This window comes from Helianthus annuus, chromosome 3, assembly GCF_002127325.2.
Source record: "Helianthus annuus cultivar XRQ/B chromosome 3, HanXRQr2.0-SUNRISE, whole genome shotgun sequence".
NCBI lineage: Eukaryota > Viridiplantae > Streptophyta > Magnoliopsida > Asterales > Asteraceae > Helianthus > Helianthus annuus.
This window is the reverse complement of record NC_035435.2, coordinates 121,940,039-122,012,127: the sequence shown is the minus strand read 5'-3', so window position 1 is coordinate 122,012,127 and position 72,089 is coordinate 121,940,039. Positions and strand designations below refer to the sequence as shown.

General features: G+C 35.1%; 7 protein-coding genes across 8 annotated transcripts in view; 4 read left to right on the top strand and 3 right to left on the bottom strand.

The window, feature by feature from the left end:
• Window positions 1-23,593: 23,593 nt before the first annotated feature.
• Window positions 23,594-30,435, bottom strand: LOC110929563 (GBF-interacting protein 1-like). The gene is made up of 11 exons (XM_022172717.2): window positions 30,066-30,435; window positions 29,706-29,749; window positions 29,470-29,575; window positions 28,472-28,595; window positions 28,119-28,351; window positions 27,911-28,006; window positions 27,440-27,809; window positions 27,062-27,359; window positions 26,653-26,802; window positions 26,097-26,570; window positions 23,594-24,326 (listed from the first exon to the last, which is right to left on the bottom strand). Exons 1-11 carry the CDS (start codon window positions 30,235-30,237, stop codon window positions 24,039-24,041), a joined length of 2,355 nt encoding a protein of 784 aa, XP_022028409.1. The 5' UTR covers window positions 30,238-30,435; the 3' UTR covers window positions 23,594-24,038.
• A 5,675-nt stretch (window positions 30,436-36,110) lies between these two features.
• LOC110929564 (heterogeneous nuclear ribonucleoprotein A1) lies at window positions 36,111-41,215 on the top strand. The gene is made up of 6 exons (XM_022172718.2): window positions 36,111-36,369; window positions 36,459-36,499; window positions 36,590-36,753; window positions 39,522-39,627; window positions 39,720-39,889; window positions 40,385-41,215. The coding sequence occupies exons 1-6, from the start codon at window positions 36,326-36,328 to the stop codon at window positions 40,955-40,957; spliced, it is 1,098 nt and encodes a 365-aa protein (XP_022028410.1). The 5' UTR covers window positions 36,111-36,325; the 3' UTR covers window positions 40,958-41,215.
• Window positions 41,216-45,334: 4,119 nt separating this feature from the next.
• On the top strand, window positions 45,335-48,703 carry LOC110929566. The gene is made up of 3 exons (XM_022172720.2): window positions 45,335-45,660; window positions 47,634-47,822; window positions 48,355-48,703. The coding sequence occupies exons 1-3, from the start codon at window positions 45,406-45,408 to the stop codon at window positions 48,436-48,438; spliced, it is 528 nt and encodes a 175-aa protein (XP_022028412.1). The 5' UTR covers window positions 45,335-45,405; the 3' UTR covers window positions 48,439-48,703.
• Window positions 48,704-52,361: 3,658 nt separating this feature from the next.
• Window positions 52,362-55,908, top strand: LOC110929565 (transmembrane emp24 domain-containing protein p24beta2). The gene is made up of 4 exons (XM_022172719.2): window positions 52,362-52,632; window positions 54,699-54,885; window positions 54,975-55,082; window positions 55,570-55,908. Exons 1-4 carry the CDS (start codon window positions 52,432-52,434, stop codon window positions 55,701-55,703), a joined length of 630 nt encoding a protein of 209 aa, XP_022028411.1. The 5' UTR covers window positions 52,362-52,431; the 3' UTR covers window positions 55,704-55,908.
• Window positions 55,909-56,846: 938 nt separating this feature from the next.
• LOC110929567 (protein NOI4) lies at window positions 56,847-61,249 on the bottom strand. Its single transcript, XM_022172721.2, has 3 exons — window positions 61,088-61,249; window positions 57,444-57,632; window positions 56,847-57,042 (listed from the first exon to the last, which is right to left on the bottom strand). The coding sequence occupies exons 1-3, from the start codon at window positions 61,091-61,093 to the stop codon at window positions 57,016-57,018; spliced, it is 222 nt and encodes a 73-aa protein (XP_022028413.1). The 5' UTR covers window positions 61,094-61,249; the 3' UTR covers window positions 56,847-57,015.
• Window positions 61,250-65,937: 4,688 nt separating this feature from the next.
• On the top strand, window positions 65,938-68,998 carry LOC110929568 (pentatricopeptide repeat-containing protein At5g61990, mitochondrial). The gene is made up of 2 exons (XM_022172722.2): window positions 65,938-68,617; window positions 68,705-68,998. The coding sequence occupies exon 1, from the start codon at window positions 66,142-66,144 to the stop codon at window positions 68,494-68,496; it is 2,355 nt and encodes a 784-aa protein (XP_022028414.1). The 5' UTR covers window positions 65,938-66,141; the 3' UTR covers window positions 68,497-68,617; window positions 68,705-68,998.
• A 2,378-nt stretch (window positions 68,999-71,376) lies between these two features.
• The window catches only part of LOC110929569 (NAD-dependent protein deacetylase SRT1), an 8,652-nt gene continuing 7,939 nt past the window's right edge, over window positions 71,377-72,089 (bottom strand). For both annotated transcript variants that reach the window (XM_035988437.1, XM_022172723.2), the window contains exon 14: window positions 71,377-72,089. This exon is cut by the window's right edge and continues 58 nt beyond it. In XM_035988437.1, the coding sequence (XP_035844330.1) occupies window positions 71,635-72,089 (455 nt within the window). In that variant the 3' untranslated portion in view covers window positions 71,377-71,634.

Sequence of the window (72,089 nt, the reverse complement as noted above, 5' to 3'; positions counted from 1 at the left end):
GCGAAGTTCCGGTCAAGATTCCGGCGATCACGTTTTAAACTTTTTCTTCCGTGCATGCTTAGATCGGGACACTTGGAGTATTTCTGCAAAGTTTTAAGAATTTTTATGTTCCGGCGAAACTCCGGTGAGTATTCCGACCAGATCCTATTTCGTTTTTCCTTTTTTTTGGGGGGGTTCGGTTCGTTTCAGTCTTGGCTCTATATAGATGAGGTTGGTTTCGGCTTGTGTTCATTTCAGGTGGTGGTCGACGGTGTTGGTGGGACCCAGTGACGGAGGAGAGCCGACGACGGTGGTGGGATCGGCCGACGGCAGTGGTGGGGGCTCGGGTTCGGTTCGGACAGGCGGTTCGGATGACTCAAACGAGTCAACTCAGTCGGCGAGTCGACTCGGGTCGGACGAGTTAACTTGGTTCGGTTTGGTTCAACAGGCCAACGACCCAGTTTTGGATGTTTTCGGGTCAACTCGGTCAACTCGGACCAACAGTGGGTCAACTCAGTCAAAGAAAGTCAACTGGTCAAAGTAGTCAACAGAATGGTTCAGCTTCGCGACTCAGTTCGGTGTTCGGGTTAAGTTTTGGTTCTACTCGGTTTGACTCGGTCAAACCGAGTCAACTCAGTCAATTGATGGTCAACTCAAACCCGGTAAAGTTTTAACGACACGAAACTTAGTTAGTTTGATATAGAGTTTTAGATTTTATTTTAGTTATATGCGACCGAGCTCGACCCCAAAACGGTTACATATTAGTTTACCTTTGATACAATTGACGAAAATTATATATATAGTGTTATGTTGTTGAAAATTGATTGAATTTTGAAAAATATATCGACACCTTTATTGTCGGGATCGTCCAAACACAGAGGAAACTCTGTCCGTTTCTCGTTAAAAACCCGAATTACAAAACGTGTTTAAAGCTTAAAAAACGACACCAATCGGAATCCTAGTTTTCTTATAAAACTAAATATTAAAGTATATGTATTTTAGTGTCGTTTTATAACTTATAAACTGAAATTATAATATTTCGACAACAAGTGAGTTACAACTTAACGAAACCCGACAATTATTTTGATAAATATAATTATCTATATTTAATCAAACATTGATATTCCCGAAGCTCTTATAAGATGAATATAGAGTTTATATTTATTTCGAACGTCGTTACTACGTGTCATTTTATAAAATAGATATAATCACTTATATTTATTTTATTTTCAAACGATGACATTAAACCCTTTTACACACTAAATGTAGTTTTCATAGTTATTACAAACGTTTAGCATTCGGAAATCTTTTAAAGTGAATATAATTATTTATATTTCTTTCCATTATTTAGAATCCAAATATTCTTTCAACCGTCGCTAATTCGTGCGACCTTACGAAATAAATATAATCGTTTTATTTATTTCAAACGCCATTAGTCCGTATACTTTTATAAAATAAATATAATGTAATGTTTTATATTTATTCCAAACGCCAACGATTCGAACATGAATATATGTATTTATTTAGTTACGTCTTATGAAAGCTACGACGAGACGTACGTTGATCCATCCACGTACTTCTAAATCACGATGACCAATACGACTTCATAAGTATATTTATATATATAAATATACGTATCCTAATCATTCGGAAACTAAGTCATTTCGGGACTTAGTACTTGTCCCGAATATATACGAAACCGAATAACCATAGATTGGTTATTCTAAGTAAAAGTAACAACACCTTCGTAGAGTCGTTTTATTTACGACTCGGTAGAGCCCGGACACGTAGTTTAGCTACGTTTAAATTAGAAACTGATAAGTTATTCCATGTTAGGAATACTATAGATGCACGCTAGCTAATTCATGTTCTTGGAACGACACTTCGGAATCACACTAAGCTAGCATTACACAGGAATGTCAAGGTGAGTTCATAACCCCCACTTTTTACGGTTTTACATTTTTAAAAATGTTTTCGGGGGTGGAAAGACATGCAACTTTTTGCAAAAGCAACCACTATTTTAATGAAGGAAAACACATATTTATAAACCATGTTGCAAATGAATTTCAACGAACTTGAAAGGTTTACGAAAGGTTTATACTAAACATACCGGTTTTACATAACAAACACGTATTTTCGCAAACGTGCATGATTTTCATGACTAGTGACGGGAATGTCCTAGTTACTACAACGGGACTGGGTTGGTCTGCGTACGAACAACGAGACAACCCAATGGGTTTATGTCCCCCTTTTTCTTTTGAAATACATATTAACTAGGGTATGATTAAGCTATGGAATGAACTCTTGGATCACGTGCGAATAGGCGCTAACTTAGGCACCATTAATCCTTTTAAGGACCACGGAACAGGGGGTAGATCTATCGGGTACGGGCGAGCCCCACTCACAGTCCTTGTGAGGCCACTTAGAGTGCTTTTGTGTCCCTGTCGAAGTGAATCGACACTTAAATCGTCTACCGGGTTGAGTGCTTCCTATGTCGGCACACATATTAATGTCTTAGCTACACATTAATGATCAACATGTTCATAGACGCATTACATACCTACTTAGAAACTGAACTTTCAAATGTTTTTAAGATTCATTTGATGTAAACTCACAAATACATGGATTTACAATCTTGGTAACGTTTTTCAAATTATACCTAAGTAAGAGGACGCGCTGATCCTGCTTACAAAGGTTCGTTTGTGCTTGGCCCATTCTCTCTCGTGCAATGCACAAAGACTATTGTGGGCTAGACTCACAGATTTTCATATATCATGCCGAGAAAATGATTTTACTATGCTTTCTCAACAACTTTTAAACCGGTTATCAAAAAGATCTATTTTAAATCTTTTCAAAACAAACTATGAACTCGCTCAACTTTATGTTGACTTTTTCGCATGTTCTTTCTCAGGTTACTTTTCAAAGATATGGCACGGTTGGAATAGTAGAACCCATGGGAATTCGAGTACTTAGCGGCGTTCATTTTCTAGAAGTCTTAGCTTAATTGCTTCCGCTGTGCAATGAAGATACCAGTCCAGTCACGCCAGCTCTGATATTTCGGGGTGTGACAAGCAGGCTGTCCAATCGGGATGCCTGGTCGATCGGCCAGCCCTTTCCTCTTTGGGAAGCCAATAAATAGCCCTGTCATTGTCATTCTTTCCACTTTTGGAAACTCTCTGACCGACCAGCTCGTGCTCTTCACTATTTCCTCATATTTCTCTCAATCCCGGGAAGATTTCATCCTAAATCTTGTACTTTCTTGATCTATACACACTCCTACACCTTTCTATATTTCAAATCTTAAATTTTAACCGTGAAATCATCAAGATTCAAGCATTCTAGGATGATGTCATCACGGTGTTCTTAAAGAACATCATGTTTTGGCCTCAATCCACCAAGAATTGTAAGAATAAATAAATAATATATTTATTTATATATGGCCATTATAATCATTTACATTATATGGATCAAAATATATAACAATCCATTAAATAATTAGTTGGTAATTGTTGATGGGCCTTATTACCATTATTAACTAATTAGGGTTTCCTCCTGGGTGCATATATAAGGAGACTTATGTTGAGGTTCTAAGGTTAGACACATAACCTAACTAATTCACATAACATCAATCGACCTCCTCTCTACAGCCGATTACCCTTTATCGGTTTCTCATACCACCATCATTAGATTGCACCCTAAGGAGGAACCAGACCAAACTAACAACTATGTCAAACATTGTTGCTACATCTCCATCTGGATTCTCTGCTGGCTTGTGCTGATGCAATCAGGTATGTTTTCATGTTTTCCATTATGTCTAAACAGAACTGATCCAACATGTGGTATCAGAGCATATGTTGATTAATCAGTTCTGTTTTCGTATCCATTAATTATGGGATTGAAATCTGGAAAACGAAATTTTGAAAGCCTAATTAAATTCATAGCCGGTTTCGAGTCACATAACCCGAGTCCACTGTTTCGGGGAAAAAGAATGTTTTTTTTTAAATGATTCGGAATCATAATGGTAAATCTTAATTGTCCGAAATCTGTATAAAACTCTTAAAAAAAAATTCAGGTTTCGGGTTCCAGAATTATTATCTTATTTATTAGGGTTCTTCATGTTCTTAGTGAAATTCGAATAAATTCCCTTATTTGGAATGAATTAAGGATTAGAAGTTGTTTTTCCTGTATTTGATTAATTTTTATCCCTTAAGATTTTGAAAAATCTGTTAATGTTATTAGATATAATTTTCGAAATTATTGAATAAATATAAAATATCTTTTTAAAATAGGAAATAAAATATACCAAATCCCTTAAAATTCGAATTTCAAACTTATCACACAATCAGCTGATTAACAGGAAGTTTCGAGATCCCTTTAACGAGCCGAGACCAAGATCTCGACTCGAGACCATAAGGTCTCTACTCGAAATCATAAGTGTTCTCAAATCTTCATAACTCGAGACAACGATTTCGACTTGAGACCACAGGGTCTCGACTCGAGACCACCAAGGTTTCGACTAGGGGCTTAAATCTGTACAACTCGAGACAAAGGTCTCGACTCGAGACCATAAGGTCATAACTCAAGACCATAAGGTTGCGACTCGAGACCATAAAGGTCACAACTCGAGACCATGGTTGCGACTCGAGACCTCATAAGGAGTCGAGATCTCTTAATTCACAGCAGTCGAGACCATGATTACGACTCGAGACACTGAGGTTGCGACTCGAGACCATTAATGAGTCGAGACCTCATAATGTTATAAGCTGAGTCGAGACTTGACTCGAGATCTCACTCGAGACCTCATAACTAAGTCGAGATCTGACTCGAAACTTCATTATTTTAGGTTGTTTAATGTGAACTAAGATTTAGCTCGGGGCTCCGCCCCGAACCCCGTGCGGGGGCACGCTGCCCCTCTGCAACCCCAGCGCTAACAGGTGGTTTGCTACTAAATAATTGGTTTTTGTAAATACTTAGTTAATTAATAAGGATCAAATAATGTTTTACAAAACCAAAATGGCTTAACTTGAATGAGCTTCTGATGTATCACTTCTGGCCAAAGCTGATTTGATGCATCTATTTATTGTTCAAGTATTATAAAAGCTATGTTGAGTATGCATTACAAACGTGAAATGTCTTAATTCTGGCCAAAGCTGATTTAATTCATTTATGTTTAGCATGCTTGACAAGTGCATAACTAAAGTGATTGTCTCATTTCTGGCCAAAGCTGATTTGTCACGATTACTTTGCACACATGCTTAAATGATTACACTTCTGGCCAAAGCTGATTTATCTTCGTTTAAGTAGAATTTTAAATAAGTCTATTATTTTGATGTTAGTAATAGACATATCACAACCTCTTCACACAATGATCCTTATATTAATGATCCTTAATTAATTTTTATGATCATTTCGTCTGCCTTATTCTTAGTACCCATAATTTTTACTCACTATAATTTTCTTCTATAAATCTATATCTCATCCACTCTAATTCCTAAGCCTAAAATGTTTTGCTTTATTTAAAGTTTCTATAAGAATTAGCTCTTAAATTAAATCCTTGATTATCTCTTAAGACATGATAACCCTATTGCTCTCTTCTGATAAGGCACTACAGAAGAAAAGTAGAGCATGATGATTAGGATAAATCGAACATGATGTCTCTTATGATAATCAAGAACTCTCTAACATAATTGCTATTACTAAAGTTATTCCAGATTAAGTTTTTCCTAAGACAAATCTATAATTGTGGAATAATCACAAGAACTCCTAAGGCGCATGTCTTCATTTAAAATTATAAATTATAAAGCTAAGTAGTATATGTGAATACATAACAATGTACAATACCATGACCCATAAAATTAAGGGCTTACGCATGGAAATAAGTACATTTTCCAGTACATTACATACTAAGATTTTCATTTGTACAATTTGATGCCTTATAAATCAACTATAACACTCAAAAATACCAAAGTATAACGAGTGTGTTGATAAGCAACATATGTACAAAGAAATAAATGTTTGAAACTGGAAAATAAGATGTTATTCACCTTACAACCACTAAAACCTTAAGAGAGGATTGTTCTAAGGTCCATAGACAAATTACAAGTGCTAATTCCAACTTTAAGGTTCTTCAAGGGAAAATCTCACTGCATAATTATGCCATTAGACTAGACATAAGCAACGAGACTATCCATTATTCTAAAGAACAGTTGGATAAATTAATTAGATAGTCACTTAATAATGATATTTAAGTCTGATAATTTTAATATTCCAATTAACACATGATTAGTTGACTCTAGTTTTAAGCGTTTCCTTACCAGAAGTCAACAAATAACTAATGTGAGAGTTAGTGACAAAATTAAATGTTAAGACTATAAGAACCATAATAAGCAGTCTTCTAACAACGCTATTCGATACCTTACATATTCTGAAGATTAATCAGAATACAGTATCATTACTTAGGCTATGTTATGAGGATTGTGAGGTTTGCATAGTCAACATAAAGTCACACTTATCTTAAACTCTCCTCTTATTTGTTCTAAATATCTGGATAGAAACATTACTAAGATGAAACTAGATGATACCTTACTTTTTCACAACTTTTGTCATCATACAAATGCGAATTTGACAAAAGGAAAATGAGACTTATAAATTTCATCCATTATAACCAAAATTCATGAGAAATCATGACATGGTTAATGAGGATGATTTTTTCATTTAATCTCATTCTAAGTGATTTTAAATCATGACGTTAAAGCCCTAAAATATGACTTGGCTTAAGGAATAAGCATGGGTCCATCATAAGTCATTCATTGACATTCGTGGAACTTATTCCAAATGGAATATTCAGACATAATTCATTTATCATTTAACAGACTATCAACTTGTATCTAAATTTTGTCGCGTATGGCTCATGGTCTTAGAAGAAATCTATTCATATATATACTTAATAAGATTTCTATTAAAAATGTCCCTAAAGTTTCTTATGATATCTGGACATTAAAGAAGTCAAATAAAGTCTAACGTATATGTGATAAGTTCCCACGTCACATAGCTCATTGAAACTTCTCTTGTAGCATTCTAGAGATATTAAAGATCAGTGGGAGCATTAAGTGTCTTAATAATAACTTGCAACAATTGCAAGAGGTGGGGGAGTGAAAATTTTTACATTACCTAAATTTACACCTCTTGTATAAGACACCGCTCCATCACGACACTGTTCTATCAAAACTTGTCTCATTAAAATCTAATGCTACTCTTACAAAAGTTTCATTGTTGCTTAATTGTGGGCACACTTAGATTTCTTACCTAAACTAACATAATCCTCAACAAGAGAAATCACAACGACTAACGTCATTAACTTGTTTCTCTATTAGAATTTGTTGGTCGTTAAATATTGACCCTAAGCATGCTGAGTTCCTAAAGTTTTCTAAGCTTAGTGGGAGCAGTCAAAGTCCTTATCATGATTTGTAAGGAATACAAGAGGCGGGGGGAAGAGTGTCATTAAATTTCACTCCGAATTTAACTCCGATTACACCTCTTGTACACCATACTGCACCAACTCTTACAAAACTTAGAATGAAAATGATAGCAACCTAACCAAGAGCTAATCCATAAAGCTGAAACTTTTAAAACCCAATAATCAACTCAGGAGGTCATCTAGGTTTAAAAACCTACTAACTTTGATGATTACGTAACCTCCCTAACTGAAGTTGAAATGGATTTTGGAAAAGTTTACTGATCCTATCTCTTCAAATTAAGCCATTAGTGTCAATCAATCCTCTGAATGAAATAAAACTGTTTTCTAGTAAAACTGATTTTATGTGTTCGTGTAACGTTTGGGATTTGATTGAATTACCTAAGAGTGTTCATAACTAAATCAAATCCTAATATAAGCGTTAAGACACAAAGAGGCATGATTGGTTGTCAAAGGTTGTACTCAGGAAGAGATAAATTATCTTTATTACATATCTAACAAAAGATTTCTTTGAGGATCATCATTGTTCTAGTAGCTTATAATAGTTTTAAGCTACATTAGATGAACATTAAAACGATTTTCCCTAACAAATGGCTGACACATTTACATGTTCATTAGATAATAACCTAAAGTTTCAAACTGGAGGTTAAGGAACACTTTATTTGTAAGCCAATAATATCCATGTATGGGTTAATGCAAACATCATAATGTGATGAAAAGCTAACGTAATTATTTTCATCAAGAATCAAGTGGATTAATGAACCTACCTCAAAATGAGTGGGAGCAACTAAGATAAACTTGTCTATATAGATGATATTCTTTTGACAAGTATATGTTACATAAGTCAAAGCATTGTTAACACAAACTTTGATATAATAAACCTCAGAGATATCTCTTACGTGATTGATATCATAACATACTGAGATAGACCCAATGGGATATTAGTTCCGTTCCATAAGTTTAACGTTAAATGGTCCTTACATATGTGACAAAATACTGCTCTCCTTTAGAGGATAATAGGATAAATGAGATTATTTCCTTATGCTTCATTAATTGGAAGCCTTATGTAAGTTTAAGTCTATACTCGTTTAGATATTACTCACATTGCAACACACTAGATATGTCTAGATTAATGTGTAGCATCTAATGGAGTATTACAATATCTTTAAAAGAAACGAGAGACTACAATTTAAAGAAGAAGTGAGAATTAAAACCGGTTTATTACTCTAACTTTGAGATATTCAAAGATTATAAAATGTAATTTCGGGTATATCTTTATGTCAGCAGACAAAACCTATTTCATGGAGGAGTCATAATGCACTGATATTAACAACCTAAGTTGTAACGACATAATATAGTCACTAAATGTTGTTGGAAATTTATCAGTGGACTCATAAGTTTATTAACTCCATATAATTAATGTTTTGAAGAATTAGTGTGATAAAGTCAGCTACCATAACTCCTTGAACAATAACAGTTCAAGAGGTGCTGCATTAAGTTTCGATACGCAATTAATTATTCGTTTATGAACGAATTGAGGAAACTAAGTTTTGTATCGAATACATTCATGATATGCTTAAGGATCCTATAACTGAAGGGCTATTACCCATAAGTCTTATTAAGAGAGCTCATAGACGGGTATTAATTAATAGTCGTGCGCAAATTGCATATCATACTATGAATGACTAAGTATTAGTTAATTTTCCTCATCAGTTTGATTTTGTATGTCTCTAAGAATATGTCAAGTCGACATAATGGCATATAGACAAATAAAGTTACAAATCAAACAAAGGGCTTATGCGTATTTTGATCATGACGATTAGGTTTTAAATTAAGGCTATAGTATGACTAATGGGGGTCCTGAGTCGCATAATGATTCAACGGCTGTATTTCTCTGCTATAGTACTTGTTTAAGGCTAAAATGAGTGTTAACTCCTGATCAGGCTTATCTAATACTCATAGTAAATGATTACTCGGCCAAGTGGGAGAATGTAAGAATAAATAAATAATATATTTATTTATATATGGCCATTATAATCATTTACATTATATGGATCAAAATATATAACAATCCATTAAATAATTAGTTGGTAATTGTTGATGGGCCTTATTACCATTATTAACTATTTAGGGTTTCCTCCTGGGTGCATATATAAGGAGACTTATGTTGAGGTTCTAAGGTTAGACACATAACCTAACTAATTCACATAACATCAATCGACCTCCTCTCTACAGCCGATTACCCTTTATCGGTTTCTCATACCACCATCATTAGATTGCACCCTAAGGAGGAACCAGACCAAACTGACAACTATGTCAAACACTGTTGCTACATCTCCATCTGGATTCTCTGCTGGCTTGTGCTGATGCAATCAGGTATGTTTTCATGTTTTCCATTATGTCTAAACAGAACTGATCCAACAAGAATAGCTTGGATCTAGCCGATTTCCACATAAACAAACAAAGATCTACCACAGATCTAAACATATTCACGGTGGAAAAGAGTGAAAGATGGATTTTCCAACTTTCTTTCAACTCTTTTACACTCAATGCCTTCAAACCGGTAAAAACGGAGCTTGAACCCACACACTAATCACTCTAGTAGTTGTGCGGTTCGAGATTCGGGATTCTATCCACGAGGTTCACCGATTTCGGGTTAAACGTCAAACTACCGTTCCGAACAGTTCACCGACCGGACTTGGGTGATTCCTGTCCGAGAAGGGGAAACAAGTAAGAACGAAGGTTCCATGGTTTAGCTCGTTGTCAAAATACCTCGATATAATGTCAAGCAATCAGAACAGCCAAGTGTTAGACGAACAGGCCGACCAGGTCAGGATGCTGACCGATCGGACAGGCTGTTCGAACGAACAGCCCAACCGATCGGACATGTCAGCCGATCGACCAGGCCAGCTGAACGGCTAGCACATGGTCCCACACTTTAACAATTTCATGAAGGCTAGTATTGAACGAAGTGCTGTTCGATCGAACTACGGTTTGATTTGAATTACTCTTCGGATCATGAGATACTATGCTTCAACACTTAATCTATTTTCAACTCGTTCGACGTATTGGAGTGCCACCCGAACGAACATGCCATCCGATCAGGTGACATCCTGCTGAGGACTTATTACTGAAGTACCTAACCGATCGGGTAAGCCGGCCGATCGAACGGCCCATTCGATCGATCGACCTGAAAGGTAAGAATACTTCAATGTTCTCGAATACTACAACGAAAACTTCAAAAGGACAAACCATCATACACGAACACATTCTACACAAAGGAAGAAACAATCCACTCGAACAGCCCAACCGATCGAGCCCACCGGCCGACCGAACAGGCTGTCCGAACGGACTGTCAAACCGAACGAACAACCCGTCCGCTCGAACCTACCGTTCGATCGACCAGGCTGTTCGACCCATCAACACTCGTATTCGTTTTACGTGTCGCTTATCGTTATGCTATCGAACTATTCAGGCTAACCTTACTCTCAAGTGCTCCCTTCAATCCATCAATCACTATGAGTATACTCGATCCCTTTTTGCTTTTAGCACTTTTGGGTATTACAAACGTTACTTATACGAAATCACATCGAACACACTACTCAATCATTTCAAACGCTAACTGTTACCGCATGTATTACGTGACTAAATGAATGCTTGTTGTTATGTTTACACGTGGAATGATGTCTACCTGCCTTAACGACGATAGTACTATAGTTTGGACTCAGCACCCGTTCGCACGGGGGTTGTTAAGGACAATTACTTGCATGGATTACGGTGGTAATCATGTATTGCGAACTGCCTCGGGCAGTCAACCCGCAGTCATTGGTATCGATAGATCCATGTCAATAATTAACATGCTTCGTTTTCCTCTGTGTACGTGTTGGTTATGTGTAAACTATTTCGAACTCTATTATGCTATTATCAAACTTGTATGCTCACCTTTACATTTCATGTATTGACTTTATTTTAACGTATGTGGCAGGCAATTAGGATGCTTATCTGCTAGGAAGGCGAGCTTAGAATAAGCGTTTAGAGCATAGTTGTCTGTAGATCTTGCAGATTGAGTCTCTAGAAGCATTTGAACAATTTTTATATTTAAAATCTGAGTTGTCGTAACAGAATATTTGACTTGATGTTATCTGTAATAATTTGTTTGCTATTTGAGGTACGGTATGGGACGTATTATATAAATTGAATAGTGATAATAATTGTTATGGAAACTTCTGGACAATCGGTTTCGCTCAGTGCCATGCCCCGATGATTCCGCCATCGGTTGGGGTGTGACAATTACCCTATATATTAAAAACACAAGGTTTTGAACAGTGTTACATGCCACATGGCAGTACACTATCAATAGGTGATTAGCAAATTGTATTGGGTACCGGTACCAGAATTAAATTTACCAAACCGGATGTACACTATCAATAGGTGATTAGCAAATTGTATTGGGTACCGGTACCAGAATCAAATTTACCAAACCGGGTGTATTTTCGGTACCGGTTCGGCACCGGTATTCACCGGTTTTTACCCTCAAATTCCAGTACCGTACCAGTACTAACCAGTACCGTACCAGGTATATTCAGTACTGGTACCGGTATTCACCGGTTTTTACACTCCAATACCGGTGCCGTACCAGTACCGACCGATACCGTACCAGGTATATTCGGTACCGGTACCCACTTTTGGGGATTTCGGTAAAGTTATTTTCGGTACCGGTTGGTACCGAGCTCATCAAATCATGTACCAACATAGCAATGCAAGTAATTGCACCATTTATGTTACTTTTCATACACACAGTAAGTAAATTGTATTTCATTTGACTGAGGTTTTATATACACAACAACTTGTTTTGCTATCTTTTTTGTCTTTTTCTGTAATGAGTGAATTGTAGCATGTAAAATTAACTTGGATATTTAGATTATTGATTAGCAAATCGTATCAAATCCTGTAATCAAACCGGTATCGTATCAGTACCAAATTTCTCAGACCAAATCATTTTCGGTACCAATTTGGTACCCACCTTTTGGCGTTTTCAGAATCATTACTTTCGGTTCGACACCGGTCTAGCATCATACCTGTATTTATTGATTTTTCCTTCAAATACCATACCGTATTGTACCGAGCATTTTCGGTGCCTGATGAAACAATGGTTAACCGGGCAGGGTTAACTCACTGGTCTCGTCAAGAAGGGTTAATCTCTTCCTCTCGAGGATCGCTGGCTGGATCGTCCGCCGGTTGATCTCCTGCACAAGGAAACAAGCCGTGACTCGTAACAAGGAGGATGGGGTGGGGGGTGCTCCTTGTTACCACTCTCCGGCGTAAGAATCAGTAGTTTGCTTGGGAAGCAAAGTGTGATAGTAGTAGTAGTGAGAGAGTTGTGAAGAGATACCTCAAACCTGGTTTGGGGTTGGTATTTATAGCCGAGGAGTGAAGGAGGAGGTGAACGGATAGACTGACGACATGCTGCATCTTTGCAGGTGTGTCAGGCTTGTCGGTTGTGGAGGTGAAGCCACGTCAGCCTGTCGCCTACGTATGGCCTGACAGGCGACTGTCATTGGTGCCACTTGCTTTGCAGTGTCAGTCCCACTTGCCTCGTGGGCAGGATGCGGTGTTGCGCCGCATCGCTGCCTGCGGTAACTACCGTTGTTTTCGCGTTCTCACTCTGGCTAAGTTTGCGGGATGCGGTTCCAGGCCGCATCGCCACTTGTGGTGACTGTTGTTGTTGCCCAGATCCCTTGTCGTGACGAAAATGTTCATAAGATGCGGTGCCAGCCGCATCGTTATGTACATCCGTTTTTATACACAAGGTAAGGCCTCTTCTTATCCTTTGACTGATTGGATTCGAAGGATGCGTCCGCATAGACGCAGTTCATTGCTGGTGGGGGTTGTTTGATAAGGGTAATGGTCACTCGCGGTTTAGCTGGCGCGAGGTTTAGGACCATACCCCTTCAGTGCCAGTACCTAATTTCGATGATTTTCCGGATCGGTACTTTCGGTGCCGTTACCGGTACCGAGCTCATCCATATTTTAACGTGTTAGCACTGTAATAACTGAACTGAAAACAACCGAACTTTCAACGTGTAGGACGTGTGGGTCCTATTATTATATATTAGGTTATTTAAAATCATTTTTTAGGACGGAGTGACTATCCTTACCACGTTATTTTTGTTTATGTTTTAATATTCGGTATCTGCTTGCCGTTGCTGACACGCGTTTTGCAGTTATTGGATCCCCGCCACAACGCGCAGGCGGAAAATTAACTAGTTAAAGTAAAAACCAAGAAAAATATGTGACCAAAACCTAAACACAATAAAGTTCATTGTATCTAACAAGTTGTGTTTTAATAATAATAATAATAATAATAATAATAATAATAATAATAATAATAATAATAAGAGTTAACTATCATTTTCATCTATATGCTTTGTTCATTTTTGTCATTCCAGATCAATTTTCAAAAATGCACTAGTTTCCTCTCTGACATACTAGAAACGTGCCATTTCAGTCTAAAATCTAATACCCAGTTAAGTCAGACAAGTTAAAAATGAAGGGTATTATTGTCAATTCATATACCTTGTCTCATTTAATTGGGTTTTAATTTTTGGACAAAAGTGGCACGTTTTCAAACGTCAGGAAGGAAACTAAACTGATGTATTTTTGAAAATTAGTCTGAAATGACAAAAGTGAAGAAATCATAAGAACAAAAATAACAGTTAGCTCTAATAATAATAATAATAATAATAATAATAATAATAATAATAATAATAATAATAATAATAATAATAATAATAATATCCCTCTATATTTCTCTTGAGTTTCTCTCTATTTTCTTTGAACTAATTGCTGCTACATATCAACAAATCACCAATTCTTTCTAACATAATGATTAAAAAAATATCTAAGATGTCATAATATAAAAAGCCTTCTCACACTGAACAGTAACAATTTCTCTTTTATCTCCTCACAACCACTTTCAACCACCCACAAACATTTTTCATAATATAAAAAGCCTTCTCACACTGAACGGATTGTGAATGAAAGGCTTTGTTTTGTTTGACTATTTATAGTATAAACATTAAAATAGATGGCTAAGAAGTTTTCTAAGAGCTACCTACATCGCTATACGAATGCAAACACGTCAAACTGTGAGTGTAAGGAAAAGGGTAATAATATCAAATGCAAAACACAAAGCAAAAGTTTAAGTGATAATACAAATCATGTTTTAAAGCCCACCCGGTAACTAGGCAAAATCTTCACTTTTTATTATCGAAAGACAAATTCACCTATAATATACATAACACACATGTTTACAGTTTAAGGCTAATAACTTTACTTGTTTATACCTGAAAAGAAATCAAAAGGATTTGTGGAATCAAACTTGTTGGGGGCATTCCATATCCAAAAATGATAACACGGATGTTCGATTATGACAAAAAGAAAACCATGTGTCCCAAGAAACTAATCTTCCAAACTCTCCATTGATTGAACTCCGGTTACAACATGTGACACACGGCTATGTAAAAGAAAAACGAATAGTATTTGCCTACAAATTTATAGGTTTTGTTTCCATTTCATTGGCAGGACTATGCAGTAAACATCACAATCACATTCTTCATTAAGGCTACACGGAGTGAGGGCTTGAAGGAGGCATGAGAACCCCCTCCAAGCCCCAGAACATCGTCCCTTCTAGGGGCTTGAAGGTGGCATGGAGCGGGGGCTTGAAGGTTTCCACCAGTGTGGGGGCATGTGGTTGTGGTGAGGGTGAGGTGACGCGATGTGGTTGGATGTTGTTTGATTTTGTTTTGATTGGTTGATTTAATTTTAATTGTTTAATTTTTCTTTTAAAAAAAAAACGTCTCACTTCAAGCCTCTTCCATTTCCAGTAGTCTAAATAGTTATAAATTTACGTGTATACCTATAACTTTAAATATTTATGACGCATGTTATCAGATACTTTCTTATATATCTATTCTATAATCTTTCTATACTAATAAACAAAAATCTTTTTTTGACACATGTCATTCTCTGGTAATTTCTTACCCTTATTTTTTATTTATCTTTTTTATTTAATTAAATAATAATAATAATAATAACTATATTAATTTATCAACACATATAACTTATCAATAATAGTTTGTAGATAATAAGATTACATCAACGCTTTACCCAAAAAAAAATACAATATTGTAAGTTGATGTATACACTTCGACAAAAATTAGTTTCCAAGTGCTTAAATTACTTGTAATAATTACTAACAATAAATTTCTTTTTTTTTTTTGCGAAGTAACGATATTAATTTCAAGGAAATGTTACCAATGGACAAGAAAAAGTGAATTATTAATTTATTATTAAAAAAGCCTACCAAGAACGGAAAAATCACAGTTGTTTTAAACCTAAAATCTTTTATCAACTATAATAAAAGAAATCAATTTTTGGATTTTTTTTTAGTAAAATTTTCCAATATCATTTCACACGAAAAAGGGCAATTACAAAGCAATGGCAGGTAGTCGGGCAACAAGTTGGGCCGCCACCCCGTTTTGAATAGAAAAACCAATTCTGCTAAATACAAAGTTTGAAACCTTTAGAGACGAATAATTACTATTAACGACTTTTTGAACTCGATTCAAAAGTCGCACAGCGTCAGGAGCGAGACCACCAAAGGTATCAAACGCAAACGGGACAAACAAATGTTGATTCTCCAGGCAGGCTTTCTCATGTTTTGCCACTTTGCTTGCCTCTGCCTTGAGCAACGCTTGCCCTACGACAAAGCCCTTGTCCTTGAGCCCGACAAGGGGGAGACTCCAGTTAGATCTACAAAAGCGTGTTTCCCCCTTCCCATCCAAACAAATAAATAAATAAAAAATAATAAATTAATATTAAATCTTATCATACTTTAATAAAATATTATCCTTAAATCTAAATTGTTAATTTAATATTTTTTTGAAACAAATACCTCTCTTTTCTACTTATCTTATATTAAATATATAAATAATAAATTAATATTAAATGTTATCCTAATTTATTAAAAATATAACTTTTTTTGTTATTTGGTATACAAAATTATATTTATTCAACTCGTGTAAAACGAGGGGTTTTAAAAATGTATTTTTTTTATTATTTACTATACAAAGTTACATTTATATAACTCGTGTAATACACGAAGTTTAAAAGATATAACTTTTTATCATTTGTTATGTAAAATTAGATTTATTTAACACATGTAATACACGGGGTTTTTAAGGATATAATTTTTTTATTATTTGGTAGATTTTTCAACCTGACTATACACGGGTTTTTTAAAGATACGACGTTTTTAGTATTTAATATAAAAAATACATTTATTTAATCTGTGTAATACATATGGTTTTTAAATATATAATTTTTTTATTATTTGATATATAAAATTACATTTATTTAACCCATATAATATACGGGGTTCATAAAGATATAACTTTTTATAATTTAATATATAAACTTATATTTATTCAACTCGTGTAATACACGGGACTCTAACCTAGTATCTTATTAAGCAAACTGGCTTTCATTAAATCTCAACCCTCCCGATCTCCCCCGAAAAATAAATCATGGATCCATGATAGAGATAGGTTTTAGGTATGAGAAGACCAAGGTTTATGGGAGGGTGGAGTGTAGGAGATTATGTGGTTTAATATAATCTTAGTTTTTTAAATTAAAAGTTAAATAAGTGCATATATAATTTTTTTAATCTTATTGTGATAATACATCTAAAATGTCGATTGCGGCAAGAATTTCGAAAAGTTTGAGTAATCTTTAATACAAATAAAAACAGTTAATAGAATTTTCCATAAGAAGATACACATATACTTCATCGGATTGCATGAAAAGATTTTATAAAAATGTATTTAGAACTTTCTTAGAAGTCTATGGAATACTGTGTTTTTGACTTAATCAATGTCGTTGATCTGGATAAATCATGATTGTATATTTTTAATAAGAGAGTAATATAAATAGAAGTGCTTCATTTGACACAATTGATCGAACCCACCCACTAGGGGCTCTGCCGCCCTTGGACTCTGTGTGGGGCGTTGTATTCGAACCCCCACCAAGTGAGCGGTAATCCCTTAACCCTTGGTTCGCTGGTGCATGAAATAAGAATAGTTATTAGCGAGTGTTTACTTCGCACCTCGTAACTTATATTACTCTATATTCTTATTTTCTTGTTTTAAGTAAATCCATATTAATCAAAATGACTTGATTACACTAAAATCACTAACACCAAACTGTATCATGGCAAAATAGGTGACATGTTTACTGAAATTTGAGTGGTAACCTTGACAGACTTATCTTATAAGGTTCGATATTATATAACATTCATAAAAAAAATTTATTTTTTTTTCTATCCAAAATTTAAGTGAAACACTATTTTTTCCAAAGATATGTTTCTAATTATTTTTTGTATGACAGTTTGTTTCTTATAAAATTAACTTTAAGATAAAAAAATGTGAATGAATAAGGATTCGAGACAAATTGGTCATAAGTCTCTCTTTTTTTTCCCAATATTAAATCATGAATTTTTTTTTCTATGAAACTTGGTACTAACACTCATGAAATTTTGACCTCCATAATTTTGCGCTAGGGGGTGTTAAACTTGAGTATATTTAATTACACTTTATTAGGTTATATTGGGTTTATAAGAAAACCAACTTAGTTTATTTAAGAAAGGCCATGCATCAATTTTTTTTACTGTTTTTTTAACTACTGTCAACAACTTTATACTTGGGGAAATCTTGTATATTTACATGGATTTCTTTAAACTAACCCAAAAAAGTCAACTTTAATTTGGCTTTACATTGATATTATTATTTTAACGATAATTTTCAACAACCTTGCACCCGCAAAGTTTTGTATGTTTACATGATGGTCCATCTTCTTGAACACTTTTTCAAAGCTTGTATATGCTCAAACGATCAATAAACAATGCTATAATAAAAATATAGCTTAACATGGAATTCGAAACCCGTCTTACTTCAAGGCTTTCCAGTTTCCTATTCAAGTTAAATAAGGAAGAACCGGTTATAAAATTGATCAAAATCAAATTTTAAATCAAAAGAAAAGTTGGGAACACATCTTCACAATCAAAGAACAAAATATGCACCTCTTCCCTTTATCCTGTTGAGCAAACTTTGCAATAACCTGATCAATGTTACTGGAAGGAGATAGTTCGAACAACCTGCATTAATTTTCTAAATGGGCTTAACACGATTAGCGACGACAATTTCACCCAATTTCATACAAACAGGTTGATTCGAGTTGTGTTTAAAATCTGGAACAGATAATGGGATGGCGAAAACAAAAGAAGAATGATGTCAATATCACATAACTCTGCCAACTTTTAGCTTTCTTAAAAATCTCATTTCTTCGTTTAGAAAATGTCAGTTTAGTTATTAGTTATTGGTTATTAATGTTCTCCAATCTCTTATTTTTAGCTTCACATTACTGCCATCGAAGTAACAAAAGTTCAAAAAAGACATAACAATTAAACCTAAAATTCAGCCCTTACAATTTATGATCTTGAAAACAACCTTGATCTTGAAAGTTGAATCCCTAAAAATTAACACAACCCTCGATTATACAAAACAACATAGAGCAAGAAATTGGGGAATTTAAAAACTATAAATTAGCAACAATTAGTTGTTTTATATGGTTGTAACATATGAATAGGGAGTTTTCAAATTTTTTTTGCATTTTTCACTTTTAACCCCTTTGACTTTTTTAGTTTTAACCCTCAGCTTTTCAACTAGTCAATTTAACCTCAACACTTTTTAATTTTCAACTATGGTCCCCAATACTTTTCATTTTCACAAGTTTTTCATTTCACACTTCGTTCTAAATTTTGCGAGTCAAAACGCAGCAACGTGCGTGTGAGGTTCAATGTTTTTTTGTCTGTTTTTTTCCCGTTTGACAGGCCAATCGCAACGCATCTATTTTAATCAGTTTGACAAGTTCGTCGCAACGCGCGAATCTTAGATCAGCTTAGTTATTCTTTTATACGTTTTATATTTCTGTCTAATTTTATCGCATTAACACGCCGCAACGGACGTGCGTGGCTCAACAATTTTATATATATTTTTGTTCGGTGTTAATTTTTACCCTTTTATTTATTTTATTTTTACAAGCTCTTTTGATGTTGGTGTTCGCTGGCAATGGTTTGGCATTGGTGCTACTTGGCACAATTTTACAAACGTTATTGACCTATTAAGTTTTGTACTAATAATTTATTTTGAGTTTACCGTTATACCTTCTCTACTGAAGAGAAACTATTTTTTCACGTGCATATTATTATGTACGTGCCGGTATAAATTCGATATGCTCTACGTGTCGACATAAACTCTTTCTGGAAATGACTCAGGTCATATATAACACGTTTTCGTTTAAAAAAAACATTTTTATGTGCATACTTTTATGTAAGTTTTGGTTTAATTTGAGTTGGTGTGTGTTTCGACGTAATTTTTTTTTTTTTTTTTGGGAAACGAGTTAGGTGATGTTTTGTAAATTTTGTTTGTAACCGAGTGGAGTCAAATTGTGGTTTTCTTTTTTTTTTTCCATTTATACTAAAGCTCTAATTCATCTCTTTTGGTTATACGTGTCATCTTTCCCGTTATACCAGCTACATTTTGTATGTACGAATCAGGTCACATATAATACGTTATGTTTGATCCAATTACAATGCTTATATAGGTTACGTTGAGTTCAATCGGATACGTCGAAACGCATGTTTTCATATGGTTAACGCATCACATAACGTTTGGACTAATCCATTTGATGTTTGCAATGTACCGCACCGCAACGCGCGCGGGTGTTATTGCTAGTTGAAAGCAATTTACATTTACATTTACATATATATTAAATTAAATTTTGAACTGAATGAACAGTAACAAAAATATAAAGAAAATAGAATTGAATGAATATATAGTAATAAAAATAGAATTGAATGAATAGTAACATCACTAAGGGATGAGCAAATGGTATCGGGTACCGATACCGGTATCAAATTTACCAAACTGGGTGTATTTTCGGTACTGGTTCGGTACGGTATTCACCGGTTTTTACCCTAATAAAAATAGAATTGAATGAATAGTAATCAAAATAGAACTGAATGAATAGTAACATCACTAAGGGATGAGCAAATGGTATCGAGTACCGGTACCAGTATCAAATTTACCAAACCATGTGTATTTTCGGTACCAGTTCGGCACGGTATTCACCGGTTTTTACTCTCAAATACCGGTGCCGTATCAGTACCGACCGGTTCCGAACCGTACCATACCAGGTATATTCGGTACCGGTACCCACTTTTGAGGATTTCGGTAACGGTATTTTCGGTACTGGTTGGTACCGAGCTCATCAAATCCTGTAGCAACGTAGCAATGCAAGTAATTGCACCGTTTAGATTACTTTTCATACACACAGTAAGTAAACTGTATTTCGTTTGAATGAGGTTTTATATACACAACAACTTGTTTTGCTTTATTTTTTGTCTTTTTCTGTAATGAATGAATTGTAGCATGTAAAATTAACTTAGATATTTAGATTATTGATGAGCAAATTGTATCAAATCCTGTAATCAAACCGGTATCGTATCGGTACCAAATTTACTGTACCAAATCATTTTCGGTACCAATTTGGTACCCACCTTTTGGCGTTTTCAGAATCGTTACTTTCGGTTCGACAATGGTCTAGCACCATACCTGTATTTATTAATTTTTACCTTCAAATACCATACCGTATTGTACCAAGCATTTTCGGTGCTGGTACCTAATTTCGATGATTTTCCGGATCGGTACTTTCGGTGTCGTTACCCCTACCGAGCTCATCCATATTTTAACGTGTTAGCACCGTAATAACTGAACTGAAAACAACCGAATTTCCAACTTGTAGGACGTATGGGCAGGGGCGGACCCAAGCCCACTCCAAGGTGGGCGGGCGCACCCCCGGGGAAAAAAAAATTAGTGTTAAATTCCGTCGAAAATCCCGTCCGCACCCTTTGAAATTTTTCGTCCGCACCCCTTGGAATTTTTCGACCGCGCCCTTGAAATTTTTTGTCCGCACCCCTTCGATAAAAAGTGTTATCAATTTATATTTTAATTTTTTTTAGTAAACTCTTATTTAAAAAAAAAATACTAACAAAATTATATAACTTTTAATACCTAACTAACTAAACCCAAATACCCATACATTTACCCACTTATAATTCCTAACTAGCTAGCCCACTAAGTCTTAGCCCATTAACCAAACCCAACAATATTTCAAACTATAATAAAATAATTAAAGCTCAAAACCTTTAGAAATTCTCTCCCGCTCTCTCCCTCTCTTGCGTCCCTGCACTGCCAACGAACAACATCACCCAGCAACAACAGTCCAGCAGCCGGTGACCACCATAATCAGCCACCATACCACCGTCGTTTGACACCAAATCTAACCGGAATCCGAACATATTTGTTAGTGAAGAATGTTTGGCTTTTTCTTTTTATGGTGTATATGTTGTTTAGATGATTTTTAGGGTTATTTACATTATGATTTCTAGGGCTTGAATAGTTGATATATTATGTAATATGTTATGGAGCCATGTTTTGGATAGATTTCAAAAAATAAAAACCCGTAGGATGACGTTTTAATTATGTTTGTAACATGATTTGACATATTTTTGATGATTATATAAATTTAGTTCGATGTTCTTTTGTTTTACATGACCCGACCCGACCCGACCCGATACGAACCGATTTTTTACTTACATACATTGGGGCCTAAAATTTTTAAAAATTGTCCGCACCCCCATGGAAAAATTCCTGGGTCCGCCACTGCGTATGGGTCCTATTATTTTGATATTCGGTATCTGCTTGACGTTACTGACACGCGTTTTGCAGTCATTGGGTCCCCGCCGCAACGCGCGGACGGAAAATCAACTAGTTAAGTGAAATTTGTTGTGATTGGGAGTCAAGTTAATATAATAAAGAAATGGCGAGCGATGAATTGATTGAAGATAATCATATAAATAGATACTTAGGATAAAGAGAAATTTTCTAGTCATCACTTGTCAGATTGTCACACCTAGGATTTTTGACACCCAGGCTTGCGACCGAATCGGTAAACTAAATACGCAACGGAAAACTTTTAAAGTTATTTTAATTATTTAACAACTTATAACTTGAAATACAAATTATATGCATAACTAAGGGTTCAAAAAACCCTTTTTGTGTATACAAAACGTTTATGCATGTAGTAATCAAAAGGTTGTCTAATGACATTTTTTACAAATATTCCTGAGCCACGAGGTCCCTTAGTGCCTAAAGAATCAACCTCTTTTTGGCACTAACACTTCTATCACATTCATTCAGATTACCTAAAAACGTTTTAATAATAATACGCTCGCGATAAGCCAGTGAATAACATTTAACAGACCGTAATTTCAAACAAGGCATAAGCAATACCTAAGCTATTTACACATACTAGTAAACTACACATTATGCGAGCTTTCGTGCTCGTGGTACCACCGTGTTTCGTACTCAGTTCCATGCACACTTATATATCCTGAATGCTTTAGTAGACTTATAATACACGTTAAACATATTTATACAAACTCATGTTTATATCAAATTTCAAACATTGTCCTTTGCCTTTGTAGCTAACAGGATTTGCACTTGAGTAAGGTTTTCATACATAATTTGCACGTTACATCATTTGGCCCTAATAAATTTAATCTTTAAGTGGAGGGCAAATTGATCGTTTTACCTATTTATTTTGAAAACCATTTTATGGGTGGAGGTGATGGTGGTAGGTGATGGGGTATGGTGGTGGCGGCAGGTAAACACAGTTGTGACTAATGACTATGGGCAATTTGATAAACATGTCATGTTCATGTTGACAACATGTCGTATTTGACTTGACATGTTAGCCACATATATCCTTTAACTAAACATGTTTAACTTGCTCAACTCATTGACCACTTGTAAACTCACCTAAGGCGTTATATATAACCGAGTCACAAATGTCACGTTCAGACGATTTGAAGTGTGTCCGAGTTATAACTGATATGTTTTAGACCAGTAAATATTTGATTGGCACCAATTTGTGATTTTAAAAGCCCAAATACTTTTTCAATTGAAACAATTATGAATGCTGCTTTTGCTTATACCAAATACCAATTACAACAGTTCAAGTACATTCTTGCTATATCCAAAATCACTTTACAAAATAAGAAAACCCTCTAAAACCCCAATTATACCACCTATAAAACCTCAAATTTCAAACCAAAACAAAAAGTTAAAAGAGACAAGAATCAAGATAGTCAACTCTCATGGTGGTTCTAATACGAATACGCAACGCTTACACAACTCTCGAGGGGAGAAACGGGGGCTCAACTAACTTGAAAACGGGCTCCTATAAAATGCTTTACACTCAACTCCACCAACTTTATCTTTCTCATGATTTTTCTACCATTTTCCAAATCTACTGCTGGAACCGGCGAGAAAAAAACAAATCCATATCCGGGTTTTGTGTCTCTAGTTTTTGCTGGTTTTAAAAACTAAACGATTGGACTGTTTTTTCAGTAGTTGTTAGGCCAGTTGATTTGAGGGGGCTGCGGTGGCTGCTGATAGACTGTAGACGCGGGTCCCACCATGTCAACACCGCCAGCCATTGTCTGAGGTTGTTGGAGAAGTGGGTGAATGGGTGTGGTGGTGACTGGTTGATAAATACTAGCGAAAGTGGCGTGTGCAGCCTGTGTCGGTGTATATGCAACTTGACCGCCTTGTGGAAGATTATAGAAAGAATTTGCTTGCATACCAGATATGTCTCTACCAGGTGCAGCTATCCATACACCCGAACCTTCACTCTACAAACAAAAATAAAATATAAGAGAAAATTTCACTCAATTATTGTCTCTATCAGGTGTAGCTATCGTGTCATTATGTTTTAATGTATATAATTAGATCTATCAAATGGGTCAACGATCAACTTATCCATGACCCAGTAAACCGGATCATCATCTGGACCATAAACCACAATTTTTGTTTTAGAGTTAATTACTGTTTTCGTCCCTGTGGTTTGTCAAAAATCACTATTTCAGTCCATTAGTTTAAAAATTGCGATTTCAGTCCCTGTGGTTTCACTTTCGAAACCATTTCAGTCCACCTCGTAACCATTTCAATCCATTATTCTGTTAAGTACAGGGACTGAAATGGTTACGAGGTGGACTGAAATGGTTTCGAAAGTGAACCCACAGGGACTGAAATCGCAATTTTTAAACTAATGGACTGAAATAGTGATTTTTGACAAACCACAGGGACGAAAACAGTAATTAACTCTTTGTTTTAATATATAATACTTTTCACCACAAAAGCTTTTTTTAAACACAAGACTGTTTAAATTCTAACGCACTTCATCATTACGTAAAATGGGTCATAAAACATTTCTAGCACGTAATCGCTTCTGTTTTAGAAAATTACTCATTCTAAAAACAGTACCCTCTCCAGCACAAAACTATTGTCCAAAAGCTAAGAACACACATCTTAAGAAATGTAACGCAATGTTTATTTAAAATTACTCTTGCATTTAAGACACTGTTGAATGGCAATTTGCAAAAGTTGCAATAATGATAATTAGGCCTGTAAACGAACCGAACGAACACGAACATAGGCATGTTCATGTTCGTTCATTTAACTTTAACCGAACACAAACACGAGCATATAATCGAACACATTTTTTTGTTCGTGTTCGTTCATTAAGAAATCGGGTATGTTCGTGTTCTTTTATGTTCGTTCGTTTAAAGCCTAAACGAATAGTTCACGAACATAAACAAACACAAACGAACATAAAAAAAATTAACTAACATATTTGAATAAACATAAATTAACATGATTGGAGAAACAAGTCTAATATACTACATTTCATATTCATACAAAAACACATCTAAATAAGGGTTTATAGATATACTAATAAGTTATATTTATATAAGTAGTTAGAAAACCTAATATTTATATAAATATAACTATTTATGTATTTATTAAAATTTAAACGAACGTAAATAAATGAACGCTCACGAACATAAATGAACGAACATAAAAGAATGTTCACGAACATAAATGAACGAACACAAGGTGTGTTCATGTTCGTTCATTTAATTAAACGAACAAATTTTTTTGTTCGTGTTTGTTCGTTTATTAAATAAACGAACATAAACGAACTTCCCACCGAACAAGTTCATGAACGTTCGGTTCGTTTACAAGCCTAATGATAATTAATTAAGCTTAAAATGGAAAAGCTGGTAGATTATAACTATCTTTTTTAAAAGCGGACCATTATTTCGGGAGAAACTAAAATAGTAGTTGTGGACAATAATTTCTGCACAAAGGGAGTAATATCTTTCGTAAACGGTGCTAGCATGTGATTCCAAACAGATATACACACCTTTTTACAAGACTTAATGTTACAAAATAAGCCACTCATTCTTTTTCTCTATATAAAGTCACTTTTAAACACTATTGTTATAATCATGCTGGAAATTCACTGTTACCAAAAGTATTCACATTATAAATTTATCATCATAAACTCATCATTCATTCAGCCATGTTCAAAAAGATCAGGTACAGTACATGAAACTAACCTGCTGCCCTGTTGCATACACATTATTTTCCTTGAACTGGGACCCACCAAGGTCTTCATTAGAAGTTGAATTCCCAGCTGTCACAGCCGAGTTCAAATTATAACCCGCTGGGTTGGAGCCATACGGACCATACGTTCCAGGGTTAGAGCCATTACTTCCAGGCTTGTATTGCTGAAGTGGATATTTCGGAGTTGACACTGGCGGAGCCGGATGCATACCGCCAGCTGGAGGTTGTTGAGGGAACGCTCCGTTGCTCAAAAATTGATGAATGGCGGGTGGAGGAAGGTAATGTGGGAAGAAATACGGGCCGTATGGGATATAATTTGGAGGGTAATGCGGTAAATGTAACCCAGGTGGCTGCCTGAACACCGGCAGTGGTTGCTGAGTCACCGCTATGGAGCTCAGCATTACCCCACCGGGTTGTGAGGCTAGTGGTGTAGGACCCGCACCAGACAACATTAAAGCGTTCCCAACCTGTTGTTCATATTCATTAATATATTATATTACTAAACCAAAATTGTAAAAAAAAAGAAAAAAAAGAATAAAAAATGTAAACCTCTTGAGTGGATTGAGAAGTCTGTTGAGATAAAACTGGGACGTTTCCGTTGTACTTGGGTGTGTGGAAAGGTGATATGCGCCCGTCACTATCACCGCCAGAACGATAAAATTGTGGATAATAGCCTACCGGGTCAAACGGTTGTGGAACCTGTAACAAGAATATATAGAAAGATTCACATAAACTTACACTAAATAGTTCAATAAGAATGTTTAAAAGTCAAAAGCCAGAACGTTTCTGATGCCAACCCATATCATGTAAAAGTGGCTATTACGACATATGTACTTTTAAAAAGCTTGGGACCAAATCTAAATTTTGGAAAACCACAGGGACTATCCGTGTACTTTACTCAAAAGAAAAGAGTGTTCAATGTCTAATGTATCCTAGGTTATTCTCATGAAATACTTACAACAAAGGTTGGGACACGAGAAGCATCACGAGGTTGAGACTCGTTGCTTTCAAAAGGTGGCAGGTGGTTGCCAATGATTGGTGGGATGAAGCCAAAACTTATGTTCGAAGAAGGATGAACCACCGGATATTGATGACCTGGCACCGGGAGTGAAGTCTCTTGCTTGGATTCGGCGTGCTCAGGGCCCACGTTAGATGACACATCACCTTCAGGTGACACATTTTCAGGTACATCATCAGAGGATGGTGGACGGTCAAGATTATCTCCATCATCAGCAGTCGCCAACACATCTTGATCCCTGAATTCATTAAAACTATTGGTCAAGAGTGTGCAAAATACATGAATAAAATAAAACAAAAAATTGTGAAAATTTCGAACCTGTTAGTCTGTTCCTCTATATGTTCAGTGGTCTCCTCAGAAGCCTCGGAAATAGATCGATTCTCGTCAATCATAGGGCCAGGCCCACCAGGCCCGCTTAAGGTGTTTGAATTAAGCCCAAAAGAAGCATCAAAGCTTCCAAAGCAGAACCCTAGTTTCTCAGCTTCGGGAACATGAAGGTGGTTTGGAATAATAACTTGTTGACCGTCTGGAATGCGTGATTCCTTTGACTCTGGAATACCGGATTCTGTCATTGATGACGGAGGAGCTTCAACGGGAACGGAAACGGGAATAGCTGGCACCTCCGTCACAAGTGCTTGAGCAGGAATAGGATTTGTCGGTTTTGGTTTCCATTCCTTAGCAGGAGCGACTGTAGGAAACACACAAAAAACGTAAAAATATCAGCCAGATTTCACTTTACGTTCATTTTTAGTCCTACTTTCTATAGATTTGAGTCACGTGATTTAATACCCTTATGAAGCCCAATCACTTGATGTGGCCTGTTATGAGGCCCGTCTCCTTGAAACATCTTTCCTTGCATGAAGGAGCTCCCGACATCCAGTACAGCTGTCATAGTAGCCAATTACAAAAAAAAATATTTAAAATAATTATTACAATAGAAATCATGGCATCATATGAACATAGTTTTTTTCTCTTTTGAGTAAGAAAAGACCCTTACAGGCAGTTTTGCTTTCAATCTCGACGAAATCCTCGTTGACTTTTTCGAGAGGAGTTTGTTGACTTCCAACTTCAAGGCTAATTGTACCAACAGGAAGTTGGGAATCCTGTGATGGCATAAGAACAGAATCCGAAGCAGACAAATCTCCCAAAGCAGCTGTCAAGATTTTGACTTCAGATTCATTGATACCACTTGCTGGTATGGTACTACTTTTCTCAGCAACTATGCAAGAACTGAAAATAATCAGGTAGCAAATGTAACTTGTGAGGATTTAGCATGTATATTTCGTATCTATGTATATTAAAAGGTTACATTGTGAACGAATAAAAAGGAAAATCTAGTGAATGCAACACCTTGGAACCACGGTTATTTCTTTACTCTTCTTATCCTGAGGTGCAGGCAGAATTACACCATCATCTGCAACATGATTGATCTCACTTTCTTTTCCAGATGGAGCATTCTTGTTACTGCCTGCATCTAGGTTTTCAAAAATAAAATATTGTTAGCATTTCAAGCTTTTATGAAATTAATCCCTGATTCAAACAAGAATTGAATGATTAAATGTATAATCATGTAATAACTGTCTTAACCCAAGGGCCCATTCATTAAAAAAAAAAAAAGAACGAAACTACTGGCATCAAGGAAAACTTTTAACCGCGCACTTGTGACCCTGTGATAACATTTCAAGGGAAGTTAGGAGGTATCTGATCTTGGTTTATAGCAATACTGATCTTGGTTCTAAAAAGAAAAAAGCGTGAAGCGCTCCAAAGCAATTTGGTCCCAAAAGCTGAGGCACAAGCCGTGCGCATCGCGTACGTGAGGAGCACGTCTACGTGCAACCAACTAAGCTTTATTTACAATCAGAAGCTGCATATCTCTCACTTGTTCTACACATTAACCTTTCATATTTTTTTCACTCCTTAGCCCTTAGGTTGATTTGATCGAACTTTTACAAACGCTAATTTGACCAGCTTTGATCAATTTGACCCATAACTACATGAGGGGCAGCTTTTTGCCCCTGATGTGTTTTTGTCAGCGGCTCCTGCACCTTTTTAAACACTGATACTAGTTTTAGTTTTCTAGTTATAAGGGCCAAAACAATCAGATATTGAAGAAGCAAGTTATAAGTTGCTGTAAAAAAACTGATTACCGAGTATAAAAGCAAAGTAATATACCAATTCCTAACTAATCAAATCTTCAACTGATTATCTAAATCTAATTCACGAAGTCGCAATAATCGCGTTTCAAACACACATCCAAACAACCTTTTATATAGAATTCAACGAAGAACGACAGTTATGAATATAACAGATGAAGCAAGTTAAAATATCCAACTTGTAAATTAAATTACCATGAGAATTGTGGCGAGACGAGTAGTTCCCCCTACCACCCCTGCTTCCCCGACCCTGCATCCCAGGTTTCCACCTAGTCTCCGTAGATTCCTTAACAACATTCGGCTGAAAATAACAATCAGTTAATCACCTAAACAAAAAGCACAGGACTGTTTACATAACTACAGCTACACAGACGCGTAAAGCACATCACTTTACCATACCATAACTTCAACCGTTCGCTTATTCCTCTTACCTCTTTCTTGCGGTCACGCTTCCTCCTTACTTCATGAAACGGATCTGCATAAAAAACAAAGTAAAAGATTTCTAATTAGTATAACATGTAAACATCCATCTTCACTTAGCAACCAATATTCAATCCCATAAACATTCCTATAACAAATCACAACAAATAAACAAAAATTAAGCTAAACTAAAACAAAACTTCAAGAAACACACTAACCCTAATGACACAAGCTACAGAGTAAACAAAAACAATAATTTACATCACTAATCACCAAAACACACAAAACCCACAATCAAAAACAGTTGAAAAGAAACAAAAAACATGGATCTACTGAAGAATCTTGAACAAAAGACCAAAAAGAAAGAAAACCTTGCAATAAAAGCTTCTGGGCAGTCTCGTTTGGATCCATAGAACAATCTTTAAGCATTGCATATATCTCATCTTCACTGTGACTACCAGTGATCTCCTTGATGTTCTGGATCGTCTTTCTAACGTTGTTTGGGATGGAAACCTTAACCCCACTGTTCATCTTGTTTGACATGAACAGTAACAAGTTTTCAATCTGGGTATGTGTGTATAGATATAAGTTGTTACATATAGATATAGAGAGAGAGAAGAAGGGGTATGTGGAAATCAGGGGAATGGGGGAGGAGGAGGAGGACGGTGAAGAAGAAGAAGAAGAAGAAGAAAGGGGAAAAGAAAGACTTTGGTTAAGGGTTTTTGAATTGATCTAATTTTGTGTTGGGGAGAGAGAGAGAGAGATGTTTTGCTTTAGGTTGTTATACTTTTGGTCCTTTTGACTTTGGTTATTACACTATAGTCCTTCACATATATGTATATCTTTTATGTTTAGCACTTTAGCTTTTGTTATGGTCAATTATGGAGTTAATCACACGTATTTGAAGTTGACTCACTTGATAGAGGTATATGGCTTAAAAGGGAGGTCGTAGATTTAAACCTTGGCAATTGGAGTAGTTTAGAATATTTGGTGTAAGGTAGTGTACGACTAACATTTGTCGTAAAAAAAGTTGATTACACAGAGAGTTGATTAGGCAAGTGTTTGTATAACTAATTCATTTGGTCATATTTGTTTTTAACTAGGAGGTTTTTGTTGGGTGGTGTAACAATAAACATATATTATCTTACTACATAAAAGATGGCCATTAATTTTGGAAATAGTTTCCTACGAATATGGTAACATACTTTTAAAATATAATATTTGAAAAATACATTTTATTGTAAAAGTAAATTTTAAAACTTGATTCTTATCATATTTACTAGGTTATAACCCCGTGTATTACATGGGTTGAATAAATGAATTTTATATACCAAATAATAAAACATTATCTTTTTCAAAACCTCCTTTATTGCATGGGTTGAAGAAATATAATTTTATATATTAAATAATAAAATAAGTTATATCTATAAGAACTGTATGTATTGTACGGGTCGAATAAATGTAATATTATATACCAAATAATAAAAAAAATTATATCTTTAAAACCATTGTATTACACGGGTTGAATAAATGTAACATTGTTTGCCAAATAATAAAAAAAACATTTTAAAAAACCCCCCTTTTTTACATGGGTTGAATAAAATATGATTTTATATACCAAATAATAAAAAAATATATTTAAAAAAACTAACGGATTTTTTTATATTTAAAGTATGATAAGATTGAATATTAATCTTTATTTATTTATAGTTAATATAAGATTGAAAAATCAAATGATTGAATAGGTGGGAGGTTGTATTATGATAAATCGGTTAACCGTACTGAATGATAAAGATAATAGTGATTGTTAAACAAATTAATTAATCGAATTTAACAGAAACATTTGTGATGTTAGGCGGATTTTTTTTAATTATTTGAAAGTTAATATCAGCTTTGGAATTCGTATGAATTTTTATTAGATTTGATTAAATATTATTGATAATAAAAATCTGTATTAGATTAGATTTTAGATTTGATTAAATATTTTTAATAATAAGAATTTGTATTAATTTAGATTAAATATTATTATTTTTAGTATTATTAATAATTTTAATCAATTAAATGAGAGAATGACAAGTGTCTCAAAACAGGTTTCTTTTATTATATAATATAGATTTAAATCTTAAAATTAAAAAAAAATGAAAAAAAATAAATTTTAGACGTGAAAACCCAATAAAATTTACCCCGTACAGTGCCATATATTAGACCATGCGTAGTGGTAGAAGGTTATAATGCCCCCACCATGGGGCATTATACGACACGTGGCGTCCTAGTCAGCAAGGGGGCATTATAGCAAAAGTGGTGTAGTGGGTATAATGCCCCATAATGCCCCTTAGACCATGTGTAGTGGGGCGTTTTTTTTTTTTTAAATTTCAAAAATAACGCCCGAAAACGCCCACCCCTTCATTACAGGGGGCGTTATTTTGTAAAATTTTTGAAAAATGTTTCTTCCGGCGTTTTCTTTAAAACGCCCAAATCAAACTAAGTTGCATGAGACCATGTGAGTGTTGACCAATGGGAAGAGACATGAGTGGGATAGTTCAGCTTTTTAAAAAAGGTTTTTTTTTTTTTTTTAATAATTGTAAGGGGCATTATGGGGCATTATAGGGCATTATACCCACTACACCACTTTTGCTATAATGCCCCCTTGCTGACTAGGACGCCACGTGTCGTATAATGCCCCATGGTGGGGGCATTATAACCTTCTACCACTACGCATGGTCTTACAATTATTAAAAAAAAAAAAAAAAAAACCTTTTTTAAAAAGCTGAACTATCCCACTCATGTCTCTTCCCATTGGTCAACACTCACATGGTCTCATGCAACTTAGTTTGATTTGGGCGTTTTAAAGAAAACGCCGGAAGAAACATTTTTCAAAAATTTTACAAAATAACGCCCCCTGTAATGGAGGGGTGGGCGTTTTCGGGCGTTATTTTTGAAATTTTTTTAAAAAAAACGCCCCACTACACATGGTCTTAGTCCTCCATAGTTTGAAGTGTTTTTGGGTAACTGCTATAAAATAACTCTATAAAATTAGAGTAAGTTACAAAAATCGTCCTTTACGTATGTCACTTATTGCAAACTGTGTCTTTTATCTTCAATAATTACAGAAAACGTACTCGATGTTTGCAAACTCTTGCAAGTTATGTCCTTTAGCCCTAACTCGGTTAATTTTTTGTGGTTAAATCTGACCAAATAGACCCCATATGAGGGTATTTTGGTCATTTTACTCTCATGTGGGGTCCAAACGGTCATACTTAACCCACAAAATACCCTCATCTGGGGTCTATTTGGTCAGATTTAACCACAAAAATTAACTGAGTTAGCGCTAAAGGACATAACTTGCAAGGGTTTGCAAACATCGAGTACGTTTTCTGTAATTATTGAAGACAAAGAACACAATTTGCAATAAGTGACATACATAAAGGACGATTTTTGTAATTTAGTCATGAAATTATATAAAGGAGCAAGTATAATATAATATTTAAAATATAATATTTAATAAAAAAATACATTTTTATATAACCTAAAGTATAAAGTCGATTGTTTTTTTTTTCATAGCAACCCTCTAACTTTGATTTTTTTTTTTTTACTTTTAGCATATAGTTTTGTAAATTACATTTTGGCACATATTTTTTTCCTTTTCTTACCCTCTACTTTTTTAACTTACATTTTTACCTATACTTTGGAAATTTCTATATAACTTAAAGTATAAAATCGGTGGTTTTTTTTTTCGTAAGGAATATTGGATTTTAATAATCTCAACTATTCGTCGTTAGCCGCCAAGAGTCCCAACATTAAAAATAACCACTGGCAGTCCTAACTTTTAACATATTGGCCTCCAATGGACCCTGACTAACTGAACCTTAACGTCGTTAGTCTCCAGTCGCCCGAAAAAAACGTTTTTTTGGCTGGAAAACTCATTTTTGGCAAGAAAACTCAACATTTTCGTCCCAAACATCTTTGTAACCTCATTGTGGAACTTTGGGAACCTTTTTCTAGTAAAAGCCCCAATTATTAAAGTTGTCGAAAAACTCTTTTTTCGCCGGACAACTTCTTTTTCGGGTGAAAGCTCAACTTTTTGGCCGAAAAACTCAACATTTTCCTCCCAAACCTCTTTGTAACCTTAGATCGGACCTTTAGAGACCTTTTTTTCTGGACAAAAATGGTTTTCCGGCAACCAGAGACTAACGGCATTAGGGTTCTGTTAGTCAGGGTCCATTGGAGGCTAATATGTTAAAATTTATGACTGCCAGTAGTTATTTTTAAAGTTGAGACTGTTGATAGCCACCGGCGAATAGTTGGGATTATTAAAATCCAATATTCCTTTTCACAACCACCCTCTAACTTTGATTTTTTTTTTTTTTTACTTTTAGCATATAGTTTTGTGAATTACATTTTGGCACATGAATTTTTCCTTTTCTTACCCTCTACTTTACTTTTGTAACTTACATTTTTACCTATACTTTGGTAATTTACATTTTTTGGCACATATGCTTTATACCGACCCCTCAAATTTTAAACTTTACATTTTTACGTTTCGACGCAAATCTAGTCTACGCTTTCGTGCTTTATTTTGTATGTTTCCTACATATGAGTCGGGTCACATATAATATGTTTTGACTTGACGGTATAAATTCGAGTTAATCAGGTCGCATATAATACGTTATGATTATACGAAATAAACTCGATTTACTTTACGTTTTGATCCAATCGCTATGCAACTATATGTTACATTAAGTTCAATCGGATACATCAAAACGTGCGTTTTCATATGATTAAACGCATCACATAATGTTTGGACTAATCCGTTCGACGTTTACGATGTACCCAGACCGCAATGCGCGGGTCTTGTTACTAGTACTATATTAAAAAGGAAAGTCGGTGGGGGTTTCCCACCGGTTTCCCTTACCCCCTAAACGTTTACAATATTGCATTTCAAGTCCCTCAGCTTTGCTACGGCCCTTTCACTTTCGGAGTAATCAATTTTAGTCCCTTATCTAACTTTACTATTCTTCTACTTTAACAATTGACATTTTTAGCCCATAGTTTTTTACTAATTTAAATTTCCTTCGACAACATTCGTTCGTTAGTTTCTTTTGTTTACTCATATCATTTTTTACATTAAAAAAAAAACTATTTTTCCATGCATATTTTTATGTACATGTCCGTATAAATTCAAGGGTGTATACGTTTTGACATAAACTTTTTTCTGGAAACGAGTTGGGTCAAATATAACACGTTTTCGTTTAAAAAAAAAACATTTTTACGTGCATATTTTCATGTATGCGTCTGTATCAATTCGAGTTGGTCTACATTTGGATATACTTTTTTTGAATATAATACGTTTTCTTACTTATTTTATGTACGTTTTCATAAATTTTGTTCCGCACAGAGTGAAGTCAAATTGTGGTTTCTTTTTTTCCCAAAGCTTTAATTAATCCTATATAATAAGTTATGATTGTACGTTATGATCCAATCGCAGTACTTATATATGTTACATTGAGTTCAATCAGATATGTCGAAACACGTGTTTTCGTATGGTTAACGCATCACCTAACACTTGAACAAATTCATTCGATATTTATGATGTACTCGTGCTGCAACGCGCGTGAGCCATGTTACTAGTTTTGTTTTAAAAGTAAACTTTAAAAATTGATAGTTATCATAGTAAAGCTCGGATAAAAAATAAAAGGGATTTCTGATAAATGAATATGGTAACATATTTTTAAAATATAATATTTGAAAAAATACATTTTATTTTAAAAGTAAACATTAAAACTGCTATTTATCATATTTACTTGAATTTTAAGAATTAATTAGGGATAAATGAGAATAAATACATTTTAGGAGTGAAAATCCCGTAAAGATTACACCATAGAGAGTGACATATGTCCTCCGTTTAATTACTTTATTATATAGTAGAGATATAGATATAGATATAGATTTTCAAATTATAGTTATAACATGTTCATAACCACTCTTTTAGGTTATGGGGTGTAGTGTGGTGTGGGGGGCATGAGTTTGAAATATTATTTTCATATCGGATCATCAATTAAATGGAGTATCATTCTGTTCTTTAATTGATGGTGGTTCCTATGTATTAAACCACGTTTACTATAATCCTTTCATTTGATAATTTTAAGACAAAAATAAATTAAAAAGATAAAGGAAATAGTAGTTTGGGTTATGATCACACTATTAAAATAGTGGTTATGACTTATGAATAGTACATTAAAGATGAATGATATGAAGTAGAGTCTCATGAGGTTATCTCCGCACTATATTTGTTTTAATGTAGTGTATGTGATTGACACATGGTGGATTGGTGTCCCATATCAAGCAAGCATGATACTAATTCAACGTTATCAAAATTATTGAGGATAAAAAAACTCCAAATAAGTGTTTTTAACACAAACTTTATAATTATTAACAAGGGGGTTAACATACAAATCCGGTCACATACTCAAACCCCCCTTTATATTTAATTCTTTTTCTGCATCCGTCAATTCAAAATCATATCCCATTAGTAAACCCTAACCCTAGCTAGCTCTTCACAGTTCGTATCGTTCCCGTTAAACCCCTCAAATTGTCACAAATCTTCGATTCAAGAAGCAAAAACTCATCTCCAATGGGCTCCAAGCGACCTGACTTCGGTGACGGCGCTAGCCCCGGGTTCGTCTTCACTTTCGGTTTTTTTTTTCTTTTTTTTTTTTTTTAAATTGATGGTATTAACTTGAAATTTGTTCATTGAATTGTTACAGGAAGATTTTTATCGGTGGTTTAGCGAAGGATACTACCATAGGTTAGTGTTTAATTGCATGTGTCTCTGTAATTACGAAAGTGCCATTGTTTGTGTTATTGTATCTGATTTGATGTGTTTGATTGTGTGTAGATACATTTGTTAAGTACTTTGGAAAGTATGGAGACCTTACGGACTCGGTTATTATGAAGGATCGACAGACCGGTCGGCCGAGGGGCTTCGGGTTTGTTACGTATGCGGATCCTTCGGTTGTTGACACTGTTATTGCTGAGACACATGTTATTAATGGGAAACAAGTAAGTGAATTTTGTTTTTAGGTTATTTTGGTTATGAATGAGGATTTTGACTGTAACTTTATCGATATTTATTGCATGTTTCATTAGCAAAGTTGAATGCAATTGTACTTATGTTAACTGAATACATGTTATGCGGTACTACATTGATTAAAACCTAAGATAGAGGCTGAATAAAAGGTGTCATTATGAAAATATGCGCTCAGGAAAACGCCCCAGGGGAAAAGGTGTGCCTCATGTAGTTCTGGGTCAGAATTGGTCAACATTGTTTACTCAATGTTGTAGAAGGCGCTAGTCGGGTGGTGAGGTACCGCCTAGGGATTAATCGGGATTAATCTTAATGGACTTTTTATGTATATTTTTACAAAATTATATAAATATATAGTTAACTTTATACTTGTTATATACAAATTTATAAGTTTGGGAACCATATGTAAAGTTGTGAAAGATAGAGGGGGTTAAATGTTAAAATACCCAAACTTAATTAAACCTAACCCACCATCTCTTTCACTATACGGACGCTCTTCCCCTCTCATCAGACATGGCGCAAGAAAGAAGCCGTAGTCCCAATTTTGGTTCAGCTTTGGTTCCAAACGGGGTAAGAACTCATCCCATTAGATCGATAATCGATTAGGTCCAATTTTGACCGATTAGGTCCAATTTTGACCGATTAGGTCCGATTTTTTACCGATTTTGATCAATTTGACCACTGCCGCCTAGTTTGACTGATTTGCCAAAATCCAGGCGGCAGACCTCCGATGAGCGTTTAATCACCGCCTAGGCGCGATTTCTGCAACATTGGGTTTACTTGATAAGTAGGAGGTTTATATGTAAAAGCAACCGAAGTGATTAAGAAATTATGAAAGGCTTACTTGATAAGTAGGCTGATGTGTAAAACAAATGAGAGAGACGCAACTACTGGTTGCAAATAAAGTGTATATGGTTGTACATAGACACGCGTCTCACGTACATGATGCGCCTCAGAGTGCATTGCGCTTTAAAACTTAAAAGATGTAATCTTTAGATCATTTTTGCTGAGAAACATCATGGTGTTGAATTCGCTATATTGGTTGCTGATAGTTTAGTCAATTTGGCCTGCAATCATGTGTAAAGTACTAAATGGACTTTTTTAAACCAAGGTGTTTTTAAAACTTAAAAGGTGTAACCTTTAGATTAGGGTAAATTACACTTTTCGTCCTTTATGTTTGTACTGGATTGCAACGGATAGCCTTTAACTTCAATAATTACAATCACAGTCCTTTTTTGATAAAAACATTACACCCTAGGTCCTTTAGTACTAACCTGATTAAAATTTTCAGTTAAGTTTGGTTATATAAGGGTAGTTTAGTCCTTTTATCTAATAATAATAATTTAATGTATTTGATGTAAAAAAGAAAATAACATTTTAAAGCTTATAAAAACAAATATAAAAACCCATCCCCTCCCTCACTCTCTCTCTGCAGCTCACCACCACCACCAGTTCCATTTAAACCCATCCCCGATACCTCAAATATGGTTCTCCGGCCGACGAGTTGCTTGCTCCGGCGAGCCAACCACTCCGGCCAACACCACTACCTCCCTGTCGATCTCCTCCATTCCACTCACAGCGCACCATAGCTAACTTAGGCTTTTGATTTGAACCCTATTTTCAACAGATCTGCAACAATCAGATCAAAACATCGGTCTCTATTTTGGCATATTTGAAGATGTTCGCCGGAGGCTTGTTTTTCATTTTGATGTTGGTTGTCTGTATGCCCCGATGGCTTTTTTCTTTGATCTGTTCTTGTTCTTTTTGTTCTCTCAGGCTCCACGTTGGGGCTTGTTGAATGATAATAGTGGTTCGATTAAGAAGAAACAAATCTGCAACAATCAACAACGTTGGGGCTTTAAAAGTCGTTTCAGGCTCATGCGACTCTGGTATTGGGGTTGTGTTTCAGACGGCGGTTTTGTGACAGTTTGTATTCTTACTTAGCCCACTTGATTTGATTTATGAACAATTGTTGTCATAAAGTTGATATAAATAAACCTACCATTGTTGATGACGACGTTAGGGGTTGTTTTCCAGTCATTGTTGTTTGTTTTTGAAAACAGAGGCAGTGGCGGTGGAACACCGGAACGGAGAGAGAGAGAGAGGGAGAGTTGAGTTGAGGGAGATGGGGTTTCAAATGGGGAAGAAACAGTGTGTGTAAAAAACATAAATGCCCTCACACGAGGTGTACATGACCAGACTTAACTTAAAATTTTAACTGGGTTAGTGCTTAAGGACGTAAGATGTGATAAGTTTTACAAATAAAGGATCGTGACTGTAATTATTGAAGTTAAAGGCTATCCGTTGCAATCTAGTACAAACATAAAGGACGAAAGTGTAATTTACCCTTTAGATTATTTTTTGCTGAGAAACATCCTGGTGTTGAATTTGCTATACTGGTTGTTGATAGTTTAGTCAATTTGGCCTATAATTATATGTAAAGTACCAAAATTTGGTTGAATGGACTCATGCAATATGAAAACGTCATATGCTAATTAGTGACGCAAATAATGTATATATCAATATGATGCAAAATCACATTAATGCAGGTTTTCATTGAAAAATACTTACATGCTGTGCATTATATACTTGTTATCATCATGTATACATGTGTTTTTGAAAACAATTTATGTTTTACTATCTCACGCACATTTTAGGCTTGTCATTTGATGCTTGATATCAAGTTTTTAGTTAATATATTAATAGTTTTGCTATTAACCGTGTTAGAATAACTGCCATGCAGGTTGAGATCAAGAGAACTATTCCAAAAGGTTCTGGTGAGCGTGAGCCGAAGGATTTCAAAACAAAAAAGATTTTCGTTGGTGGGATTCCTACATCAGTTACTGAAGGTTAGCATTTGAAATTCTAGTATCTACAAGTTTCTATTATTATAATTTATTACTTCCTCTCTAACTGTGTGTATGTTTTTGTGCATATGTAGATGAGTTTAAAGCTTTCTTCTCAAAATATGGGAATGTGGTTGAGCATGAGATTATCCGAGATCATGCAACAAAGCGTTCCAGAGGATTTGGATTTATCGTATTTGATAGCGAAAAAGTTGTTGATACCATTCTCGTTGATGGAAATATGATTGATATGAACGGTACAAAAGTGAGTTTAATCCTAGGTTTGCAAGAATATTATTTGCTAAACAGTAAAATGCCGGCAGTTTTGCGACTTTCGTTCAAAGGTTTGTTTTTCCGCATCTGGATCTAGAAGGTTTGAAATCTTGCCATTTTCATCCGGCTCGTTAACTCCATCCGTTATTCTTCGTTAAGTCGACGGTATTTTCATATTTTTTGATAACTTAGAGGGCAATTTGGTCTTTTTTCGCTTTAAGTACAAGCATCTAAAATATCCCTGACCGAATCCGTTAGATCGAATTACCCTTTAAGTTAACAAAAGACAGAAATACCCCTGACTTAACAGAGACAAATGGATGGAGTTAACGAGCGAAATGAAAATGGCAAGATTTCAAACCTTTTAGATCCAGATGCAGAAAAACAAACCTTTGGACGGAAGTCGCAAAACTGACCAAACCTCAGGGACGAAAATGGCATTTTACTTTGCTGAATTTGTAACTCATTACGTCTTTTGCTGATGCAGATTGAGATCAAGAAGGCTGAACCAAAAACAAAAAATCCCCCACCCGTTTCATACGGTGGGGAACCTAGAGGACGTGGGTATGGTGACAGTTATGGTGGATATGGTGATTCTTATGGCGGTGGGTATGGTGGTGATGGTGGCGGGTATGGTCCCCCTCCTTACAGGTCACTCGGAGGACTTTCAAGTAGATATGGTGATTACGGTGGGTATGGACCCAGTGGGGGTGAATTCAGCAGCCGTTATGCTGATTATGGAGGTGATTACGGTGGCTACAGAGGTGGTGAGCCTCCACTTGGCGGCTATTCTAGTCGTTTCAGCTCTTTTGGCGGCGGTGGTGGTGGGTTTGGTGGAGGGTATGGAGGGAGTGGGATTGGTGGATCGTATGGGCGTGGCGGAGGAGGTGGAGGTTATGGGGGTTATAGCGGTTATGGCGGTCCAGGAGGAGGTGGTGGTGGTGGTGGTTATGAGCCTGGTGCTGGTTCAGGGTATGGTGGACCAGGAGGACCGTATGGAGGCAGGGCTGGTTATGGTGGCGGCGGCGGTGGTGGGCGTTATCATCCATATGGCAGGTAGGAGCTTTCTAAAATTTTAACCCCATATGGGCTCCTGGTGCTGTTTTTTTAGCTTCATTGAAATAGAATGACTTAAGTTATGGATGGCCTGTGGATGTGTAATTTCTGTATGAGATTATCTTACTTATGTTAGATGTTTGTTGATTCTTTTTTTTGATTGACGCTTGTGACTCGTGTCTTTTGATGTTGCGGTTAGTTCACTGTAACGTTTTATCATTGCTAAACGGGCTGATAATTTGGATCGTGGTTTTCCTTTGCACACAGTTGATTCCAATTCTTTCAAATTCTGTGAACCAAAGGGACGTTATGGGTTTTTTTACTTTAAAGTAAGTTTTAAGCTTGTTAATAATTTGTTTTTTGAACGTTTAAGTAAATGTCATTTAAGGGAAAAACTGTAATTGCCCATAACCCCACACCATAACCCCGCCATCACGCGCCCTAACGCCTAAAACACCACCCCTGGGGGTTATGGGCTGCGCGTGATGGTAATAGCAGGGTTTTGTTTTGATTTCTCTCTCAAACCTATACGTATATACATGTTATGTATATAATTGAAGGGGAGGTTATTCACTACACACATATGGGAGATTATGTTGGGGTAAAGGGGGTTATGAGTACACAAGGGCTAAGAAGTGTAGCTTTCCCTGGTCATACTCTGGCCATGGTCTAACATCTGAAGCTGCGAAGGCAAAAAAATTTGTACCGTAGAATTCATATTGATTTTCCTAGGCATACGACAACACTTTGTAAATTGTATAACATCACAATTATTTGAGCAATGTGTTACACTTGGGGCTGTTAAAATCACTCGATACTCGTTCGTTGCTCGCTCGAAAAATGCTTGGAATTTGCTCGTTCAATTCAGCTCGATTGAAAAAGACGCTCGGTTCGGTTTGTAACGAACGGGCACGAGCAAAGTTCAGCTCGGTTCGGTTCAGATCTGTTGGCTCGATTTATATTTTAATATATATAATTTTTAATAAAATGACTAGAGAACCACATTAATGGTTCGAGATTCAAATATGACCCATTTAAGTAATTAGAATTGAAGTTTAATACCAATAGTCCATGTCAAGTACACTAATGTCCATTGAGTAATTGGGTCAAAATGTCAAATACTGAAATGTGAAGCGTGATCGATACTCAAGTCGCCATTCGATTCAGAAGTACATAATCCTAATCAAAAACCCCCCATCAATCGTCATTATTCGATTTCTCCATCGCCAACTAGCCAGGGTTTTGCTCCATTCGGTTCATTCGATTTCAAACTTCCGATAGAACAATGGTCTCCTTCAATCGATCGACGATTCATCTTCCCACTCAGTTAATCTCTCGATAGAACCAATTTAGTGTTTATTATTATTTTAAATTTATATTTGTTAAATTTACATTTGTGCTCTAATTAGACGACCTCGGGGACAAAAACTGCACTTTGCTTCGAAAACTAACACCCCTATCGTCACTTCCTTTTTTTTCTACGATGCTCGGTAATCGCTCAGCGTTCGGTCGAAAAATGATCGGATCGAAAGACGTTCGTTCGACTTTAGCTCGGTTGAATAAGCACCCGGTTCGGTTCGGTTTGTAAACGAACCGAGTACGAGCAAAGGTCCGATCGGTTCGGTTCGGTTCGGTTTCGGCTCGTGAACAGCCTTAGTTACACTTAAAGAACATTATTATTTTTATAAATAAAAATCTATATCAATATTATACACATTTTAAATTGAAAAAAAATGTTTGATTTTGTTGTCTTTTTTAAATAGTCAAGTATATAAAAGTAGGGTGGGTTAGGATCAAATACAAATGATAAAATAAATAAGAAGGGTAAGAAGGATTTTAATCCATTGATCTTAGATTTGGATGGCTGAGATTAGTTGTAGGGAAAAGAAGATAATAGAAGGGCATAAAGGGAATCCTATATTTATGGATTTTCTCTCTCCACATGCAAGGCACATGTCAATTCCCCCATCGATTTAAAACGTCCATAACTTTTTCATACGACATTTTTTAAAAAATTTTTTTTTACCATAGTAACGAGCGTTTTTTTATCTTTAATATGAGTACCATATTATCATATAAAAATAAAATAAAAAATTTCATTTTTACTGGGTTTTTTTTGCATTGTGTTAAAGGTTCGGGTAATTGTGTCTTTTAACTGGGTTTTGGTCAGTAGAGTTTCTATACATTGTTTTATTATCAAAACCTATAACACAATGTTTATTTGGGTTCTATCAATTGCGTTTTTATAAGAACCTATAACACAATAAATAACACAATGAAGATGGTATTATATCTGGGTTTCTATAAATTGTGTTATTAGTTCAGGTCATTGTGTTTAATATGTTATTTATTGTGTTTTAATATGTTGTCCATTGTGTTTTAATTATTTGTTTAATTTTTTTATTATCTTTGTTCATTGTGTTTTAGTTTGTTGTGTATTGTGTTTTTGGTTTGTTTTCCATTGTGTCCTCTCCATTGTGTCTTTTATCTGTTGTCATTATTTGTGTCTTTTATCTGTTGTCATCAATTGTGTTTTTATTTAGTCTGATACTTATTGTGTTATACGTTATGGTCATTGTGTTTTAGTATGTTGTTCATTGTGTCTTTATCTAGTTGTCATTGATTGTGTTTTTGATCTACTTTACATTGCGTTTTACATCATGTCCATTGTGTTATTATCAAAACCTATAACACCATGTTAATTTGGGTTTTATCCATTGCGTTTTTATAAGAACCTATAACACAATATACGACACAAAGAAGATGGTGTTATATCTGGGTTTTCTATAAATTGTGTTATTAGTTCAGGTCATTGTGTTTAATATTTATTTATTGTGTTTTAATATGTTGTCCATTGTGTTTTAATAATCTGTTCAATTTTTTTTTATTAGCTTTGTTCATTGTGTTTTAGTTTGTTGTGTATTGTGTTTTTAGTTTGTTTTCCATTGTGTCTTCATCTGCTCTTCATTGTGTCTTTTATCTGTTGTCATTAATTGTGTCTTTTATTTGTTGTCATCAATTGTGTTTTTATTTTAGTCTGATACTTATTGTGTTATATGTTATCGCCATTGTGTTATACGTTATGGTCATTGTGTTTTAGTATGTTGTTCATTGTGTCTTTATCTGTTGTCATTGATTGTGTTTTACATCATGTCCATTGTGTAATATGCAACTGGGTTTTTGAATTTTTTTTTGAAAAATATAACAATATGGTACTCATATTAAAGATAAAAAAACGCTCGATTTTATGGTATAATTTTTTTTAAAAAAAATGATGTATAAAAAATTTACGGACGTTTAAAAATTGAGGGGGAAATAACATGTGACTTGCATGTGCATATTCTCTTTCCTCTTGTAGACAAAATTACCCTTTTCATTTAATTACTCATAGGACACTTGTCACTCTGTGGTGGCTTCTTACCCTTCTTATTTTTAAACACTTTGTATTATAACTCAACCCTATAAAAGTATACAAATTTAAAAATTTTGATGGAACTAGTAAAGTGACGCAACTACCATTGTCCATGAAAGTCTAATGCATACACATATTGTTGTTTTATTGTTGCTTTCTACGTTTTTAAGGTTAAGTAGTTTTTACACAGTAATCAATCACCGATACAAACACATAGCTTTCAAATCAATATACAGGGTTGATAAAAATAGTGAGGTGTTCCTCTAAAAATTCTTGTTAACTTTCAAGTGGTCTGAATCATTAAGTAATAACAAGCTATAAAATGTAATAATTGTACAAATAATAATTATATTTGATATATTCATTTCAGACTAACGTAAAATAATCAAGCCTCGGGTTGATTAGGCCTGAGCTTGGCTTAATTTTAGTTTTTCTTAAAGCTCGAGCTCAGCCTCGTGAATAATTTCAAGATTGAGCTCTACCCGTTTATTACTTTTTAACTTATTTATAATAGTTTTAGTTATTTTTTTTTATAAACCTTATATGTCACATAATATTAATCTGTATATTTATGTATTATCTAGTTATTTTATCATAATTTTTTAAATAAAATAATTATTATAAATAATATGATCGTTTAGGCTCACGAGTTAGCTCTATAAGTGCAGTTCTGGGTCAAAATTGTTTGCCAAACAAGGTTATATTTAGGCTCGGACTCGGAAACAAGGTTATATTTAGGCTCGGAATCGGCTCAAGCTCTTTAGAACCCGGTCATTTCAAGTTTTCAAGCTTTTTTTAAAGACTGTCAAAAATAACTCGCGAGCCACTTCTCTCGTTTTTCAAACAAAATAATATGAATGAGCATTTGGTAGCGGTATATTCGGTATTGGTATTCATTTTGTTAGTTTTTCAATACCAATACTTTTGGTACCTATCGGTCTCATCCCTGCAAATAAATATTACAAAGTAATATAAAAAGTCCTCTGCTTTGTAGTTTGTTGTTGAGCTTTGGTGAAAAAACCCCCTTTTTTCTGGATGCCATGGGAGGATCCAATCGATCCGTCTTCTTCTTGTTCCAATTCTGCAGACGATTACACACATTAACCAAAAGTAGCCCTAGCGATGCATTCAAGAAAAGGATTGCAGAATTAGAAAAAGATCGACGAAGGAGGAACCCTAAAAGGAACCGATTGTTTGTAGAGACACCTGAATCGTTATCATGGCTTGATACCGCCAGTATGCCAATGTTTGCGACTGTTGCAGGCATCGCACTCTTCGCTAAACTTCTCATGATGGTAAGTAATTTCACCAATTTATTATCTGTTAATCGTATTGTTTGTTTAATTCATACAGCTAGCTACAATATATGGATGATTGTATTTGCAAATCGTTAGACTAGTGAGTAGTGAATTTGATTGAAGTGGTTTTAAGGATGATTAAATTTACACAAGTTTTCCTTAGGCAGATGATCATAGCTATAACACATTTCAAAATCAGCAATCAAGTTTATACTGCTGTCTAGAAAGAAACCACAATATATATAGTTAAACTATAATAATCCATCAATGTGAGTATGTGACATAATTGACGACATTTTCCCTGTTAAGACAATTTTTTTTTTCTGTGGAGGTGTTGGTATCTTACTTATATTTTGTCAGTTGGTTCAGCAGTGTTTTAACTCTAGTTTCCTCCTCGCGTTGCTTGTAATTGTAACCACCTAACTGTTTCTCTTACTTGGGCTAAGACAGTTGGCAAACACACTTGTTCAACCCTCACAACATCTTCGATAATGATTTCCCTAGTGCCTCCTCAATCAAGTCTAGGTTTCTCTTTCCACTAGATCACGTGATGTCGTACTGACTTGTGTGACCATTTGAGGCACTGCGTCTTCCTCGTTCTCTTCCAATACCCCTACCTTGACTTACACCATGTGCTTCTAGAGATGGTTCTAAATAGTAATGTTTCCCTATGCGGTAACATGAGGAAGTGGTTGTAGTCTTTGTGTTCTTTTTGCCATTTTTTAACCATGGAACAACACTTTAAGCAACCATGTAAATAATAACCGTAAATCTTTGAAAATAATAACAAAGCTATAAAGAAAATAGAAGGAAACATGTCTAAGAAACAATGATCAGATTGTATGTATAATCTCCTCCTTTTGACTTCTCAACATCATCCATAACTTTTTTCGCTGGACTGTTTCTTATTCATGGCTTATCTCTAGGTCTTTCCAAAGTATTTATACGTTCATAGAACATAAGACAAACAAATTTCACATAACGGAGCATAGTCCAAAATACAATTGTAATCATAAATCTTTAATGACACTGGACAAGTGTAATTAATTATTTATCTTACACTGGTATTCTAGTTATCCTGTTTCATGCATTTCAGTGTGTTCATAGCCTTCCCTTTAAATTACTTTCTATGTGGAATACGAGCAGTCGAGCATTTTGACTTAGGGACTTACTTTGCCTACATTGCGACTGACTGTGTGCTAGTGAACTCTCTACTGCACTTTTGACCTACAAGAGGCCTATTAACAATATTTGCAGTCAGCTAAGCTCTATTAAGAGTTCATAACACACTTACATAAACAAAATATCCAACATGAGCTCTTAAAAATATTTTACATCTCATGACAACATGTATTCCAACCCATAAGGGAATATTAATAGAATATAACTCACTTGACGCTTGATTAAACTTTCCCTTCTTGCTAACAAAGGCCTCATAGAATTTAAAGACAGTCTTTTTAAGACCTTATACTACCTATTGGTATGATCTATGTAGGTGCCCTAGCTGATTGGTCGAGAATTTTGTAAATACCAACCATTTTAATTACATTACAACATTAAACACGTTCATATATTGTCATAAACTATTGTAGGGTTGTTTTGCTATCTGAAAAAAAAAAATAAAATCCCATTAGTCTTGTTACTATAATAGAACTATTTTATGAAAATACTAGTCTAACCTCACCTTCTTGAAACTAAATAGATCAATCTTCATGAAGAGAAATTGCCCTGACTTCTGAATTTGGGGAAAATTGTAAATTGAGGCGTTAAACAATGGAATCTGAGCCTGAAAATCAGCTAAAGCAGCATAACTCTTTGCCTATACATGTGTGTCGTTTTCTACTAACCGATCAAAGTCATGTAAAAGTTGCATAGTTGATAATTTGATATGTTTTGATGAAAATTAACTTTTTTCTTGACTACTAGAAATGCAAATTTACATGATTAATAATAACATGCTATGTATACAGTATGACGATGCACATTCACAAGAAAGGATAGAGAGGAAGATACAAAATGCTCCACCTGGTCAAGGAACGGTCAGGATGCTTACGCGAGAGGAATGGGAAGAATTTCGGGAAGTTAGGCCAAGAACTCCATTTGAATCAAAGCTTGCTCGTCCTAACGCCCGTATAAGAACCGGCGAGCCACTACACATGGTCATCTTTTTCAACTTTATTGCTAATATTTGTTTGTTCAAGTCATTAGTTTCACCAAGTTTTTATTTATTGGTTTGCTAGAGGAAGTTAATTGGATATTCTTTAACATAGGGGTATTTTAGTCTTTTCACCAAAAACTTAATGCTAAATTGGACGGGGTTAACAAAGGTGGACTGTAAGTGTTATAAAAGTGAAAATACTGGTACTATTTTGGCAATTTTTAAACTAATGGACTATTATGGTTATTTTCAACAAACCACATGGACGAAAACGTAATTAACTCTTATCTATATCATCAAGTAAAATGACATTGGAAGTTGTGCCTTGTGCGCACAAAACAAAAGCATAGACTTCGGATGACTTTCAACTCGTTCGACCCCCTTGAACCGCTCCTTTTAGCTTAGTTTGTTATTTGACTTGTTTTAGATAATCTCAACCCACATTGGCCCATTCATGTAAATGGGTCGTATTGCCACCTATACTAGTAGGATTGTGATGACGATTAATAACTTTGGTGCATATAACTTTGCAGGAAGATGTGAAGGATTGGACAATCGATGTGCTGACAGATGCTCTTACTAGGGCTGAAGAATGTGTCAAACAGGGATCCAAGTAGATTCAATCCACAAACACCTAGAAATAGATAGATCCCGAGCTCTTGGGTATATTAGTCTTCTTAGCATATATGCAGCAAATTTCAGCGACTTCTTGCTACAAATTCAACTACCTATACATGATTAGTTTGTTTGAGATTTGTTTTTTCCAGTTTTTGTAAACCTACAACTACCATCATTTTTAACTTCTTAAATCTCAATAAGGAGGTGCTTGGACAATTCTAAGTTTTTCGATGTGATATTGTGAGAGCATTCTCTTTAGAGTCACTTTTCTTATCGTGTTACCATAGATGACGGTGGCATTTTCTTTGACACTACTTTCTTTTTTCTCTTAAACAGGCTTTTTAAGTTCACATTCTATTCTAAGAGGGATGTACAATACAAAATCATTTTTTAGCATAGAAATGAAAATCACATACATTCCTGTACCTATTGCTTTAATTCTAATACACACTAGGTTTTTCTAATAACACTGTTTTTTCTTTCTCTCATTATATGTAATTATCTTATACGAATTACATACATGTATTTATGCTGTTCTCATATTCATATGCTTAAACTTTGTTATGTATTAAATGCGTCACTACATTATTATCATCATGGGGTAATTATCTATTAAAAGAAAATTTATTAACAATCTATGAAGTTTAAGAATAACTTTTATATTAGAAATATATGTATAGAAAAAGTATATCATACAATATGCCTTAACGTACATTGCGTATGCGATGGTAAAATCGCACGTTATGTTACATAAAAAAAAGAAAATCGCATGTGTTAAAGAATCCTGAAATCGCATGGGCATAAGGAAAAAACAGGAATCACATGTTAAAAAATTGCCTAAAGTCGTATGTACAAGTTTTGTTTGAAATCACATGTGATAAACGAAAGGGAAATCGCATGTTATAAACCCAATTCGCATGTTGATAATTGTCACGACCCCCGACCCACCCTGAACGGAATCGGGAGCCGCGAACAGCCCAGTGGTACCGGTGATTACTTTTAAAAACATTGCAGCGGAAATTTCATCAGGACCGTGAGTTAGGAAAAATATCAGAGTTTAGAAACACCGGATTTTATTTATTAAATAGATGGAATAATTTCATATTTTACAAAGGTAGCTTTTAATAAAAACAGTATTTCTTAATTTGATTTAATAGTAAAATAAGCCACTTCTTGAAGTCCTTCAGTGCCGGATCCAATCCTTACTCCATTCTACTGTAATTACCTGAAACGTGTTTTTAAAAAGGTTTTGTCAACGGGAAATACTGAGTGAATCATTCAGTTTACTGAAAACAACAAATTTGTTATAATTTACAGTATTAAGGGTGATTACAATGTTTCTGATATCAACCAACTACCCACAGTATTTGTCACTCGACTACCCATTGGCTATCTCGTTGTCCAAATGGTGTCTGTGACTGTGGTCAGATCACCCCTTGGCAAACTCGTTGTCCAATGGTGACGGGAAATAAGTAATGTATACAAAACCCCACATACCGGCTGTAATTTGGTGATTACATAGACTTAATCCCTGTAATTATAACTTTGAAAATAACTTGGAGTGTTGTAAAACAGTTGATAAAAAGAGAATGACTCACAGTATAAGCATGCTTTAGCAAGCTTCTTGATTCTACTCCTTCTGATAATTAAGCATATACTTTATTATTTTGGATCTTCTGATGATTTAGCATCCATTTTGATTGTAAGCGTATAGTTGGGAGTATTCTGATAGTTAAACATATAGTTTAATAGAATGGAATACGTATTTGTGTAAAACCCAAATCAAACCTAACGATGATCACGAGATTCGAAACTTAACGAATTTCACAAAGTATAGTCTTATTCAGACAGTACTTTGGTATCCATTTAATGAACTCACAAAGTATAACACTTTGGATTCCGTTTTACCGAAATTCACAAAGTACAACACTTTGGCATTCGTTAGATGGTTCCTGAATCAATCGGACAGAACATCGCTTTGGTGATTATTGGTTATAGCACCAACGTATAGAGAAAAGAAGAAGAGAAATGAGCAAAGGAAATGAATTCCTAAGCTTCCTATTTATAGGTAAGAGGATAAATCTTACCCCTATATAGAGTTTCCCTAGATAAGTTTTCCCCCAGATAAAGCCTTCCCTGAATAACACTTTCCTTAGATAATACATTCCCTAGGTAATATTTTCCTTAGATAATATATTCCTTAGATAATATTTACCCCATATATATCTATTTTTCATGTATATCTATTTAGGTGTTTAATAATCTTACTTAGCTGACTAATTAATCTTACTTAGCTTAATTAATCTTGCTTAGCTTAATTAATCTTGCTTAGCTTAATTAATCTTGATTAACTTAATTAATCTTGATTAACTGATTAATTAATCATACTTAACTTAATTAACAGATTAATTAATCTACCCAGCTAACTTAACTGCTAAGTTTATTTAACTTATTAAGTTTACTTAGCTTTTAAGTATTCTATCAGCTCCCTGCTTACAAGTTCTAATTTCTAAATACAATGGAACTCGTATTAGTGTATTAACTCCATTCAACTTTAACGATAATCACGAGATAAAACCCTCACAACGAATACGAAGTGCAATCACTTAAACATCCATCAGATTCACAACGAATGACAGAGTGTTCTCCGAGTTCGGGTGGTACTCAAACATCCTGTCGGAATCACGACTAATGACAAAGGATAGCACTTAAACATCATGTCGGATAGTTTAAATCGATCGGATAGAGTATCGTACCAGTGATTAGAGTTATTACTCTAATAACGGGCAGAGTTTCGGGATTTAGAATATAATACCCGAGCTATTGCTATAATAGAAGCTGACGGAAAGAAAAGAATTGAACCGTTTGAAACGTAGCTGTGATCGAGTTATTACCCTGTTATCGCGGCAGCGTTTCGTGTTGTGTGTGTTTTGAATGAGAAAGTGAATAACTCAGTGTAGGAAACGAATTTGAACGTCGTTCAATTGCAGAAATCTCAGTCCCACACCCTTCTATTTATAGCTGGAAAATGGTCTCCCCCGCGTGTCGCGACAGGGAGACCTGTCTCCTTCGCGTGGCGCGACGGAACACCTTTCACCATAGGGTTGCCACGTTCATGGGTAGGCTAGCTGAGTCGAAAGAGTTGATAAATTCGAATTAGACAGCAAGATATGTGGATAATCGTCGAGTAGGGAATATCCCCCCTGAGTTTTAGGGGCCCTGATCCTGATTCTGATTGTTCTGAAAATTTTAGGGATTGTGCAGGATTACTTGGGTTTTTCAATTAGGGTTTCCTTACTGATGAATTAATATAATAAGTATTAATTTTAGGGAGAGTTGTTACAATAATGCATTGCGTACGCAATATACGTTAAGACATTTTGTACGTTAACCGGCCTCTATATGTATAAGGGGAGGGGGGGGTGGTTCACTAGTGATAGAATTTATCACTCACAAGCACCAATCAAGTTCCGCCATGTCATCAACCATTTTTCCATCACTCACAACATTTTTTAGTGGGGGTGGTCATCACTCACCACCACACCCAACAATTTCCCCCAACTAACAATTACCCTCACAAAAAAAGTATCACGTCCGTGAAGAAAATAACGGAAATCAATTTTCGTAGAAGATTAACGCGTTATAGCATGGACCGGCGGTGTAAATAACGAGTGATAGATTTGTCCGTGATAAAATAACGATACCGCCCCGCCACCTCTAACAATTAATATATATAGTTTTTAATCTCGTTAAGGGAAAAAAATAATTATTTTTTAATTGTTCATTCTATGGAAAATAAAAATTTCTAACATGTGTCTGAAAATCAAATACATTGAAGTATAGGGGTTAATTTGTAAAGTAGAACATAAAATTAACCGACAAGTTCGAGTTCTCCAAAGTAGTACCTTAAACTAACGACGAGCTCCGACTTCTATACTAGATCTCTCCTCCGTTGTTTTACGTAAATTATTATCATCATCATCGTACAACAGATGGGGTTGCGAATTTTAACGATTGGTGTTGTGGTTTGTTCGATGTTATTTCAGGAAATTATGGGGATTAGATTTGTGATCGACAGAGAAGAGTGTCTGTCACACAACGTTGAATACGAAGGCGACACTGTTCATGTCTCTTTCGTTGTTATTAAGGCCGAAACTATGTGGCATTTCGCTGAAGACGGTGTTGATCTTCTGGTAATTATTATTATTATTTATAATCATTTCCTGCTTATTATGGGATATTTGTTTGATAATTGTGGTATAACTGTATGTATATGTGTTTTCTTTGTGGTTAAGAAGAGAATCATTGTGCATTGATTGTTACTTTTACTCTCTTGCTTAATCATTCAAACATAGGATTCCTCAAATTCATGTTTTCTGTTTGAGGTTGTAAGTTATCATAGTTGTAAGGTTGTGCTATGTGTTGTAACCAAGCAGTACCCAATTTACTCACTAATTTGTGTGATATTATTCATGAACAAGAACCAGCTATATATAACCTTACAAACCCAACAGAAAAACGAAATAACACCTAACGTCTATCACCAAATCAGGAGAGAATCAAAGACTAAATCAGAAATAAAGACTCAACGGAACTTCTAAAAACTCGGTCCACATGACCGTTATTTTGACTCAACAATTTTGACTCCAACACTATGACCACGCGTTGTGGTTTAATATAACAACCCGCCATGCCACTTCTATATAGGCAATCGGTTTTAACTAACTCACCCTCTAATTATCACATTGTGGTTTAACTAAAAACATTAAAAAAAATGATTGGTTGAAATGGGGTGGGCCCCCTCACATTTCTCTCAAATGGGCCCTTGGCGTCTCCTTTAACTAGCATGGTGCGGTGTTCCGGGGCGTTAGCCAACAACGCATGGTCTTAAGCATAGCCAAAATTAACCCTTGTTTTTTGCTTGTTGAATCCCCTTCAACATGTCACACAAGTATTATTTCCAATTGTACTAGTCCCCCTTTTCACAATAGAATTTATACGGGTACATTTATTTAGCCAACTCTATAGTTCAAACTTGGTAATACTCACATTATGTTTGTGTGAGTCAAAATAGGTGGTGGGAGGGAGTTTGATTCACAAAATGGTTTTGATAGAATTGGAATCTGTTAAAGGAATTTGAATTCGAATTAGTTAGAATTTAAATGAATTCGAAATTGTCATTCGTTTTGGCTGATAGAGTGAAGTGAGTTTTAGATTTCATTAACTTTTGCATGATCGTGTTTGGTTTGTAAATTTGTCAAAAGAAATAAAGAATTGGAATTTATGATGAGACATATGATAATTGCCCTTTGTTATATCCTTCTGTAATTTATTGTTTTTTTATAAATATATTTATAAAACAACAAAAAAGTACTTGTAAAAAATATGTAAACTACATTTTTATTAATATTTTATTCATGTAGCCTTTATAAAAATCAAATTATACAGTTTTATTAATGAAACGTAAGACTGAATTCTATTTAGTTTAGGGTCATTTGGGTAAAAACATCCCTTCATTAGGTGGCGTATTCTCGAATTACGTAAAGAAATTCGAAGGAATATATTCCAGTTCTAACGAATTCTGCAAACCAAACGTCGCTTAAAACTGTCTTTTTGAGATGAATGCAATATTTACCATCTCTAACTCCAGGGCGTAGCTTTCAAAGGGCCGGGAGGGGCGCCCGACCCCCCGAACTTTTCGCTCAGTAGTGTTATGTATGTACGTTTCGTATAGAATTTTTTAGGTATATACGTTTTCGACCCCCCGGTGGAAATTTTCAAGTTTCGCCATTGTCTAACTCCGATCAATATGTGTATGATTATCTATTTTTATTCTTAAAGTAGCAATAATCACTTTGCATATAGTAGAATTCAAACACCACTTCAAACATGATTTGTGGTTGGTCCCACAGTGTCTGCAGATTTTGAGCCATGATTATATTTGACTTTTAGAAGTCAAATAGAGTTTGCTATGCAGATTTTTGAGCTACAATTGATCATATGTAAATTGACTTCAAAACTTCAATCTGTTTTGAAGCTGAAAATCCTATTTGACTTTTATAAGTTAAAAGTGGATTTTAATTTTCATCGTCTCGAAAGCTCAAAAGTGTAGTATTATGCTTGACTGTATAAAGTCAACACTAGTTTATAAACGGGCATACATAAAGCACCCCTTTAATTTAGGAGGGAGGTAGTCTTTGACTATTTTCTTACTGTTGTACTTGTTACTTATCTAACAACCTGTGCTCAAAATTTTTAGATAAGAGGCCCGGGGAATGAACATATACACGCGCTACATGACAGAACTAGCGAGAAATATGAGTTCATGGCTCGCAAAAAGGGCGTATATCATTTTTGCTTCACAAACAAATCTCCATATCACGAAACCATAGACTTCGATGTTCAAGTTGCCCATTTTGCATACCATGATCAGCATGCGAAGGATGGTGAGTATCTATTATAAGCAAATAGCTAATAATCAGTTTTGTATATTTACTGTGTTATTGTTTGACTTGTGCATAAAAACCATGTGTAGAGCATTTCAACCCGTTATTTGAACAAATATCAAAATTAGAGGAAGCGCTTTACAACATTCAGTTCGAGCAGCATTGGTTAGAGGCTGAAACTGATCGACAGGCAGTAGGTACAAGAAATAACCCAACGCTTCTTTCTTTTGACTTTTGAGGTCAAACCTAGTAATTTTCTAGAATTTAGTTCATACCAAATTTGTCATGAATTTAATGTTACCAAGTTATATTAAATAAAAGGGTTATAAAATTTAGACAAGCGTAAAAGTTTGCTTGATGATTGGAAGCATTTGTGTCAGTTAAAGTTTTTAAGTCATGGCTTATTTGACTCCAACAGTCAACTTCGTTTTTCACTTCTTTGACTTTTGAAGTCAACGCTTGTTACCTATATACCATATTAATAACATTAGTTCTGTCTCGAATTCGAAGCTACTTTGTTTTATTTATGTACCAATCACAAGCTTAATGTAGTGACAGATGGTTCTTTGACGATTCATAAAATTTATGCCATTTATGAAGCTCATAACCATAGTTGTTTTGACTTCAAAAGTCAACTATACATTTTCTTGTGTGTGACTTGTTGATTTGTCATTTTGAGTGCAGTAAATGAAGGAATGAGTAAGAGAGCAGTTCACAAGGCAATAATCGAATCTATAGCACTAGTAGGTGCTAGCATCCTTCAGGTTTATCTTCTTCAGCGTTTGTTTGAGCGCAAGCTCGGGACTTCAAGAGTTTAACACGATCGCATGCCTTTATTTTATGACCATTGGCGTATTTCAGCATATACATCCTTGTATAAGAAGAAAAAATATTTAATACTTTTCATTTATTCACATTTTTAACACATTTTTTATGGCCGCGAATCATGTTTATGTATGTCTAGAATGAGTGTCTTTTTTTCAAAATGAAAGATTTTCGCTTTGTAATAGCTACATGTTAATTTATTCATAATTTCCCAGCCAAGTACAATATGTTGATCTCTTACCCTCCACAAGGATTTGTCCTGTTATGTTTGACGTGTTGAACGTGTCTAACTAAACAAGTGAACCGTCAACATGTTCAAAATTCGAATAAAGACTATTTACAACTTGATTACAACCCATCAACCCGTGTAACTCATTTAAATAATTAGTTTACACTGGTCGAGTCGGGTAAACGCTTTTGAATGTGTCATGATAAGCTTGATGTCTTTTTTTTTTTCTTACAGAAATGGATTCTTTTGAAAAGGTATGATGAAAAGATGGTTGTTTAGTTGGACACTTGGACTTGAGCATGAGTTAACTGCTATCTAAGATAACTTGAGATTCTTCAAGTACACAAATCATCATACAAGTGTCTATTGAAATTGTCTTTTTGTTGTTGAAGTCACCATGTTAGATGGCAACTTCAGTTTTGAATTCGCAAACCTGACACGATTATCGCCCCAAATTATCACATACAAATCAATTCCTATATGAACTAGATAAATGGTAGGGTGGTAAAAGGCCCTCCAACATCTATATGAACTAAACAAGAAAATATGTACTTTTTTAGTTGGAAAGCATTATAACAGAGAGCAACTAAAATCAGAGGTGCACAGAAAACCGGGTTCTGGACCCAAAACCGGTTCTTACCCCATCCTACCTATGCGCGGGTACAAACTAGTTCCGACCCGGTTTTAGAAAAAGGAACAGGCCCGGAACCGGTTCCACCTCTACACAGTCAAATCCCGGACCCGAACTGGCTAAAACCCCGAAAAAAACCCAGCCAACCAATCAAAAACACGAACGTACCCGGAACCGGTTGTTGACTTTGTTGACCAACCCCAGACCCGGTTCCGGTTCTAAATAAAACCCGTTTTGTGCACCTCTAATTCCACCACAAATTCAAACGAAGAAATATTAGGTTTCAAATAAAAAATAAAATTAAAAAGTGACTTTTTTTAAGAAGGAAAGAGTGAACAAAGGCAATCACAAACATATACTTGTTTGTTCAAGGTTACATTATCATCATAAAATCAAAGCAGAATGACCTCCAGCCCGATAAGATACAAGGAGTCTCTCATCGCTTTTATGCCATGCAGCAGAACCATTTTTTCTGCAAAATAAAAATAAAAATTACTTTAACAATTTTTTGAAAATAGTCATTCGGGACTCGTTTACGGTTCGACCCATTGACTTATGGACGGGTCAAGTCCGTTTATGTATTATCTGTTAAATGGGTATAAACATAAAAAATTAGCTACAAATGAAACGGGTCAAGTGTGTCAAAGACCCCAAGTGTATTTTTAATGCATAGAGCGGCCTTCTATCATTTTTATCAAAAAAATAAAAGACTATAACTGAAATCATATAACTTTTTAATTATCTTTGACACACAAAGTGTTTATATAAAAATGTGATTTGGGTCGACCCACCCATACCACTAATTCAATAGATGTAATGGGAGTTTGTGAATATGTTTTTCTAAGCAAGTAAATAAAATGCACAAGAGCTTACAGATTGAGGCTTCCCAAGAGTAGCGGTCCCAGACTTATTATACGTCGACTCGTTTTTAGGTGGTGAATCTGAAGTGCCACCTGTCTTTTTCTCGTTCCTAGCCTTGTTGAAAATAACTGTGAATCCTTCGGCTGATGCTGGGTCGTTCACATCCCAGTCACCGAACTTTGGCAATGGTGGGCCTTTATCCTGTAAATATTGAGCTTTATTTGCCATTTATTCATTTCCAAATATGGTACAAAATTAACATATCAGAGTAAAATAATCTAAGTTAGCACACACATGTAAACATGTTTGAGAGTTTATAAAAGAAATATTAAATGTATCCTTAGCGTCTTGAGAAATTAGATAGTAGCTATGCAGTTATAGGGGTCCAAAATCGAATAGCGGTCAAGGTCTGCTATATGATATATAGGTTATAGCGGTGGTATAGCGGTAATTTTTATACCATGCATAATTTATGTATTTATATATATATATATATATATATATATATATATATATATACACATATATATAAATATATCTTTGAAAAATATTAATAGTAATATCAAAATTCATAGTAATATCATTCCATTATCAAAAACCTGTTGCAAATCAAATACTAATAGTAACTTCGAAGTATTTAATTTAAGAATTAACACAATTAAACACCGTTACTGCTATAACCGCTATAGGCCACCGCTATAGCGGTATTTAGCGCCGCTAATAGCGGAACCGCTATAGCCACCGCTATTTGGACCGCTACACACCCTGAGGTCCGCTAACCGCTATAGCACCGCTATTGACTGCTTAGGATAGTAGTAGTATACCAATATCAGTTAAATGTATTCTTCCTGTGGACCCTACATGCTAAAGAGAGCCATGTGAAGAGTATTTACCCGATGACTTGACAAGGGGCGATTTCGTCAATAGCATGGTTTTTCAATAGGTTTCATAAACACAAAAACCGGTATACTGGAAGGTTTGGGTACTTCTAGTAAAAAACATGAGGTATACCATCAATGAGAGCAATTTGAGTTTATAGAAAATGATAATCATGCACATAGAACAAATGAAAGCTTCATATATCCCAAATTAATTTATATTAGTAACCACTAACCAATACGTTAAATGATTTACAGAAACAATCAATCAAACCTGACATGAGAACAAACAACTAACTCGAGAAAGTACGGAACAAGCACACAATATTACATCTATCTGGAAGACACAAAATGATATACACAAAACATCATGTATCGTAACTACGAGAACACATAATATATAACAAATGCAAAACATCCGGAAACAAGTCAACAACAACAAAGTTGGCGTTAAGCCGTTAACATTGTAGTAGAGTTATAACGTCCATATAACCATAGCATGTGATTACTTTCGATTGATCATTTTAGGACACATAGATAAGCCATGCCTGGAATCTTTTTTCAAGCAAACACAAAGGTGACCATGCAATCAGAGTATCAATTTATTGCTGCTGGTAATATCTGTGAAGTCATAAAAGTCGGTATAACTTCATTTTGAATAATTCTTAACATAAGTGTGTCACAATTCCCAAGTGCACGTATCAGGACAATCAAAGCCAATAAATGCAACAGTTTCTAGTTCGTGGATATGGATGCATGTATCAAGAAGCAGCACTAAGGCTAAAGGGTGTGGTCATGACCACCATGACCCTCCACATAGGCACCATGTCACCCACCTCTAATCCACCATCCAAAATCACTACCCTAAGGGTGTGGTCATGACCCAAACCACTATCCCCTTTATTATTTTAATTTATTTTTTAAAGTGTCAAAATCTAGGAAAATGGAAAATGTGGCCCGTGGTAACCATGGTTCAATCCACGCCAACCACCATGAATCATTGAGGGGGGTGGTGTAGCCTTCCATTCATGTTCCTACGTGGCGAATCATGTTCCAACCATGACCCCACATCCTTCAGCCTAATAGCATCAGCTTAAGTTGCTCAAGAATAAAAAAGATGAGGGTTAACTTTACTTAAAATAAGCAGATCTTGTAAAGATAAACAAAACGAGGAAACCATAAAAAATTGAAATAAGGTGTGTTATTTAAGTAGCTCAAGATCAACAAAAATGATGTTTAGCCAACTAACAAAGTAAAAAAAAAAAGCTTTAGTTTGTTGTGAAAGAACCAATGCAAAGGTAACTACAAACTTATAAAGTAAAATGTAAGTTCTAATTTCAAAGTCATAATTATGGGTAGCAACTAATTGAGATGGGCCCGCATCTTGGCATCTGTATGAGTTTCCTCTTTAAGTAAAATAGAAGCTAGAGTCATCAGTAACATGCGGGGCTAATGGTAAAACGTGTTTTGGTTTTATTAGGCGTTTAGGTCTTTCAAGGCTTGCGTCTTTTAGGACATAAGTGTTGAGTTTATATCACAAGGTGAAAAACACCAGCCTAAAGGTTGTGTACAGAGTATAAGTGCAGTATTACTACGCTATGCAAGTTTAGGTGTTAATGTGTTATCAATGGAAGTGAGGTCAAGTGACCCTACACTCAACAAAAAAAACACGTTCAACATACCCTCATTGTTCCCCGCTAGCCAAGACGGGAAATTTGTAACTCTTCGTAAAGCCTTAACTTACCATCATATATTGTTGAAATGATGAGGTGATGACAGAGCATGGCCCATGCTAGTGATCATCACATGTAATAAGTACAATCAAATACGACATGACATCTCTAATAATTTCAGTCTTTCCACTATTTCTTTGTGGGTCTTCTACTAGTGGGTTCGTGGTGGGGCGAGGGAAGAGGTGGCTTCTATAAACTGTACTAGGTCCCTTCTTATCAATATTCCAAAACAAATATGGATTATTGTTGCAAATGTAGGACAACTCTAGCTCTTGCTTGAATCAACTTTTTCCCTCTAATACAAATAACTATTATTATTACTATAAAGTATTAATTATTAATTATTGGCCATACATAATACGCGGTGAAGCTATCGTGTCAAAAAATGAACCAGTTTTCTCAAGTAATTTATCTACTCTAGAGATAAATCATATCATCCACACACATCCACCAAAACCGGGAAAGAATAGACATATTCTGCAAAAGATGATCACGCTTCATAATAACCGATGACTCTAGGTCAAAATATAGGATCAACACTTATCCATCAAAAACAGTAGCAGAAATTTGACTTTTGTATGTCAGACCTAACACTTACCAAATGTCCAAATTTTGACACCTCTTCCGCATAATTAATACCAACACTTACGCATAAAGAATATATACTATCTATCTATAAATCTCAATCTATGAAAAACATATATATCAATCCACAACAAATATATATACATATAACTGAAAGCAGCCAATTCAATTCTCAAAGTCAAAGTTTGACTTATTACCTCTACAGTCCATCAATGATTCCATGAAAACCTCAAGGATCCTATTCAAAGTAATCAATTTCACAAACTCATTGACCTAACGCAAAAATCAATAAATACTAAACCTAAATCGATGAACAGTCAGCAAAACAACATCTAGTTCGAAATTAAAGAGAATCAACAAGCAATCGCGAGTGAAAAACCTAAAAAAAAGGAATCTAAAAAACGTAAAATAAGCAAAATCTATACATTGAGATACAGTAAATGGAGAAGTGAAAACATACCGCCATGAGTGATTTGAGCAGAGAGAGAGAGAGAGAGATGATTAAGGTGGATTTGATTTGATTTGATTTGATTGAGAGCTTTTTGAAGGAGGAGGAGAAGAAGAAGAACCCAATACCTAACTTTTTAGAGAGAAAAGAAAATAAATACAGCTGGATATTTGTGGGTCATATTCTGTATTACGTCATCCATTAGACAAGTAAGTAAACGGCCCCCTAACGCAGTTTTTTTTTTCTTTTTTATAAGTTTTTTCGTCTTGTTTAAGCCAGTTTTTTCGACCTAATAGTGATTGGTGGATTCCTATTGCTATATCTCTAGTTCGCATTGTTTGTTGGATGTTTGGTTTAGAGCCGGGAGCCTTTTCTGAAACAGTCTCTTTATCCATATAAACAGACACCCAAAAAACACATGTTAACTTAAAATAGGTTCGAAGGGATGCGAAGACCCACGATCATTAGTCATGGCCTTCACTACCTGACCACCGTTGCCGCCACCAACACAACTACCACCACCATCACCGATGACGCAACTACCTTAATCAGTTAATCACCATCATTGTCGTTACTACTATCATTGCCACCTTTTCTACTAGGGTCTCCAACGCCACCATCGTTAACTTCCATGAAAAATTATATATAATGGGGAACCCAATTTGTTACTTTTTTTTTCTAAAATAAGTCACTTTGTTTTAAGCTAATTTTAGTTTAGGCTGGATTTTACCAAAACTAAATTGATGCTTTTTAAAATGCCCCGTAATAGGCCAAACTCACTTCCACTCTCGAACTCATTATGACAAAATTCGTTCTGTCCCGACACCTAACCTGGCCATCATGCCAAGCTCAATCAAATCCCTACTGGTGTTCCTAAATTAAGGGTCGGTTTTAAAGTCATGTGACAAGTAAGCAAACCATAACACTGTTTGTTAGCAAAGTACGTTAAAGAATGCATACCATCATCGTTTTAGTGTCATTCCATGGATCTGTGTTAGACCGAAGAGAAGATCCACGCATGTCTGGGAGTAACGTGTACATATAGGAAAATGTACAAGATTTACACATTATTGAATCGACCATGGCTCATAATAGACACCTACAATAAGCCATGCAACGAGATGCTTTCCGGTTCTACAATGAAGATATTAAATTAGTGAATTCTATTTGAACGGTGATTCTAATCTAACATTGTTCTAGAGAATAGAGATATCATCTTCTAAAGAGGGGTTACACATTCTATATTGGACTACTAGCTAGTTGTTTATCCAGCATATGCCACAACTTGGTCATGAGGCCTAAACCTGGATTTTTATTTATCATTATTGTTATTATTTTGTCTTAGGTTAGACATCCAACAAGTCTTTTGGTCGGAAGTTTGTTGGTTGTTATTGTTCTTATGCGAATTTGGTTCTATTGTATATTGTTTAGCACTTTAATTTATCAACAACTTGTGAAGCTACCAAGGTTTATATCTGTGTGGGTGTGACGTGCATTCCAGCAAAACTGGAAGTTATTTTAACTCAATTTGATATGATTTTTCTTATTTGTAAAAAGGTGTCAAAATTGACGTAAATCAAGAAAATGAAGTGTGTATATTGCATAATTCTGGAAAAGAAAGGGGGAATACGAAATATATTTGACACGTGATTACGTAAATTGTGAAAATTGGAATAATTCGACATTTTATTTTAATTTTAACTACTACAAACATAGGTGGCTGACATCAGCCGGTAATAGTGAAGCAATTCAATTGGATAAAAAGGGCGACAGGGGTAATAGTGTTAGGGACCTTTGACACTCCCCTATTAACCTAACAAAATTACGATTTTATCCTAATTTAAATTTACGATTTTGCCATCAAGTCAAATCTATGTTTTCGACCCCGCTAAAAAATAAATTTACGCTTTTGCTCCCAGCTAAATATTTCAATTTTACCCCTGGTAAAAAAAGACGATTTTGCCCATTTCAATTTAGAGTTTTGCCATTAGTTTTTTTCCGTTAAAAATACGATTTTCCCATGAGTTCAAAATTATGTTTCTACCCCCACTTAAAAATAAATTTACGCTTTTGCTCCTAGCTAAAAATTCCAATTTTGCCCTCGGTTCAAAATTACAATTTTGCCCCATATAAATTTATAGTTTTGCCATTAGTTTTTTTTCTCACAACCAAGTTACGATTTTACCCTCAACTTAACTTTACATTTTCCCCATCGTTTTTGTTTGTTTTCCTGGCGACATTACAATTTTGCCCCCAGTGTAAAATTACAGTCATGCCGGCAACTTCCTGGCACTCCCCCGTTGGTCCATTTAGTTTACAATTTATCCCCGAATTAAATTTATGATTTGGCCCTCAGTTAAAAATTACGTTTTTTCCATCGTTTTAATTTTTTTTACCAAAACTATAAAGATTTTTTGTTTTAATGGTTTACTACGGTCTTATCATCGTTTTTGTTTTTTTCCCTAGCAAAATTATAGTAGTCTTTTTTTAATTGGTTGAGAATTATTCGGTCATCGCCCCGCAATGCGGACGGGACATCTACTAGTATGAGACATTCTTGAAATATTTCTTTTTTCTTTTTTTTTTTTATATTCGATGGGCTTAGCTCAGTTGCATTTGTTCAGTTTATTTGAGTTAATTAAATTAACTATGCTAAGGGTATTGCAAACAACATTACTTAACTACACCATTTAACGAGACCGATATATGCTACTATAGTACATGTTCATGTATAGTATATTATCAAACGACCCACAATTTTTTATATTTATATGTAACGTATATTATGATTTTTTAACTGAGTTATGAGATTATTGAATGTTGGTCCTCGATAATTTTAAACACAAAAGATCAATAAACATGTTAAACCTAGAAAAGGGAAAACAACATCATAAAATACATTTAGTATCGAATTTAATTAAATACTTCAGTTAGTATCTCTAAATGGTTATCAAATGGAGTTTTGCCTTTTTTTTTGTCATCATTAGTTCATTACATCAATAGCTTCATTGTAGGTCTTAATTTTACGGGTGGCAACGACAAATTATCGTTATTTATGTGACCCGGACTAAACCAAATACTCGAACGTCAATATTCAAGCATCGAAAAGGCCTACGCTGGTAAAAAAAATGGGTTCCCCGCCATATGATAATATGTATTGAATGACTCGTAATGTATTTTTGTATATAAATTCTTGATTTAATTTATATTCCCCCAAAGTTAAGAACATGTATACCATCAAGTCATAATTAAAGGGTTTAATTACATTATTATCATGTAAGTAATAATATATGACTACTTAATGTGATCATTTTCAATAATATAGACAGGCAATGGTTTGTACTAGTTTAACGAACCTAACTTTGGTTGGAGTATTATTGTTCACCAACCAAATACTTCAACTTGAAGCATCTTGAATCGTATGTCTTTTTTATTCGAATACTTTTATATTATAATGTTATTATTATTTATATTTTTTTATTAGCATTCGAATACTTTTATATTATAATGTTATTATTATTTATATTTTTTATTAGCATAAAATTAAAGTAAATTCAAAATGATAAATTTGTGTTTTACATTACCTTTGCCTAGTCTCATTTGTTTGGCATGGTTGACGAATTATGATCAGATGTAGGTTTTATACATGATATAATATAGATTATAGAGGTGAGAATATTGATTAATCAGCGGCGGAACTAGCCCGAAATTTTTGGGCTAGTTCCGCCGCTGATTAATAGTAATAATTTGTGGTTGTAACTGGTGATTATAAGAGTTACAATGAGGTTTTGAGTAACTATGACTATGAAAAGGTAATACATCATTCAATAACCATACCATATAAAAAAAGAAAACAAATGAACTACTTGATAGTCATTCTTTTTTCAATGAACTACTTGATAGTCATTCTTTTTTTCCTTTGACTTTTGTTTTTCAAAACAACAACAACAATAACAAGTATCTAGTAAAAAGAAATGACGAAATAAAAGATGATGGTGTTTAGAACTTGGGTTGTGCCGTTGTGTTCATCTATATAGAAATAAATAACTAGGTTAGAAACCCGTGTATTACACGGGTTAAATGAATATAACTTTATATATACTAAATAATAAAACAAATTTATTTTTAAAAGCAAATCAATATTTTCTCACCTCTATAATTCGATGAGAAAATAACCGTCATAACTGATAATCAAACCATAACCGAACCACTATTAACCGATAATCAATGGTTATGGTTTTGAAACTTTGTATAACCGATTAATCGGTTATGGTTATGGTCATGAAACTTTGGTTAACCGATATAACCTGAACCGAACCGAACATGTAAATATAACTCTGTATAATGGATTTATGTTTTACATTAACCATATACAGAATTTTTACCAGGATAAAAGTTTGTTTGTAACAAAATGATCTTGATGTGGATGCGGATGCCCTTTAATCCCACATCGGTAGTTTAACAAAAAGTAAAGTCTTCGTTATTATATATATATATAAAAAAAACCTAAGCTAAGTCCAAACCATGCACACCCCTATAACACCCTTACATCCCTATTTATTTCAAACCTTTATTGGTTAATTAACCAAAAATACCGAAACTGAACCATAACCGACTTTATAACCGATTAACCATAACCGAAGTTCGATTATGGTTATGGGTAAGGTTAAGGAAAATCCCAACCGAAGCTACTGGTTATGATTATGGTTAATGATAATAACCGAACCAAACCGACCCATGAACACCCCATAAATTCCCATACTAAAAACTTTATGAGCTCTTGAAATATTTATAGAAAGCCCAATAAACATAAAGTTAGCCCAATGGGCTTCGTATGAGTAACCCAGAAAACAAACGCTCTGTAATTCTTGGATTCCAGCCTACCCCTGCGCCGTCTCTGCTCGCATATTCCATGAACAAAACCCTAATTCGTTATGAAAAACAATGAAATTGTATGAAAGATTTATGTTCATATTGATCTTAAATACGAGGGTTTTCAGTCCACTGAACTGATAATCAATAACCCTATTCATAATCCACCCACACTCTGTTTTCCACTTGACACAATGCGGAAAATCTTTCAAAATAACCCAAAACACTTTCTGGGTATTCACCAAAACACCATCAAAAGACCCAGATCTTTATCTTACATACCATCTTCCATCAAACAAAATCAGTTCTTGCTGAGTGAAATCAAGACCATTCTTCAATCAGACAACTGGGAAACCATTCTTTCAGCCTCAAAGGTGCCCAAGAAGCTAAACCCACATGTAATTCAAATGCTTCTTCAAGAAAACCAGGTGGGTATTCAATCAAATGCCAAAAAGATTACATTTTTAGCCATTACTCTATGTAACCATCACTTGTATGGCTGTGTTAGTCTTCTAGTTGATGAAATGATTGCAATGAGGTTGTCTCCATTGTGGGTTTTGGATTCTTTTGTAAGCTGTTATAAAGAAAGTTTTGGTTCTTCTTGTGTTGATTTGAATCACAAGGTGTTTGAGGTTATTGTTGATAGGTATAGAGTAAAGGGGTTGTTAGATGAAGCTGCTGAGATTCTTTTGAAAAATGATGAGTTTGAACCTAGCCCTTTGTTTTTCAATTCATTTTTGAAAGATTTGATTAAAGGTAAGAAGTTGGAGCTTTTCTTAAGAGTATGTGAAGCGATGCGGGAAAAAGTCGGTTTCTTTGATGTCTACGCGTATACTAATATGATCAAAGTTTATTGTATGGTGGGAGATGTAGAGAAAGCAAAAGAGGTGTTTGTTAAGATGGGTGTGAACGGGTGTGACCCGAATTCTTTCACGTACAATGTGATTATTGATGGGTTGTGTAAAACGGGCCGTCTTGATGAAGCCGTTGAGTTTAAGAAGAGTATGGTTAATAAGGGGTTAGTTCCGGATGTGTTTTTGTATACCACATTAGTTAACTGTTTTTGCAAAATGAAGAGATGGGAAGATGCAAGAACGGTGTTGAGTGAGATGCGTGATGCGGGTGTGGAGCCGAATGTGGTGACGTATAACGCGTTAGTTAATGGGTTCATGTCGGAAGGCGATGTGGAAGCGGCGTTTAGGGTTAAAGACGAGATGGCCGCTAGTTGTGTTGGTGCAAATTTGGTTTGTTATAATACGCTTCTTCATTGGCTATGCAAGATGCATAAGATGGATAGAGTACACGAGTTAATAAACGAGATGATAAGTTTAGGCATGAAACTAGATTTTAGAACGTATACCTCGTTGATTCATGGGTATTGTAAAGCGAAGCGAATGAATGATGCTTTTGCAGTTGTGGAAGAGATGAAGAAGCTTGATTTGCAACCGAATGCAAAAAGTTACGGTCTTTTAATCATTGGATTATGTCACACTCTAGATCTTGAAAAGGCGGAAGCACTTATGTTGGAACCGAGTGTGAAGAATCTCAAACTCGATCATGTAGTTTACGAGACCCTTCTAAGCGCTTGTTCAAAAGTAAACGATTACAGAAAGTCGAAAAAAGTTTTGGAGGTGATGAAGGAGAACGCTATAGTCCCAAATGAGATTTGTTACGGAAACGTTATCGGATGCCTTTGCAGAGTTAAGAAAATGGAAGAAGCGAGATTTTACATGAATGAAATGATGGATCACGGTTTAGAGCCAAACGCTCACATATTTGGAGCGTTAGTCAACGCCTATTGCAAGTTAGGAGAATTAAACGTTGCAAATAAGTACTTTTACGCAGTGCTAGGACGTGGTTTAGTCCCGTTAATTTCAACTTACGAAATTTTAATTCAAGAAAACTGTAAAAGTGCCAACTTAATCGACGCGTTCTCCGTTTTTCGATTCGTGCTATCCAGAAAGTTCTTTTCCGTCATGTGTACGTACAGAGTCCTTCTTGATAGTCTCATGAAGTGGTCAAAATACGTAGAAGTTTCTGGGCTCTTGATGGAACTAAAAAACGAGGGTATAGTTTTTAATCTTTCATCGTATTCTCTTATATTTTGTTTGTGTGATAGAGGAAAAGTTGGAGAAGCTTATAAGCTTGTTGAAGACGGTTGGTTTACTCCAAATATATATACGTATAACATCTTGATGAAGGGTTTTTTTCGAGTTGGTAACACCGAGAGAGCAAAACAATTGTTTGATGAAATTAAGCGGAAGGGTTTGACTCCAGATGATTTAATGTACCGGACGATGTTCACTGGTTTCCGCAAGTTAAGGGATTTAAACGCAGCATGTGGAATACTAGATGAAGCGGCCCAGAAGGGCATACCGCTAGCTCCGTATGAGTATGATCGTCTAGTAGATTACTGTTACAAGATTGGAGATTTGGAGAAAGCTAAGGAATTGACTCAAAAAATGACTGCCATAGGTTTGACGTTGCGTTCTGTCGACACGTCGGACTTTAAAGATCAAGAAACCAAAAGAAGTCAAATGGGAATATGATAAAGGAAGTAAAATAGCTCTTATTAGCAGCCTTGTTTGTTCCAAATCTTTATGGCACGGAAACCAAGAAGGGGAACGGAGAAAGGCTTGATTTTTTTCTCGAATGGCGTCGTGATTGAAGGTAACAAACACATTACGCATTCTTTTGTAATTCTAGTTAATATAGTTATGGAAACAAAACCTTTGATGACTATTATACTTTATTCAGGTCAAACAAACAGGGTCAACGGTTCCGAGCATTGAAGTCTTTGAACTTTCAGATGCAACCATGATAAAACAATGACAGTATCTAAATAATAACGATAGGCCTACCGTTCGGTAGTTAGTTTTTTACTTTTTTTGGTAACCAATTTGCTAGCAGGCTGGCTAATACAATGTTCATATTATTTTTTTTTTAAATTATTTAGTTCCTTTATCCTTTTGAAAACACCTGCAGATGTTAGTGGTTAGCAAATAGAATGTAAATAAAATGTTGCAGAAATGAGAATTGAAGGTTAGCAAATAGCACACACCGCCGCTGGTGGTCCATGTAGGGAGGCGGGTTGGATTGGGTCCAAGTAATTACTGCTTGTGATTGTGTGGTTTGACCGTTATTGTTTTTGTTTTGTTTTCTTTTTTTTTTTATCTTTTTAATATACACATCTCAAACCATTTTTCTAACAAATATCCAACCATACATACACTCTCAAATACTTTCAAAAAAATGGCAAGAAGATCGTGGAACGTAGATGAAGAAGTAGCCTTGGTCAACTCTTGGATCCACGTGACTGATACCATGCGAGGAAACGTTTGATTTAGTGTAGCCATATTTGAAGAATTTCGTTAATGTGTAGGTGAAACCAATCGCACTTTGGACCGAGTTAACTCAAAGTGGCGTGTTATTTTCAATGAGGTTTGCAAATTTCATCAAGTCTATCACATGATGATGGCCAATGGTCACGGCTTAATGGAGGCTCAGACCCGTCGTGAATACCAGATTAGATTCAACAAAATTTTTGCTTACATCGAACCTTAGCGATCACTAAGAAACCATCCTCGTATGCCAGAGCTACATGTGCATACGGATGCCGACTCTGACATTTCTTTAGGCGTTGATGATTAGTTTATTTCTCTAGTGTGTTTACGTTTATTTCTCTTAAGTTTGTTTACATTTAATTAGTTAGTTTGTTAAAGTTTTACTATTTAGTTTGTGTCTATTTAATGATGTAGTTTAGCAATGTTTAGTTATCTAGAATGTATGCTTTTTAATTTTAATTGTGTATTTTGATATTTTTATTTATGTAAGTTATATATATATATATATATATTTTATATTTTAAATTCATATGATATATTTATTTATGTTAAAAAAGAAATAGAAAGAAGAATGAGGTTAACCAAGTATAAGTGGCGCCACTAAATAGGGTAGGAGAGGGTGGTGAATGGTATAAATGACGTGATGAAAGAAGATTAGTGAAAGTTAGGGCAAGGAGGTTAAGTGCCCCCTGCCCTTATCTTCAACTATTTTGTTATTCTCTTTACTGCCCTTATCTTCAACTATTTTGTTATTCTCTTTACAGTTAGGGGAGTGGGGGTGGTCACTAGTGATAGAATTCCATCACTCACAAGCATCCAATCAACCCCTGTCATGTCATCAACCACTATTCTATCACTCACAAGCATTTTGTAGTGACGGTGGTCATCACTAGTGATGGAATTCCATCACTCACAAATTTTTTTAATTTTTATTTTAAAATTAGAAATTAACAATAAAACACTAAATTATAAATTTCATTAAAATACTCTTCGGTGGCTTGTTGCATGATAGTCGTCTCGCTCGCTCCATTTTGTGGATTTTGGTTCTACAAAAAATATGAAAAGTTATTTAAAAAATAAATAACAGTTTTAAAATTTAAAAACTTCACTCCAATTAGTTTTAAATAAAAAGAAAACACTGATAAAGATTTGAGAAAAATTGTAGTACAACACTTAGGGGAGTGGGGGTGTTTTTGGGATAAAAGTATAAATGTAGGGGTGACAAGTGTAATAGAAAGATGCTTTTAGGTGGATTAATAAATGCTGCATGTTCAAATTGGATGAAGTTCAACGCGTGAACTTTTTCACGAGTTATAATATTAACGCGTGGAAATATGAGGTGGCGCCGGTGTTTTCATGTTCATCACTCGTGATGGAACCTCCATCACGGACCACCTCCAGTCCCCTTAGGGGAGGAGGGGTGGTTCACTAGTGATAGAAACTATCACTCCCATTATCCAATCAAGTTATGTCATGTGTACAATCAATATTCTATCACTAGTGATAGAAATGTAGGGGGGTGGTATCACTAGTGATGGTATCACAACCTTTTTTATTTATTCCATCAGTGTACAACTCCTCAGCACTAGAGTACAACCCACCATACACAAAGTTCCAAACTTCAACGCGTGACCACCACAACGCGTTAACTCTTCCACGCGTGGTGGATGTGAGTGGCGGCGGTGTGTGGAATTGTTCCACGCGTGATACCAAAGTATCACGTACCCACCCCGGGTCACCTTATGGAGGAAGTGTAAAAAGAAATTATAAATAAAACTGGGGAATGTGAGAAACTTAGGGGCTGTTTGGCTAAGCTTATTGGAATGACTTATTTACTTATTCCTTTCACATAATAAGCTAACCCAAACACCTTTTAACTTTTCAAAAAGTAAATAAGTAAATAAGTCACTAAAATAAGTTTAGCCAAACAGCCCCTTAGGTTATGTAATTTAAAAAATGAAACTTAACCAAATTATATATATTTTTAGGAAAGAAAAAAAAAAGACATGTTGCCTATAACTAAGTTAAGTAAAAAAATTTCTAGTGATTACTTGTCAGGAGTTTAGTTTATGAAATAAAACATGATGAAATCTAAGTAGCAGTAAATAGATAACAGAATGAAGTTGGTCAAGTGGAATGGAGGGACATAACATAGCCCATGAAGATAATCTAGCCAAAAACACCAACTCGGTAACTCACTACAGTTTTGCACACCTGTCATACCCACAACCGAGTTAACTCTAGGGGCTTACAAGTTGACCCGGTTTCTCTTTACTACCTATCAATGACTTCCTTTAACCACTATCACACAAATATGTACAGACAGTCCAAACAACTAACTCGTTAATGAACCCGCGCTTTCTTTGAAGGCATACTATTGGTAGTGGATAAATCTATACCATCATCAAGATTGATTTTTTCCTGACCTCCGTTGACTTCGTTAGTCAACTCTGATTGCACTTTCTGTGAAGACACGCTATTGGTAGATATACCTATACCATCATCAAGATTGACTTTTTCCCAACCTCCGTTGACTTTGTTCGTCAACGCTGATCGCACTTTCTTTGAAGGCACGATATTGTTAAATATATCTATACCATCATCAAGATTGACTTTTTCCTGACCTCCGTTGACTTTGTTAGTCAACTCTGAAACATCAGAGGTTCTTGAAGGCAACAGTCCGTTGTATTGAACGATGTTTGTAGCAACAGCGTATGTAGAAACCGTTTTCCCAGAATCCGGAAGTTGTTTTCGGTCAACTATTGATGACTGTCCACAATATTGATTTTCATTTGCCA

Excerpts from the sequence above, each read along its gene's own strand:
- LOC110929563 (XM_022172717.2), bottom strand. The coding sequence starts at position 30,237 with ATGTCAAACAAGATGAACAGTGGGGTTAAGGTTTCCATCCCAAACAAC. Across the intron at positions 28,596-29,469 it reads GTCTCGCCACAATTCTCATG|ATGCAGGCAGTAACAAGAAT; the intron begins GTAATTTAATTT and ends TTGAAAACCTAG. Across the intron at positions 28,352-28,471 it reads GAAATAACCGTGGTTCCAAG|TTCTTGCATAGTTGCTGAGA; the intron begins GTGTTGCATTCA and ends GATTATTTTCAG.
- LOC110929564 (XM_022172718.2), top strand. The coding sequence starts at position 36,326 with ATGGGCTCCAAGCGACCTGACTTCGGTGACGGCGCTAGCCCCGG. Across the intron at positions 36,370-36,458 it reads GGTGACGGCGCTAGCCCCGG|GAAGATTTTTATCGGTGGTT; the intron begins GTTCGTCTTCAC and ends GAATTGTTACAG. Across the intron at positions 36,754-39,521 it reads ATGTTATTAATGGGAAACAA|GTTGAGATCAAGAGAACTAT; the intron begins GTAAGTGAATTT and ends ACTGCCATGCAG.
- LOC110929566 (XM_022172720.2), top strand. The coding sequence starts at position 45,406 with ATGGGAGGATCCAATCGATCCGTCTTCTTCTTGTTCCAATTCTGCAGA. Across the intron at positions 45,661-47,633 it reads TCGCTAAACTTCTCATGATG|TATGACGATGCACATTCACA; the intron begins GTAAGTAATTTC and ends CTATGTATACAG. Across the intron at positions 47,823-48,354 it reads CCGGCGAGCCACTACACATG|GAAGATGTGAAGGATTGGAC; the intron begins GTCATCTTTTTC and ends ATAACTTTGCAG.
- LOC110929565 (XM_022172719.2), top strand. The coding sequence starts at position 52,432 with ATGGGGTTGCGAATTTTAACGATTGGTGTTGTGGTTTGTTCGATGTTA. Across the intron at positions 54,886-54,974 it reads TGATCAGCATGCGAAGGATG|AGCATTTCAACCCGTTATTT; the intron begins GTGAGTATCTAT and ends AACCATGTGTAG. Across the intron at positions 55,083-55,569 it reads AACTGATCGACAGGCAGTAG|TAAATGAAGGAATGAGTAAG; the intron begins GTACAAGAAATA and ends TTTTGAGTGCAG.
- LOC110929567 (XM_022172721.2), bottom strand. Across the intron at positions 57,043-57,443 it reads CTCTTGGGAAGCCTCAATCT|AAAAAATGGTTCTGCTGCAT; the intron begins GTAAGCTCTTGT and ends TTTATTTTGCAG.
- LOC110929568 (XM_022172722.2), top strand. The coding sequence starts at position 66,142 with ATGCGGAAAATCTTTCAAAATAACCCAAAACACTTTCTGGGTATTCAC.